The sequence below is a fragment of the Gymnoscopelus microlampas genome (assembly GCF_963454915.1).
Source record: "Gymnoscopelus microlampas genome assembly, chromosome: 4".
Classification (NCBI taxonomy): domain Eukaryota; kingdom Metazoa; phylum Chordata; class Actinopteri; order Myctophiformes; family Myctophidae; genus Gymnoscopelus; species Gymnoscopelus microlampas.
The window spans coordinates 32,108,462-32,180,550 of NC_139941.1; the positions used below are offsets into that span (position 1 = coordinate 32,108,462).

General features: G+C 40.4%; 3 protein-coding genes across 7 annotated transcripts; all 3 read left to right on the forward strand.

The window, feature by feature from the left end:
- Positions 1-1,670: 1,670 nt before the first annotated feature.
- Positions 1,671-25,860, forward strand: morc2 (MORC family CW-type zinc finger 2). 5 transcript variants are annotated; one of them, XM_084056210.1, is made up of 28 exons: positions 1,671-1,689; positions 7,346-7,489; positions 10,154-10,207; positions 10,331-10,365; positions 10,473-10,541; positions 10,717-10,807; positions 10,907-11,015; positions 11,892-12,051; positions 12,153-12,264; positions 12,410-12,535; positions 12,645-12,724; positions 12,841-12,923; positions 13,798-13,883; positions 14,018-14,158; positions 14,976-15,130; positions 15,479-15,607; positions 15,708-15,813; positions 19,404-19,536; positions 19,620-19,703; positions 21,050-21,289; positions 21,783-22,013; positions 22,551-22,655; positions 23,015-23,063; positions 23,194-23,332; positions 23,689-23,856; positions 24,010-24,103; positions 24,303-24,491; positions 24,799-25,860. In XM_084056210.1, the coding sequence occupies exons 2-28, from the start codon at positions 7,422-7,424 to the stop codon at positions 24,865-24,867; spliced, it is 3,105 nt and encodes a 1,034-aa protein (XP_083912336.1). In that variant the 5' UTR covers positions 1,671-1,689; positions 7,346-7,421; the 3' UTR covers positions 24,868-25,860. The 5 variants fall into 5 exon arrangements, with proteins under 5 accessions (XP_083912336.1, XP_083912334.1, XP_083912335.1 ...); XM_084056208.1 differs by lacking the exon at positions 1,671-1,689 and adding an exon at positions 6,676-6,749; XM_084056209.1 differs by lacking the exon at positions 1,671-1,689 and adding an exon at positions 6,687-6,859.
- A 1,910-nt stretch (positions 25,861-27,770) lies between these two features.
- LOC311044567 (acyl-CoA dehydrogenase family member 11) lies at positions 27,771-35,448 on the forward strand. The gene is made up of 14 exons (XM_084056250.1): positions 27,771-28,060; positions 28,201-28,424; positions 28,742-28,841; positions 28,977-29,094; positions 29,201-29,343; positions 30,182-30,334; positions 31,291-31,385; positions 31,509-31,608; positions 32,469-32,609; positions 32,964-33,056; positions 33,616-33,723; positions 33,825-33,996; positions 34,083-34,149; positions 34,274-35,448. The coding sequence occupies exons 1-14, from the start codon at positions 27,779-27,781 to the stop codon at positions 34,419-34,421; spliced, it is 1,944 nt and encodes a 647-aa protein (XP_083912376.1). The 5' UTR covers positions 27,771-27,778; the 3' UTR covers positions 34,422-35,448.
- A 359-nt stretch (positions 35,449-35,807) lies between these two features.
- On the forward strand, positions 35,808-46,672 carry slc8b1 (solute carrier family 8 member B1). Its single transcript, XM_084054598.1, has 15 exons — positions 35,808-36,171; positions 36,795-36,947; positions 37,690-37,742; positions 38,713-38,770; positions 39,018-39,123; positions 39,396-39,563; positions 39,860-39,982; positions 40,168-40,242; positions 41,869-41,999; positions 43,411-43,552; positions 44,584-44,705; positions 45,107-45,260; positions 45,361-45,441; positions 45,678-45,742; positions 45,925-46,672. The coding sequence occupies exons 1-15, from the start codon at positions 35,971-35,973 to the stop codon at positions 46,114-46,116; spliced, it is 1,824 nt and encodes a 607-aa protein (XP_083910724.1). The 5' UTR covers positions 35,808-35,970; the 3' UTR covers positions 46,117-46,672.
- Positions 46,673-72,089: the final 25,417 nt, after the last annotated feature.

The window sequence follows — 72,089 nt, forward strand, 5'->3', positions numbered from 1 at the left end:
ACTGTTGAACTTTTCCAAAGCACGACAATCGTTGCTGTGGAAAGTTGTGGTCGTTGTGACCAACCGTCTCGTAGTAAACGAAAGTAAACGATGCTTAAGTGATTTCTCTTTCTTTGCTGTACTATGCTGTGCTATTACAGGTCACGCACATCCCAATTGCATCTGGAGGTTGGTGATGGGGTCCTGGCAGCCAGTAACTACCCTGAAAGACTTTGTAACCCAGAACCCTCCAGTAGTTACCTTCTTTATTTGTCTGTTGAGTCTGGCTCTCGCTTTCATCGGCTTCAGTGTATATGGCCAAACACACACCCTGCCTAACCCAGACATTGCACAGGTTGGTACTGCAGAAACTTCTGCCCACATTTCCGGAGAAATGTTAGATGTATGAGACTGATAAATATTTGGAACACTGACAGTTATCTAGATCGAACCAGACCACTCTTTTCTTGGCATGATGTGAGCAAAGAAAAATGGAAGGGCAATATGACCATGCCACAGATGTGAGTCACATCTGTGGCATGGTCATATTTAAGTTTAAAGATGTTTATGCTTACAAAGGTGAACACTTGAATGCAAATGGTCTGTTATATTATTACTGTGTTGATATAGGAGTGTGTGTTAGTTTGTATGTGTCATGGTGAGATTATGTCTAATACATCATCTGTTGTCTCCTCTCCTGTTAGGACTGGAACCACATCTTGTCTTCCTTATCCCAGGTTCAGCTGTGTGTAACATCCAATCTCAGCTCAGCAGATGACCTGGTCTCTCCAAGCACCTCTCCTCTGACGGAGCACGGGACAGCTGGAATGTCATCACTTAGCACTGCAATGAAGCCTCTGCCTGTTACTCAACTGCATCTGAAGGTTCCAGTGGCTGTGACATTCAGTTCAACCGGACAGTCTCTGAAAGACCTGGGACTACACAGCACCCTTGTGGCCAGTCAGCTGGGGTTTAAAGGTTAGTATTGCTGTGGTATGTGGTGCTGTGATAGTTTTGTTGGTTAGGGAAATTAAATACAGGTTTATATAGTCCACAGTTAAAGTATGATTTGTTCCCCATGCAGGCAATGAAACTGTGAACGTGACTCTACATCTGTCCTCTACATCCCAGCCAGATGGAAATGATACTTATACCTGCCTTACCATAAGTGCTCCTACACACATTCTACCCTCAACCCCGTGAGTTTGCATATGCATTATGCAGACAAAGTTGAAAGCATGACTCTGTTGTAACCTCTGTGTATTCTGCATGTGTAAGCCTGATTGTTTCCGATTTTGTCTGTGTTTGTGCAAATTTGTACTTCTGTGAAGACTTCCTCCAGAATGTCCAGTCAATGAAAAAATGATTTCCACTGTCCAAGTGGAATCTTACAAGAAGTCACCTACGACTTCGCGCACCTGCTACAGTTTACAGTGGAAGCATGACCCCACACTTACAGTCATGTTAACAAAGGTAGATGTGGACATGGGTACAAAATGTATTATTATGCTGTGCTGCTGCCATCCTCTTAAAAAAAACACTCACACATTTCTTATTTTTCTGCTGTAGGATGAACAAAGTGTGGCAGGGCGACATCTGGTGGAAGTCAGTGTGTGCCTGCTAGGGATATGTCTAATGCTCTGTTTATCGGCTATCCTGACACACTCATCATCTCACCGCTACAATGGGAATGGACTGGATCTGCAAAGGGTAATAGTTAATTCTATTTCATATGGTTTATTGTATTTGTGCATTATGGTCAAATAATGCAGTCTAATCTTGAATGCCACCAAATCTGGTCAGTTCTGCAATGCAGAGCAAGTAGTCACTGGTGGACAGAGTGTATGTTGTTTCTAACTGGTATGGTAAAGAAATGGTACTGTACATGCCACAATGCATTGTTCAATGTCACTTATTACCCAGCCAACCAATAACAGTGGAGGAGGGGTGGGACAAACCCCACAAAAGCCTGAAGCAAGCAATTCTATTTATTCTGCTCAGATCCGGTCTACTACAGCCCACCTACTCTATATCCAGTTGCACACACACAACATGAACTCACCCATGCAGATCGTTTCTATATCCACTCTAGACCAGATCTGCAACTTGGAAGTGTTTGTCGTGTCCCTCGTCCACTTTGTTATTGGACAGCTGGCTAAAAACTGACATGATGTCGAGCAGTGAGCACTGCCATGTACCTAGCCCTGATACATGACTGTCATATATTATATGACAGTCAAGGATGATCTTCAAAATAGTGTTTGCACTTTCTCCCTGTTTGGTCCGTACATCTACATAAAAGATTACCCCGTGGCCACGGATGTTACAATTATGTACGGCCCCTCAGAAGTTCCCGTATATTACGGATGGTCCAATAAAACAGCATTTTAATCTGATCGGTGGCCATTTTCTCCGTATTTTCTCAATATGCTTTCAACTACATGACCCTATCGGTTGGGAGGTGTATTGCACTCTGATACATTATAACTATGAGAAAATATAGATCTATATGTTTTTTGGACCAAAAAGGGGAAAAAGTGCAAACACTATTTTGAAGATTACGGTCCATGACGGTCATGACAGATGACCATCTTTGTCTTGTGATCCATGGCTACCTTGTACCAAGTGGGTGGGGGGTAAGTAAGTACTTTTAACATTTTATTTATATAGCACTTCTCACAGAGAGATCTCACAAAGTGCTTTACATACAGTGAGATTAAAAACAAAATCAGGGATTAAAGCAGAAAAAGGCTGTACATTTCATCTCAAGCAGGACAACAACACAAGCATGGAAATAAAATCATGTAACATCAGCAAACGCTTGTTCAAAAAGTAGCGTTTTAAGGTTCTTAAAAATGTCCACAGATGCTGCAGCTCTCAAGACCTGTGGAAGAGCGTTCCAAAGTTTAGGAGCTACAGTCTGAAATGCTTTGTCACCTTTGTTTTTTGTTAAGTGTGGGGAATTTCTATGACCACAGACCCTGTTCAACAGACCTTAGGGCCCTGCTGGGTGTTATGGAAATTAAATATTTCCTCTGTGAAAGAATGAAGAATTGCAACTAAATGTCTTTAGTAGATTTATTTGATACAAAAGATGACAATAATGTAACGAAAAGATGATATGAAAGAGAATAATGGATTGAAATGAGAATAGACATTTCAATTGGACAGCGCCCAACGGGAGACTGACACCGAACTCAAGGTTGGTAAAACCTGCATCCAGGAACGGTTAACCCCAAGGATACAAATGTAATCAGATGACCCTGATGCAGTATTTTGGCTAAGCAGTTCTCCTTTCCCAGTAAACACTAATGCAGATTATCTTATCTTCCTTGTTTACGTTTCCTGCTAGGACACTCCATTCAGACAAAAGTAAGTATATAAGTAATACTCAAATAGGATGAATACTGAATGAATTATAAATCAATAATAGTAAATAAATAATTAAAGGTAGGGTAAGTGATATGTTTTGGCTAAAACAAAAAGTATTTTGTTAAAAGGTTAAAATACTATATTCTGACAGTAATCATTGCTATAGAGTGTTTTTTCAGTAACAGATGTCTCCCTGTCTCTCCAGCTCTTTAATAAACAGAAAATACATTTTTCGGTAGGTGTCAAAATCTCAGCCAATCAGGATATAGTACTCCTAGTTCTAGTAGTTTTAGCTTCATTTGTATAGTGTTCCAGTTCCAATTTTCTCTGCTCATTTCTTAGTGTCATCACTTCCAATTTCACTTGTCTAATCTGTATCCTGATTGAGTTCTCTGTCCTGGTTGGATAAAATTGGAAATGAAACTGAAACTGAAACGAAAATGCATTTTCTGTTTAATTAAGAGGTGGAGAGACAAGGAGACTCCTAATACTGAACAAACACTCTATAGCAATGTGTACTATCAGAATATAGAGCTATTTACCACTTATTTTAACCAAAGCAAATCACTTACCCTACCTTTAAGCAGGAATATAAATTGAATTTCCATTACACTGGGCTCATAACGTGGAAGAAGGTCAGTTCCGTTAAGTATTCCGGGACCTGACCATGCAGAGCTCTATAAGTGAGCACCAGGACCTTAAACTAGAGCCTGAAATTAACAGGAAGCCAGTGCAAAGAGGCCAGCACTGGGGTGATGTGTCACCTTCTACTGGACCTGGTTAACAATCTGGCAGCAGCATTTTTAATTAGTTGGAGGTGGTCCATGGTTGTTTTACTGAGGCAGGTGAAAAGTGAATTGCAAGTGTGAGGAGACAAAGGCATGGATGATCATCTACTCAGGGTATGAGACAATTGCACTAACCTTTGCAATTTTCTAAGGTGGAAGAAACTTGTACGGGTTACTGATTTGATGTGTGTGTCAAGGTGCATGGTAATACACAAACAATATATAATATAAAAATATAAAATACTTATTATTATTTGGAGAGTGTCTTCCTTGGTATACTGGCAGTGTGCATGAAAGGTTTGGCATCTACTGGTCCAGGCAGGAAAGAACAAACATAAGCGACACTTAACACAATAGCCATGAGTCATACCAGTTAGAAACGACATGCACTGTGTGCACCAGTAACTACTCTGTTATAACATTCTCACTCCTGAGCATAAATATGATGCTGTGTTTATTTCAATATTCTGTCGTGGGATTTAACGGTCGGTACAACAACCTAGTCGGACCCAGTCAAATCCAGGGACCTCAGAAAAGTCGGACCCACAAATCTTTACACTTGACATAATTTCCAACCATTGTGCCAATTCAACTAAATCAAGCATGTGTTCTTTAATTCTCCCCTAACCCTAAAATAATCCTCTGCCTCGCTAGTATGTATGAATTTAAGAGGTGCAGAGTGTTCCGCGATCAAAAACAAGGGTCCGACTAGGTTGTTCTGGTAACCATTCCGGTTACCGATTCATTGGGGTACCGCTGGCATGTAAATAGGGACACTAGAGGCCGTCGGTGGGCGCTGAAAGTGGGAAATCTGTGATTCAGCTTTCTTTTGTAATCACAATACATTTTCAGGTGGGTCACAAAATTCATCCAATCAGGAGGTAGTAAGCCCTACCCATTTATCAGCTTAAATCTTATAGTATTCCAATTTTGTCTGCTAATCACTTAATCACTTCCCTTTTGGTTGTTGATTCTGAAGAAGGGCCAAGGGCCGAAAAAACATCAATTAAAATGACTGCATATGGAGCTGGAGCGTGCAACTTTTCCCCCTCCTTTTTTATAGAAAAGCTATTCCACACATCATCCAGACATCTCAGCCAGGCATAGAAATAAGAATCATAATTCCTTTATTGTCATTGTAGACTAGAGGCTACAATGAAGTTGACTGGCAGTCCTGGTGGTGCCAGCATGCTATGTACCAAGTACAACCCCTAACCTGGTTGCCACTCTTGAATTGCAGGAACCTCTGATAGACTCATGAACATGATTAGCTCACTACATCTTGAAGAAATCAAGTTGCAGAAGGAGAGAAGAAGGATTCACACTTTGGGGAAGAAAAAAATAATAATCTAAAAAAGATTATGACAAGCTATGTATGAGGGGGTGAGTCAGGCAGGAAACATATTGTTTTCTGAAAAGACCATGGCAAAATTGTTCCAACTCCTCAACTGGCAAAGCATGCATTGGTGTTTTAAATCTAATATTTATATATTAGTGTGCAGTAATATAACTGTATAATATATTACATTTGATTATCACATCGCTTTAATTGCACTCATTAATCCAAGACTGTTGTGTTTCCTACTCTGGGAGTAGCATTATTATGTAGCCATCTTAACAGAAAGATTAAAGTTTAATTTTATTTTATGAATCAGTATTTTGCTTCCATGTGTGTTTTTATTTAATTCCATACCTGAGTATGTTCAATTAGTACACAAGAACAATTCACAAGTTTGAGTAACTGGTCCACTTACCCTGCCCCAGAACTAGTATAAGAGCTATCTTCACTCACTGACTGCAGAATCCAGTTTGCTGATGAAGGGGAACACTCCTGACCCCCAGACCACTGGGGCCTATTATTAGAAACAATAGATATTCTCCTTAAATGGTGCTTAGATTGATCCATAGGCCTACCTATGGTATTTCTAGAAGTCACCAGACTTTTGTTTAGACTGCGGCATGAAAAGACAACTTTCGAGGTACTAGACTCTAGACTGCTTAAAAGAAATCTGACCAACTTATGTAGACTTCTTTGGACGTAGACGAAGTTTCACCCATCTCCCCAATCAATGGCAAGAATTGAGGTGGGCTGGTTTCTAATTCCTATAGCCTGGGAGGATGGTGGGATTGTGGACGGTGGACCAGCCAGCGACAGCGTATGTTGGCTAACGACAACCTCTTAAAAGACCTAAGACCATATCATCTAGGCAAGTAATTTATGTAATTGTAGTTGCTTCAAAATTGGATAACATGCCTCAGCAGAGATCTAACCTCGCTCCACCAAGATTTCAGTCAGCAGCAGTACCGTAGTTAGTGTTTTCCATTCCATTCGACTACAGTGCTATCCGGTCTAGAGCCCGCCTACTCCTACACCCACATACAAAGACGATTTCCGCATCCTCTCTAGACCGGATGTGCAAACCAAAGACCTTTGCTAGCCGTTGCATGGCAACCAACCAGCCAATCAATGCACGAGGTTCCCACCGACCTATGGGATGTAGACTACCTTAGCAGCAAAGCCTGGCTCACAGCGGAGCGACTCTGGAACGAGGGGCGGACTGTCTTCTTCGCGGCCTGTGGCGGATTGCTGCTGTATGTATCCGGTATTAGGTAAAGGAAATATAAAGCGCCAATTACTTTATTCTTCATCGAAAGGACGTATGCGCCAACGTGTAACACTCGATGAAGTCGGTTTCCACTTCTACTGGATTGCAAAGTTGGTGAATGTTCATTTAGATAGCTACACGTTCTTATTCAGTCTTTAGCTAGCAAGCTAGCTAACATTACGTTGGCATACAGACGCTAACGTTAGCTAGCAAGCTCACTAAGTTGCATAGGAATATAGCAGTCCAGGCTGGCAGATGAACGTTTAGGCTGTTTATGCTAACAAGTTGAGACATTAGTTCCTCCCCGCCACGTTGCGTGGCAAGAACTTGTGTCTCGCTTGAAAGCGCGAACAATGGCAGTGTGTAATAAACTGGCAAAATGAGCCCTCAATCTGGTGCAAACATAAATAAATGTTGACCTTACGGCAGGCCTAACCACGTGAGTGAGTGGCAAGAATTTGGAGGGACGGTGGGTGGGAGTGGGGTGTTGTTTTGACTTCTCTGAAAATGATTCATGGTGGACTGTCTCAGAGTTAAAAGTGTTTCCCGGTTGTGCTGTTGCTTTGTCTCCCCACACCACCGACGGCTCTGATTCTCCAGGGGTTAAGAAATGGAAAAGGGCTTCATGATGGACTAAGAGAAGACACAAAACCAGGAAAGCAGGAAGTTACGAACAATGGCCTACTCAAACTACAGTACCCTTAACAGGGCTCAGCTGACTTTTGAATACCTGCACACCAACTCGTAAGTACAGTTTATGTCAGCCTTGGATCAAGACTATCATAGATGTATTCTATATCTATGATAGTCTTGATCCATTGCTAAGTTTATGTAGGAATACAATGTCTATGGACTTATGACCCAAAATATACTGACTATTATACCTGAATCGATTTGACATAAACACCCCATTATCCTGCTAAAACCAACTTCCAACTCAAATGTTCTTGTGTGGCTCCAAGGTTTAGAGTTTAGACGATATTGGTCTTGCCATTTAGTCTTTAAAAATCTATTTTATATACCATTATTCGAGGAATGTTTCCCCCCTGGGGTGGGGATAGTGCAGGACACAAAAGCTAATATTACATTTCCCATTATTGACAGTCAATGATGCACTGCATCAGTCTGCAACTTTGCACATGTACTGTACACACCCATTGTTCCTCAGTCTCTCATTCATTCTCTCTCTCTTTCTCTCTCACACATGCACACAACAAACCAACCCTTTTTTTATTACAACTACAACTCAAAATACAAGCTCCCTAAATCCTGAAACAGTTACAGACAGTAAAACACTGGCTCATCCACACAGACAACGTTATTTCCAGGGGTGCCATCAACGTTTAGTACATGAAACTGTTATTCATTGTTTACAAGAAATAACTTTTTTCGTTCTTCAATTGTACTATAACTTAACTGTATTGTATTCCTAATTATATCTATAGCTTTTATTTATCTTATTGAGTGAGGGGAGTGGACAGTGAGGGTGATAACTGACATCTGATAAGAGAGTAGCCACTAGCCAAGTTAACCAATCAGTGCATACGCTGAGCAGTCACTGAGCCGCCTTACAGTGGAAGGAACTCGGCATGTAATACATGGCTGCTTTGGTTGCACCATTGACCAAATGCTACTTTCTCATTGTGTTTGTGACTAAATAAGGCAAGGAATATGTGATAAGCAAATTATCATCCAGGACTTAATCGTTGTAGCACGCGATAACCAACATGACTGCATTGCTGGCCCTCGGTTGGATAGCCACGGCCCACGGGCAATGACGACTGGCACCTGATGATGATCTATATCTGTTAATACAGGGAACAGAACAAAAATACGTTTCACTCTTAGGTACCTGTACAAAGATGTAACAATATTGCACAACCGTGAACCTTGAGATTCTTAAATTATTTTCAGACGAGATGCATATACATGAGTCATGTAGCAAGTTTTGTATGATTGGGTTTAACCTTCCTGAATCTGAAATGTCTCCTTTTCAAGTCCGGCAGGAGTCTTGTGTTGCATGACCCACCCCCCGTCCTAAGTTTCCTGTCTCTACTCTAAAAAAAAAACTAAAAAAAACGCTACACACAAACAGGATATTAAAATCAAATAAAATGAATATACAAATTGCATACACTAATGCATTAGTAGGCAACAGGCGGCCATGGGCCAGAACTGTCCCGATATTTGGCCCGTCAAATTAATTTGTAAATAATATACAATATCTGACTGTCCCACATATAGGATAGAATATCCAAATAAAGAATCTACCCCCAGCTGAAGCTTGCCTTTATCCATGTTTTTAGAGTGAATGATACTAGCCTGGCAGGTGTTTCTTTTTACAATACACCGTTTCTCCCGGTATCAAAAAGACACAATAAGCTTCTGTTCTATGAAAAAGCTCCTGTTTATCTCTGTTTGAAAGAGAGTATGACGTTACTGCCCGTCTCCAGATAAAACTTTCTTTTTAAACTTTTTAAATAATGAACTAAATGTCTTCTATGTGCAAACGTCAAGGATGTAGCCTGCACAAAATTATTACACAATCATTTCTCTTTACACCTGTAACATTTGATTACACAGTTCTAGCAGTATATACCACATAAACCTTTATTTATTAACTTTTATTGCAACACAGATAAAAAAAATCTTTATTTAACTTTTATTGTAATATAGTTGTGTATATATAATATAGTTGTCTTTCGCAAGTTCCAGTTCTTAAATTACCCATTGATATGTATTCTGGCATCTTCAAACTTAAAACAGTCATTTCCTGACCTTGTAACAGCTATGGGGCAAGAGTAGACTTTCTTTTCTTAATTCATTTTTTTCTGACTACCTGTCAGGGTCCCTGACTGTTGAGAATATGTGAGATGTAGGAAGTGTATTTCTACTTGCACGTACAATGCTTAGCATTCAACTCTTTCAGAAGCACAGTAGATTTCAAGCTCTGGGTTCAATAATCTAACCCCATTAGACTAGTACGGGGCTACGAAAAAGTCTGTAAGAGAGCATCAAATTCATCCACTACAAATCTTTATACTCAGAAGTAACATCATCCATTCTCCATATGTTCTCATGTAGCCAAAAGGAAGGCAAGCATGTACAGAATAACCCCAAATCCATTAAGCCAATGGCAGTAGTTAATGACCCTCTAGTCTAGACACCATTATGTGTTGGCTGAACCAATTAGAAGCAAAACAAGTCATTTGGCTTTTTTTTTTTAAGTTTCTATTTGAAAATATTTTATGCCCTTTACATTGCCACGCATGATCTTCTACAACGAACATACACTCACAGAAACGCATCACAACACATCACTGACAATATTTTCTATTACAGTTTTTATCTGCACTGTGCGCTCAGACATTTACATTTTCAAGGAACTGATAAGCTCTCTGTTTTCAGGACAACACATGAGTTCCTGTTTGGAGCCTTGGCAGAACTTGTGGATAACTCCAGGTACCTGTAATGATTATAGATGGGGACAAAGATTGTTGACACAGTGTGCCTGGGAAAAGCCTTGATAATACCAGAGACCATTCTTATATCAGTCTGTTAATTAGTTGTTGTTTTTCCCCACAGAGATGCTAGTGCCACACGAATAGACCTCTACACAGGTACACATCAGTCACACGCGACATGCACAGTTACACACTGTAGTACTACATATTAGTGTCGTATCCTCCTAACCGCATTTCCCTGACTTTTCCTGTTTGGATGACAGAAAAGAGACCTGAACTGCGAGGCGGCTACATGTTATGTTTTCTTGATGATGGCATCGGAATGGATCCCAGTGAGTGCCGCACTTGACACCATGATACTATTATTACTATACTTCTATACAATTAAACAATCCAAGTTTATGATCAGTTAATAGATGTTTCATGATCATTTCTTTCCAACTTGCTTGAGTGACTTGGTGTTTTGGAAAGATACTGATACAGATTGTTTTTTGTTGCCTTAATTAGATGAGGCAACCCATGTGATTCAGTTTGGAAAGTCCAGTAAGCGGACCCCGGAATCCACTCACATTGGCCAATACGGAAATGGATTAAAATCGTAAGTACCATCTGATTCTGGCACTGATTGGATGTACTTACATTAGACAATTTTCAGAAATGACTGAAACGCGTATGTTATGTGTACGTGTATCCACAGGGGGTCCATGCGTATTGGGAAGGACTTTATCCTCTTCACTAAAAAGGACAACACCCTGACTTGCCTTTTTCTATCAAGGACGTTCCATGAAGAAGAGGGACTGGATGAGGTCAGAGTTGAATGTAGCGGCCTTGTTGTGATTTGAGTATGATATTGATGGGGCACAACAGACTTCCACATTAGTTCCCCAAGTTTGTTCAAATTCTCCAAGGGTAGTGATCATATGTTCAGAACGGGATTTCAGCTTGGTACAATTAATAATGTAATAACTTAGATTTGTCCCAGAACACAATGAAAATGTAATCCATACAGTCTTGTAGGTAGAGTGAGTGATATTATTTGGTTAAAACAAAACATTTTTTGTTAAAAAGTTAAAGCTCAATATTTTTGGGGCGCTGGTGGCCAAATGGCTACATACCATATATAGCCACCATGATGCAGCCTGACAGCGATTCCCGAATCCGGTGAACCTTTGCTGCTTGTCTCTATATTGCTCTATATTGTGATGGTAATCATTGAGTATTTATTCAATAACAGGGGTCTCCAGTCTCTCCAGCTCTTTAATAAATCGAAAATACAATTTCAAGACGGTGGGTTGCCAATTTCAGCCAATCAGGAGAGGGTACCCATTTATCAGCTTAAATCTTACAGCGTTCCAATTTTGTTTGCTCACTACTTTGCGTCATCACTTCCAATTTCACTAGTTTATCCTGCATGGGTTCTCTCCAGATTGGATAGAATTGTTATCCCAACCTGAAAATGCATTGTCTGTTTACTAAAGAGCTGGAGAGACACAGAGACCCCTGTTACTGAACAAACACTCTTTAGCAATAGAATAAAGACCTATTTAACACTTATTTGAACAAAACAAATCACCTAATGGATCTTTTACTCTGACATTATCTCTGAGGTCGAGGCAGGTGCTTTGTATTACAGGAATGATGGCATTGTGTTCTAATATTGTCTGGTTCTTCTCCATATTCAGGTGATTGTGCCCCTCCCCACCTGGGACCTGAAGACACAGGAGCCGCTTACCTCTGACCCTGAGAAGTATGCAATTGAGACGGAGCTCATTTTCAAATACTCTCCATTTAAATCTAAACAGCAACTGATGGACCAATTCAAAAAAATTGAAAGTAGCAGCGGTAAGTGTTTTTATGTGCATGTGTGTGTACTGTACTCATTCATCTGATGGTTGTGAATTGTCTTGATCTTTTTTTCTTAATTTTTTAAAATGTGTGTAAAGGTACTCTGGTTATCATCTTCAATCTGAAGCTGATGGACAATGGGGAGCCTGAGTTGGATGTAGAGACAGATCACCAGGATATTGTGATGGCAGGGACACCTGCAGAAGGCGTGTAAGTACTACTTTGTGAGCCTCAAATTACGTCTTAAACGTAATACTGTAGATCAAGAGACCATCACCAAAATGTATTTTTTTATTTGGTTAGCTTTACTGTTGAGCATCCAAAAATGTGCGATGATGATGTTTGTATCTCACAGGAAGCCAGAGAGGCGGTCGTTCCGAGCTTATGCAGCTGTGTTGTACATTGACCCACGCATGAGAATCTTCATCCAGAGCCACAAAGTCCGAACCAAGAGATTGTCCTGTTGTCTTTATAAACCTAGGTAAAGTGTGCAGAGAAAAATGCATATAATAATATACAGCATTCTGTCTAAAATGATTGTATCCCAAAATGCAGATGTTTCTTACACGCTCCATGATGTTTGTCATTAGGGTTTATAAGTACACCTCGACTCGTTTCAAAACTCGTGCCGAGCAAGAAGTGAAGAAGGCCGATCACCTTGCCAAGATCTGTGAGTCCATTTAACCTCATATTCATTGGCTGTTTGTATTCATTTAAGCGGTGTCATTCTGTCTTTGCGTTCATTTAAGTCACTGACTTTAATGATTTTATGTGTGTTTGTTTCAGCGGAGGAGAAGGCTCGTGAGGCAGAGAGTAAAAGAGTGGCTTTGGATGCTAAATTAGGGGATGATCTATCAAAAGAGTCACGGGTAAGCATCTAAAGAGAATTCCACTGCAATTATTTTTGCTTGCACCGCTGTCAATCATAAATGGGTCTACTGTTACAAAGTTTGCTTCAATGCCAAATGGTGAAGCAGCTTCTAATAATGGCTCATCAAAAAGAAAAAAACTAATACCAACATCAGTTTCACCAGATGCTTTAAGCCAATCTCTAACCTCAAAGACTTTGTAACTTGGACTTAAAATGAAAACATACCTCTGTAACCTGGGTCAATAATATACTTGACTATCATTGACCCATTGAATCTCTTTTATATCGCTGATAGTGATGTCAGCCTCTGCGTTGTTTTGATGATGGTGTTGGACCAACGGTGCACAGTAAGCTAGTTGTCTCCAATGAAGAGAGACAGACCGTTCTGTTGTCGATTCAGTGAGGATTTGTTTATTCCTTACAAGCACTTCTAGATCAAAGTAAACATAATACTAATGAATGATTTCTGTACAAATGTCAATAACCTTTAACTGTTATAGGGCCAACAGTCAGTAACCTTGACCAGAATTTAAGAAAGACACCACTGATACAGATGGATCAGTACACATAGATTATCACCCTGGATAGTTACTGTCTCTCTCAGAATGGATATTTACAGGTTTTCATTTAACAGTCTTTCACCTGGGATATACTTGCCCGTTTATAGCTGCACCGTTACCTTGGATACTGTGCTGCGGCAGCCTAGTTAATGATTAAATATAAGGTCAAATTAGATTCTATATGGAATTTACAATTAGAAATGGTAATACTCATTTAAATCTCAAATCATGTATTAATGTAACATGCAAGAGGCATTATGCTACATCTCCAATCACTGGTCTCTGTCTCTTCCTTTCCCTACCCATCTCTAGGCGCTCATGAGGAAGGCACAGGACGCTGCGATGATGCTTCGGCGAGATGCTGACATGAAGAAGAAGATCCATGAAACCAAACAGAAGTAAGACTCACAGTTGGCATATTGTTCCATTAAAACTCCGCTGCCAGGTGCTCGGAAAACTGAATAGTGGCTGGACAACCCAAATGTTTCTTTATTCCCTCGGTCTCATTCCTTCCTTTCTTCTTCCTCCTCAGAGCGTTAAAGGAGCCCAAAGAGCTGAGTTTCATATTCGGGGTGAACATTGACCAGAGGGAGCTTGATGGGATGTTTGTGTACAATTGCTCTCGCCTCATCAAGATGTACGAGAAAACAGGCCCCCAGCTGGAGGGAGGCATGTGAGTAAAACGCACACAATAGGGTTGTCACAAATTGTAATCTTTCAATTGGAATCAGAATATTTCACATGGTTTCAATACCAGGGTGTCCGTGGGACTATTACATTATTTAAAAGTTATTACAAAATAAAGTTTTAAATTGGTCTTAAAAAAGGAGACGCATGACTGTTGTCACAACGTTTTCAGAGGACATCAGTAAGCATTTAATAATACAGTAGAGTCTGCCTGACTCCAGATTGTTGGTACTCAAATAATGAATAACTTCAATGAGTCGATCTATTCAGGTGATTTAAATAGACTGGATGTGGTCTGTGCCTGGCATTCCTGGTACCTCATAAATAATAGATGTTTTGACCTTATGTAAAATTAAGGGTATCTGTATTCTGTGCTAATGAGCGTCGATTTACATACATACATGCTGGCAGACCAGCAAGGAGGGTGTTTCCGTAGACACACCTGGAGATGACTGAGGCTTAGATGTGGAGCTGGGCAGATTTTTTCATGAGGGATCCTCAAAGAAATTGCAAACCTACACTGGTAGCAATGTAAAGTTTTGCTTTGAAGACTAACAAGACAGCTAAAAATACTGTTTTCAGTCATGAAAAAGACAGAGACAACCTCTACATTATTATTGAATTTAATTTCTTATGCCCAAAATGTAAAGTGCTTTTCACCCATGGTATTACATTTCTCGACTTTTGATGCATCACATTTGTTTGCTTGGAAATTTTGTATTTTTGTTGAGTGATACACTCACAGGTAGTCAGCCTAGCTAGTTAGGTGAGTGTGAACTGATTTTGTCATTTGTGTTTTCCAGGGCCTGCGGAGGCGTAGTGGGAGTAGTAGATGTCCCATATCTAGTACTTGAACCGACTCACAACAAACAAGACTTTGCAGATGCCAAGGAGTATCGGCATCTTCTGAAATCCATGGGAGAGCATCTCGCTCAGTACTGGAAGGATAGTAACATTGGTGAGTTAATAACATGACATGGATATATAATGTTGCTTCTGCCTGTGCCTTTTCTGTAATAAATACATGGACTGTATACTTTGTTTATTCTGTTTATTATTGTTTATACTTATTGTATATTACATTTATTTATATTGTATACTGTTTATAATGTATTTTGTGATGACAAATACTACTACTACTTTTACTAGATCAGGGGTTGATACATTGATACATTGAGGAGATGACAAAGTCAGAGTTGTAGCTAGTTGGTTAGTTGTACTTAAATCAGCCTGCTCTGCTCATCGGGGTAAAATACCACAAGCACCCTGTATCCAGTATTGATTGACATTTTTGTTTATTATGCAGCTCAGAAGGGCATAGTGAAGTTCTGGGATGAGTTTGGCTACCTATCTGCCAGCTGGTCAGCACCTCCCTCGCCAGAACAGAGATACAAGAGACGTCGTGCCATGGAGATACCCATTACCATACAGTGTGGTGAGTTACACACAAAGCACGCAATACGTACTGTATAAGCACACAGCCGAGAGTGACACACTTGTAACACCGACACATTGCTTCCTCCTTCTCTCCATAGATAAGTGTTTAAAGTGGAGAACGTTACCGTTCCAGATGGATGCCGTGGACAAACGCTACCCTGACAGCTGGGTGTGTCTGATGAATCCTGACGGCACCCAGGACAGGTACGCAGCAGAGTCTTGGGTACCCGGTGGTATGGCTGGGTGCTCCAATGAACACAACTGGCAAGTGGGAGGCCGGCAAGAGATTGTGTCATTAAGGCCCTTTCAGATGGGGATCGATTTGATGCGCCTAGTAATTCAGAGGCCAGCGACAAGTTGGGAGGCGCGGATCTGAACGGCAGAGTGGCAAGCAGGCACGATCCAGTGAAATTGACGCGCGTTGCGCTCGTTTCATGCACACACCAGCCCAATATGGCAAAACAGCTGTACTTTTTGACTGTGTGCCAAGTCAAGTTTAATTCAATTCAATTCAATTTTATTAAAGTGTCAAATCACAACAAGTTGTCTCAAGACACTTTACATGTAGAGAAGAGACCCAACATCCCACCCTGAGCAAGCAATTTTGCGACAGTGGCAACGAAAAACTCCCTCTTAATTCAACAGGAAGAAACGTCAGGCAGACCCTAGGCTCTAGGGCGGGGGCCTTCTGCCTCGACCGTGTTGGGGGAAAGAAGAGAGAGAGAAAGGGAGAGACAGAGGAGAGACAGAAAGAGATACAGTGCAAGCAGTAACAATAACAATAATAGCAAATATAATAGTGTAAGATACTAGCATATGATAGTATAATATAGTACAGCAATAGTGTGTATGCAGTATATAATGGAATAATATAAAAATGTTTAAGATAATATAATATGCGGTATAGTGTAGTGTAGTAGAAGTCCACGGTCGTGTCCAGGTCGTGCTCCATGGAGAGAGGCCCGGTCCGGTCCGCAGTCACAGTCTTGAGCCGCAGCTGGGGGTCCGTAGTAACAGTCCATAGACTCCATGGAGAGGCCCAGGCCCGGTCCGCAGTCACAGTCTTGAGCCGCAGCTGGGGGTCCATAGTAATAGTCCATGGACCTGCGACGTGGGTGGTAGAAGAAACTCCGGGGAACGAGTCCCCGGTTGTAGAATTAGTGGCAGGCCTTACTAGAGCGTGAATCCGTACAGGGTTAATTACGATTGTACCAATGGGACACAAACCCACACAACCAAAAGGAGGACGGGAAGAGAGAGGACGAGGGGAGAGAGGAGAAAGGGGAAGGTGGGGGAGAGAGGATGACTATAGGGGGACTGAGTCTATACACTTCGGCTATAGGCTTTATCATAGAGAAAGGTTTTTAGTCTAGTTTTAAATATACAGAGTGTGTCTGCTTTACGGACTGAGACTGGGAGAAGGTTCCACAGCTGAGGTGCTTGAAACTTAAATGCTCTACCTCCTGTTCTAGTTTTTTGGGGGTTTACTGGAACCGTAAGCATTTTTTCATACTGTGGACGCAGTGGTGTTCTGGCTGGTTTACGGGGCTCGATGAGTTCTTTGAGATATACTGGTGCCTGTCCATTGAGAGCCTTGTATGTGAGGAGGAGAACTTTAAACTCTATTCTGTATTTAACCGGGAGCCAGTGCAAAGAGGCCAATGAAGGAGTGATATGATCTCTTCTTCTGGTTCCTGTCAGTATGCGCGCAGCGGCATTCTGGACAAGCTGCAGGCTATTTAGGGACTTACTTGGGCAGCCTGATAGTAAGGCGTTGCAATAGTCCAGCCTAGAAGTAACAAATGCGTGGACAAGTTTTTCTGCATCATTTTGGGACAGAATGTGCCTAACTTTTGCAATATTACGCAGGTGAAAAAAGGCATTTCTTGAAATTTGTTTTATGTGGGACTGAAAGGACATGTCTTGGTCAAACGTGACTCCCAGATTCTTTACAGTGGCCCTGGAGGTCAAGGTAATACCATCTAGGGTAAAATTCTCATCGATTAATTTATCTCTGAGGTGCTTAGGGCCGAGTACAATAACTTCAGTTTTGTCCGAGTTGAGGAGTAGGTAATTACGGGTCATCCAACTCTTGATGTCTATAAGACATGCTTGAAGTTTAGCCAGTTGATCTGTTTCATCTGGCTTCATTGATAGATATAATTGTGTATCATCTGCATAGCAATTGAAATTTATAGAGTGTTTCCTAATTATCTCACCTAAGGGGAGCATATATAGAGTGAATAGTATTGGTCCAAGTACAGAGCCTTGTGGGACTCCGTATTTAACCTTTTCGCGTAGTGAAGGTGTATCGTTAACGTTTACAAATTGAAATCTGTCAGACAGATAGGACTCAAACCAGTTCAATGCAGCACCCTTAATGCCAACCAGATGCTCAAGTCTCTGCAACAAAATATGGTGATCAATAGTATCAAATGCAGCACTGAGGTCCAACAGAACCAGTACAGAGAGAAGGTTATTATCGGATGCAATCAGGAGGTCATTTGTGACCTTCACCAATGCCGTCTCAGTGCTATGGTGTGCTCTGAATCCTGACTGAAAAGCTTCAAATAGCTTGTTGTTATGTAAAAAATCACATAACTGCTTGGCGACTGCTTTCTCAAGGATTTTAGAGAGAAATGGGAGGTTCGATATAGGTCTATAGTTAGCCAAAATGCCTGAGTCGAGAGTAGGCTTCTTGAGGAGGGGTTTGATGACAGCTACCTTAAAGGACTGTGGCACGTAGCCCGTCACCAGAGACATATTGATCATATCGAGTAGGGGTGCACCAACCGGGGTCAGGGCCTCTTTAAGCAATTTAGTTGGGACTGGATCCAAGAGACAGGTCGTTGGTTTGGAAGATGTGATCATTAAAGTGAATTCGGAGAGCTCGACCGGGGAGAAAATATACACTGTGTCGTACAGTCACTTCTGAGGATATTACGTCGGAGGGCGGTCCGGTAGGGGCTGAGAGTAGTAGGTTATCAATACTATCTCTGATAGTATTGATTTTACCATTGAAAAAATTCATGAAATCATTGCTGTTAAGGGATATAGGAATACGCGGATCAGTAGAGTCATGACTTTTTGTCAATTTGGCTAGAGTGTCAAAAAGGAACCTATGGTTGTTTTTGTTTTCCTCTATTAGAGAGGAATAATAGGTGGCTCTGGCATTGCAGAGAGCCTTCCTATATATTTTAAGGCTGTTCTGCCAGGCTATACAGGATTCTTTCTGTTTGGTTGAACGCCATATCCTTTCAAGCTTACGTGACGTTCGCTTGAGATTTTTAGTTCCAGAGTTATACCATGGGGCTAGCCTCTGTTGCTTTATTACCCTCTTTCTTAAAGGAGCAACAGAGTCAAGCGTTGTCTGAAGGGAGCGTGTGACATTATCAACAAAGTGGTCGACCTGAGAGGGGCTATAGGTATAAAGATCTTCAATTGTATTGGAATATACTGAGTTGATGGCTGATGGTATTGCTTCCTTAAATTTGCCCACAGCACTATCAGATATATTTCTACCAAATACATTTTTGTCCAATGGTGAGTAATCAATTAATGTAAAATCAAAAGTTATTAAATAGTGGTCGGAGAGGTTCTCATTATATGGGAAGACTATGAGATGTTTATGGACGTGGGAGTGGGACAGGTTATTCATTGCCTGTGCAAAATTTTGAAAGCATTTATTTCAGTTCACATTTTACTTTACAGTCCATGTACGAGTATGTTGGAAACCCTGTACTGTAGTGATATGTGTTCCCATGTGACTACATCAGGAGTATGTTGTGTTTCAGGTGTGATGCTTCAGAACAGAAACCGAACCTGCCATGTGGAGTTCTCAGGAAAGACAAGCCCTCAACTGAATCCAAACAAAAAGAACTGACAGACAAAATCAAACAGCAGCAAGAGAAACTCGAGGCCTTGCAGGTATCTCCATTTATAATCAAACAAACCTTCTCATTCTCCATTTGTGTACATGAAAATGTAAAGAAGATTTATCCTCCTCTTAGAAAACCAGCAGTATCAAATCTGCTGCAGATGTGAGGAAGCTACCACTGGAGGTCAGCATGAGGCCATCTGAGAGTTCTTCACAGGTACCAAGCACCCTTTACCAACTTCTCTCATTCACTTTTTACGGTTTACCGCTGAAGGGGCCAGCTGTGTAAAACAGCATTGGTATGAATGTCCCCTGTATGCATGCATGTATTCATGTGTATCTATGTATACCCCTAAAAAGTTGGCCAATCATGGCAAATTTGCTATCCGTAGCCACAGATTGCACGGGAACGCCACGCCAGAACATGTCTTATTTCCTCTGCTTTCAGTCAAGTCAGCTAATTTGCTAGGTGTATGTTTTGTAGTACTTTGCAAACCCTCTCCACCCACATCAAGTCGATGTCTACCAGAAAAACCTAGACAATCAAATATCACAGGATCAGTCGGCCACAAACTAAACCAAATGATCTTAAGTCTCCTTTGTTTCTCATGCTCTGCTCTGATCTGCTCAACTATATGTGACTCTATGCACTGTTCTCCTACCTCCATGATTTTGTTCTGCACTTAAAGGACAACTTAAGTGCATGAGCAATTTTGAGCATTAGTGAGGACCAATTATATGAAGACGGGTTGAAATTGGGTCCATAACATTGTCAAACGTTAAAGCTCTTTATTCTGATTGTAATCATTGTATAGAGTGTTTGACTGTCTGTTCAGTAACAGGGGTCTCCCCGGCTCTCCAGCTGTTAGATAAACAGAAAATACAGCAGTAATTGAATGCAGTGAATGAAACCGTCGTACCGTCTCATTACAGACATATGACAAGGATAACGGTGTCCAAATAAAGTGAAACAGTCATCTTTCTTTGCTAGATGTCACTTTATCAGCTATGGGTTTAGGGCAAAGCCTTTTGTTTATTTTGAAAGACAAGGCATTCAAACTTATCGGGTTATAGATGGAATACAAACTGGTTGTTTCCCCTTGTTTTGACATTAATATTATAGATTTTGTACCGGCCAGTAACATAGGATATTTGATACATACATCGGCCAAATCCAACAGGATAAAGTTAACAAGGTGTCACTTCCAGTGGAGCACCTCAAAGCAGTGCATGTCTAACATTAGAATGACAAGCTTGTAGAACTTAATTAATTGTTAAATCCAGTCTGAGAACTGACGATGGTCACTTTGAAAAACAGAATGAGCGTATAACACTTCTAGTCTTGTATGAGTTACAATATTTTAGTCATTTGTTTATAGGAGTTAATAAAAAATATTGGTTAATTAGCCCTATACGGATAGTGAATTCCATTTTGTTTTATCGTTTAAACCTCCTATCCCCAACATAAACATAGATGTTGGAAAAAACGGCGTAGAAGTCTTTTATGCAAACTCCAATTCTGTTATTTCATGCGTGTTTCTTTCCCTGGCTTTGTCCCCCAAGGCCACCAGGTCCTCAACACGTCCCCGCTCTCCGCCTCTCCCAGCTCACCTGAAAAATGCCCCCGTTGCCCCTCCGACGCGTGGCACTCCTCAGCGCTCCACACGGACACCCGCGGGGTCCTCTCCTGCTCCAAAAGTTGACCTGTCCAGACTCAGAGCAGCAGCAAAGGCTTCTCCTCCTCCAGTCAAGTCTGCCTCCAAAGCTCCTGCTAAAACACCCCTACCCGTACGCAGCTCACGGGTAAGTTGTAGTTTTGAGGGACGCATCCCACTGTGGTTCCTCAGTGTCTCACATTATGTTGGAGCTGAGAATAGTTATCGTGTCAAGAGGCTACCGTTGCTGGAAGAGATATGAACTTCCTGAACTGTCTATAACTAGATAACTAACAGCCGTTTCTCTGATAGTTGAAGTTTTGTTATTGTTTACAACCAGAAACCGTCTATGTAGGCTGCATTAGAAACAGATTTACAGATAATTTGAGTTATACATGTAGTACTTTTGGAGGTGTCCTTTATTTTACTTTACTTTATTATGGATCCCCTAGTCTGACACCACTGCCGCTAGAGGGCGCTATCCCCCCTAATTTTATTATTGTACATTATAATATAATAATGTACATTTCATTATAAAACAAGAAAAGGGTTACCCATGCCATCTTACAATTTTACAACAATGCTGTCCTGTGTCAGTGATGTATGGTTCTGTATTTGTGATGTCCACTGTCCTACGACAGACCCCACCCAAAGCTCCACCTGCCAACAAAACACCTGCAAGCCAACGCAAGAGAATAATAGAAGAGGAGGACAGTGAGGAGGAGGAAGAAGAAGAGGATGAAGAGGAGGAGGAGGACGAGAGTGAAGAAGAGAGTGAAGAGGAAGAACCGCAATCAAAGAAATCCAAGATGGCTGCAGCAGCTAGTACCCGGGGGAAAACACCACCTCTCAAACGTGGCAAGATTGCAGAGGTACACACAAACAAAAGTTCAAAATGGAGATTGTGTCGTCCATTTCATCACATGTCGGATAGGAACGCTGACAAGCTGTAATGAGTTGGGGATCCAGTCCTACTGTAGGTCAGCAAGGGGTTCAAGTTGTTACAGAGGCACAGATTTTAACCACTGCACCATCCATCACACTAGAAATGCATTCGATAGACATTGTCCTGTGAGAGTGATTGTTCTAATTTAGGTTCAGATTGACGGTTACTGGAATTTTCTGGGAAGTATCAATCAGAGCTGTAACAATTCTGTCTTCTGTCTTGCACATAGGCAGTCAATGGACAGAGTATACAAATTGCAGTTTGATATGATGAGTTAAGGCGAACTGGGTGTGTGCTGTGTAGTGGTGTGGGCTTTCAGAAATCTAGAAGGCCTCAATATAATTGATATCAATATAATTGCTTCCCTTGGATGACGAGATGAGTACACTTCAATTAAAAGGGGTTTCCTTAGAAAGGAAACGACAACTCCATTCAGAGCCCCTTTGTGATGTTGACATTGCAGGTGGCCACACCCCCTCAGCCAGAGAAGAAGGGTGTAGGCACTACAACAACACGGCAACCTCTCATACCGCCCTCCCCTGTGCCCAAAGCTGCCTCACTGGCCAAGGTAGAATATACCCCCACTCCCCACCCGGTCCGTCAACTAACCCACTCTCAAGTGGAGCCGTGTCGTTCTCAAGTTTTTAAGGGCTTTTCTCTGTCATCTGTTCTAGATGTGCTGCCAGTCTCTTCCAGCTATCCTCTCTTTGAGTAAAAGTATCTATTTTCTTCTCTAATAAGCTACTTTCTATGGAGCATGTCATTCACACCTTACTACTCCAGTCCAACTAGGCCTACCGCCTTTTTTTTTATTGCATTTTGACAGGAATCATTTCTATTTCTCGTTTTCACTTTCTCCTCCTCACCATGGAAATTGATATATTCTGTACTTGTAATGGCAGTGTTGATAATTGTTTTTGTCTGTAGGCATCTGAAAAGTCTCCAGCGGAGGATCCAGAAAAGGATGCTAAGAATGGTAAGGCAGAGAGACGAGGGTCTCCACTACTTTACTAGAAGAATCAAGGTTATACATAGCTGCAAACTTTGAAAACATTCAAAATGCTATGAGAAGGAACTATGTGGATTTTCCCCCCCTTCTACTCTAGATAAAGGTTTGCTGGTTGAGGTGCGTGTGACTAAGGAATGGTTCACGGGCAAAGTGATTGCTGTGGAGGCCAACAAGCACAATGTTCGTTGGAAAGTGAAATTTGACTATGTTCCCAGAAATACACCCAAAGACCGCTGGTAAGCTCCTTTTGAGAGTCCTGGTGTTTGTGCACAGTTGTTTGTATTGATTAGGCTGCTTTCGCATATACATTGAGGATGGACGAAAACCTTTTGTTTGGAATGCCATATTATGTGCTATTAAATGGACCTTTTCTGGCTGACCCCTTCCTTTTTTTTAAATGCAATTTTCTAATTACTCTGACTATTTGAATGTTTTATTTAGAAAATCCCTTCAATGTTGATGCCATCTTGGCCAGGTCTGGCTTGTAAAAAACAAATTGTTTCTTAAAAGAACCTACTGGGACATTAATACAGCTTCAGTTTATCGTGCTACATGTTTTTTATTGTCCATTTGAATTGTGTTATTTGTAAAGGGTGTTCAAGGGCAGTGATGACGTGCGGTTGATGCGACCTCCGTCTCCAAACTCTCAGACCCCGGACACACAGCAGGAGACAGAGAAGGGGCCAGCACCCATGGAGCCTGACACCACCCAACCAGGAACTAGTCGAGAGGTGACTGGCAGCCTGGTCACCATGATCAGGTAAGCTGACATCTGTCCCTGGCTACACTAAGCCCCTAAATTATTGTAACAAGATTCTAAATACAAGGCTTGTCATGTAGAAATGGTACATTGTTTTTAGAAAGTGGGTGATTTTTCATTTAGTAATCTGTGTGATTTGTGTGTGTTCACCAGAAACCTGCTGCGCTATTTTTTTCCTCCTGATTTTCGGATCCCAAAGGATGATGTCAACAGTATGACAGCAGAGGAGCTGGTGGCCTTTCCATTGGTGAGTCAGATCTCTGATTTTGGGGTTTGACCCTCAACTCAGAATTTGCTCTAACATGGTCGTCATTTCATTTCAGAGTTTTTAAAACCTGTATACCTCTACTATGTGTTAAATAGATCATGGCCAGCATGCTTCACAGTGCCATAATAGTTCTGATATTGTGTCTCATGGTGTATTTGTGTGACTTTTCCGTCTTTAGAAAGAGTATTTCAAGCAGTATGAGCTGGGTCTCCAGTCGTTGTGTAACTCCTACCAGGGCAGAGCTGACGCCAAGGCCAAAGCTGTGGAGGAGAAAAGCAGCAATGCTGAGATCAAACTGAAGGAGGCAGATGAAAAGCTACAGAAATTACGAACCAATATTGTAGCACTTCTGCAGAAAGTACAGGAGGTAAAAACAAATGCTTACTGGTTATTTTAATGAGACAAAGATGTGGCTCGCAACTCACTTTGATGCTCCAGGTTTTATTTCAAACAAACAGCTGATACGACGTTTCGACCCTTTCGGTCTTTTTCAAGTATGCAAAGTACTGGTTATTTTAAACCACACTTTTGTGATACTGTAGTTAAGTGTCTTTCCATCAGACATAATCTTGTGCTTCACTGCCATTATAACAACACTGAATACAGTTACTGTATATTTTTAAGTCTTCTCACTTAAACACACACAAACTAATATGCCAATCTGATACTTTTAGGACATTGACATAAACACGGATGATGAACTAGATGCCTACATAGAGGACCTTCTTACCAAAGGCGAGTAAAAAGGACGGAAGAGAACAGATTGAAAGGGAAGAAGAGGCCCACATATGCACATAAATGGACCAAGTCAACGGACTGGACTAACGGTTGCACCTGGGGCTTGATAATTCTCTAAAGACTGGATATTCTTTCATGCATCTGAGCTGGAGGGACATGAAAGGCCCCTAAGCACATCTGAGGATGTCTTCATTGTGTGACTGTCCCTCTAGTTTCATCAGAACCTTATCTTGAGCTTTTGGTTTCAGTGTTTTAGTTAGCACCAGCATGCTCTCTTGAGTTCGGGAAAGTCCTGCATTGGTCCGATTGAAACAAGCCTTTTGGTCAGAACCCTTTGTCTCCTTTTTAGTCTTTTTATATACTCACTTCTGTATGTTAATGTGTTAAACTCTACAATCCCAATCGATGGGTGACTTAAACTGTTCCTTATGTTAATACTGTTTCTGTTGATTTCAAATGTTGGGATGATTATTTTTATTCTTTGTTCTTATCTGTGATTTGGATTAAGAGAATTTACCAGGCACACAAATCAATAATTCCAGATGCATTCAACTTCACCGGTTGGGTTTCTCCAGTTTAGCCTGTATTCAACATACGTCTTTTCAGTTTGTGCTAAGGCAAAACGCCTATTAGTGTTGCTTCTTACCTTCCGTATCCTGGTTCTACAGAGTACACCCAAGTTGTGTGTGTGGGTGAGACACCCACAAGTCAAAACTCCTTACTGCGTTTTATCAGTATGGTTATTTCCCATAAATCCCTCCTTCCAGTTGTAATGTGATTTATGTTTATTTTGATCTGAAAGAAGAAAAAAACAAAAGTTTGTGGCAAAACTGTTTTCACTTATGTTCAATTATGTTTCATTTATGTTCAAGCTCTCTGTTCATAATTATACAGTACAATGATCGAGCAGATTTTTAAATAGTTACGGGATGTTCTACTGTATTTTTGACACGCTTTACATGGAACAATAAAACGAGTACAATAACCACTCTAAAGTATCCAGGCTAACATACTTTTTATTCATAGTTTTGGGGATTGTAATAATCCCCTACAAAGTTTACCAAAGTTGTAATTTTGTGTTGTATGTGTTGCAGTAATTCTAATCCTCTAATAAACAAACTCCAGTGGTGTTTCCAAAACCAACTACCTCGAAATGAATAAAAATCAACTACTCCCAGTTCCAAAAAGAGGTTCCAAAGAAATAAATTATAAAGCGCAATAATGGGTCTCTTATTTTGAAGGCCAGCTCTTAGCTGTCAGGAGAAGGGGAAACAGAGCCATCGATAAGAAAGGCAAGTTATTGCATTTGTCCCAACATTCTTTCGTGTTACTAACTACGTAACTAGCAACTTCACTTATCAATAACATTGATTTGTAGTTGATTAATGAACAGTTGTCTTAAAGCTGCCAATTACATATTAATTCCCAATTGTACAATGTGAAACGTTTCGTAATTGTGCAAAGAATAACCGTTCAAAAGTTATTGTCAGTATATGTGGCAGCAATAGCCCAAATAAATTAATTACCATGTCAAATGTTGCCATTGGTGTGCTTTTTTGGAAAGAACGCCATTGAACACCGCGATATGAACTTTGACACACATTTTGTGATCACAAGGCTGGATTTATTGTCCAGAGATCACATTACTACAAAACTTTGGCACAACTACAGCAATACTTTGTACCTCAAAAGAAAAGAGAAGGTGAAGTGGGTTTTGTTTAGCATGTTTTACGCCTCTAGTCTAGTGCTCCGAAGCATTAACACAAGTGTTGACTTGGTTTCTATCATGGTTTCTCTCGACCCTTTATAGCTCCGAGATGAGGTCCCACTGTAGCGGCTACCGGCAGCGGTAGAGTTCGTCCAAACGGTCTGCGCCTGCGGATCACCTTTTTCGCCACATCGTATCCAAAAAGTAAAGGTAGTCCCCGAAACCTACAGATGTTTGAGGATTTAGCGGAAAGTAAACTTTTTAGGACGAGGTTGAAAAAAAAACGTTTGAATGCTTATTTAGTCAGCCTGTGCCATGTTTTCCCATTGTAGCCGATCCTGGAGCAGTACTGGCACCTGCCGTAGGGGGTTCTTCTGGGTTGAATGGGAAAACATGGCACAGGCTGACTAAATAAGCGATTTAAAAGTTTTTTTCAACCCTGTCCTAAAAAGTTTACTTTCCGCTAAATCCTTAAACATCTGTAGGTTTCGGGGACTACATTTACTTTTTGGATACGATGTGGCAAAAAAGGTGATCTACAGACCGTTTGGACAGACTACCGCTGCCAGTAACCGCTATAGTGGGACCTCATGTTGGAGCTATTTAGCGGAGGGAGAGGTTGGTGCTAGGGTTCTCTCAGTTTTAGTGGTGTAAAGTAACTAAGTACATTTACTCAAGTACTGTACTTAAGTACAATTTATTAGTATTTTTTACTTTACTGGAGTATTAACAATTTCAGTACTTCTACTTCACTACATCTCAGACAAATATTAAACTTTTACTCCACTATTATTTAAAAACTTTAGTTACTAGTGTTACTTTGTAGATTTAGATTATTATTACAAAACATACATTACAGATTACAGCTATATACATTTTGGCCATTGGAAAATAGACTATCTATCTACAAGCTCACAATGCATGCATGATTTGCATCGCATTGTGAGCTTGTAGATCGCCTATTTCAAAAAAAAAATTGTATACATTTTAAAACTTGTGAAATGGGACGTTCTGCATAATGAGTACTTTATACTTTTGGTACTTTAAGTACATTTTGATACCAATACTCTTGTACTTTTACTCAAGTAAATGTTGAATTCCGGACTTTTACTTGTAACAGTATTTATACATTACAGTATTGTTGCTTTTACTTAAGTAAAACATTTGATTTGAGTACTTTTTCCACCACTGCTCAGTTTCCCTGAGAAATGTCAGCGTGTCCAGCAGCAGCACTCCTCAACCGCTACAGAGGTGCAGGCTGTCACCGGTCGGTTTGGGGGGTCCACAGACCACTCCAGCACAACAGATCAAGCAGTGCAGTTCAACATGGCACAAGGTCTCATGAAGACCAACTCTGGGAGGCAGAAGGCCACCCATTATTCGCCAAAGCCAGGATAGGCCCATTCTTCCAAGTCAAGCCAGTGCTGAAGAATCCTTTTCTAGAAGATGCCCTTCTGAGAGGATATCTGAGAAGAAACCTGCCCCAGGAGGTGAGGAACACAAGTTCAATTTTAGGCTACTATACCTACTACTGATGTCTGACTATTTCTGGTCAATGAAGACCCTTATTGCATTTCTACATGGGCTATATTCAGAATAACCTGTGTGTGTCTGTGCGTATCACACGCAGGCAGTGTTCTCAGACTTGCATGCCTTTGGAGAGAAGCTGGCAAGTGAGGTGGATGGGTGGGGTCGGGAATGTGAGGTCACTCCTCCACGGCTGGAACACTTTGACCCCTGGGGTGGCAGAGTTGATCACATCATCACTTCTCCTGCTTGGAAACGGATGAAAGACCTGTCTGCACAGGAGGGTCTGGTTGCCATTGGCTATGAGAAGGCCTTTGGTGAATGGAGGTGAGGGCACTCTTCCCATCATTTTTACTTGGGGAAGGCCCAACCAAACAAATAGTTATACATGTAGTTTAGGCATGGATTTGGTGTGGTTAAGGTTGGCTGGGGAGGGGTTTCTTCAATTCTGTCCCAATTGCTGAATATACAAACAATTCCATACATGATTCCAATAGCACTACTAGCCTATATGGTAAATCTCTCCTCTTCTAAATCTCCCATCACGCATTCTAATAGCGTACATTTAGTTGAGAAACAACAAATACATAACTAACATAGTCACACTAGTTGTGCATGTGTGTATGTTTGTTTCTATGTTTCAGCCGTGTATACCAAATGAGTAAGCTGTATTTGTACTCGCCTTCTTCTGGTCTCTACACTTGTCCTCTGGCCATGACCGATGGAGCTGCCAAAGTCATCCAGGTATGTCAGAAGAAAATCACAATATACTTCTTCTCACAACAATCCAATGATTACAGTATCTCTAGTTTCAATACTTTGCAATAATTGAGGGGTTCAGTGTGATTTAATAGTGATTTACTCACTGTGTGTTTGTAGACTCTAGGTGTGTCATGGCCAGTAGATGAAGCCTATAGTCGTTTGACATCGCGTGACCCTGAACGTTTCTGGACATCTGGACAGTGGATGACTGAACGAAAAGGAGGATCAGATGTTGGTCAGTGATAACACTGTTTATCCTACAATGTCTGTTGCCTAATAGGTCCAGAATCCAGTAATGTTGGCATCTTTCCTGCCTTCTCTCTCCCTGTCCGCATCTCTAGCCAGTGGTACGGAGACGGTGGCTGTGCCTCAAGGAGATGGTTCGTACAAACTACATGGCTTCAAATGGTTCACCTCTGCTACAGATGCAGACATGGCTCTCACACTGGCCAGAGTCCAAGATGGAGAGGGGGCAACTACACAGGTACCACTCACTGTTCAGCAGCACTACTCAAACCTCAGCCCCTCTCCTTGCCTCTCAAATGCTTACCACCATCACTTCTATTTCACAGTCTAAAGTTCTCTACTAATTATCTCCACCAGGAGATTATTCATTTTCCCACACACGCGCGTGCATGCGTGTGTGTGTGTGTGCCAATCAGCATCATATGTTTTGTGCTTGCTACCAGCAGGCCTTTGATCTCAGTTCTAAAGAAGAAAATTAGTCAACGACAAATATGTCACTGAAAATAACATGTTTTGATCAGGACATCTCTACTGAATGTAAGGTTAAATATGTTGTGTATGGTTTGAAAGAGCAATCCATCTATCTTCTATATCTCCGCTTCATGCGAATTCACAAGCACACACACAGGTCTGGGGTTTCTATCCTGAGACTATGCTGCCAAGTCATGCCACACCTTTCAGGTATAGCTGTGTACATCTCATCCTTCATGCCTTTACTTTTCCGTTTAATTTAAAAATGACTGTCAATTTTTGCACTTGTAATGTCAATGACATTACATGTGGGCGAAGGAATTGACAATCAGCCTTTGCGGATTACTGAGAAATATGAGAGATACAGTAGATGAGAGAGGGGTGGACAATGAATGTGTATGAGAAAGACAGGGTGGCAGACAATAGAGACAATGTAAAAGTTGTTATCGCATGCTACTTTAATGTCTATGTTGAAATGTCACTGCATACTGTACATGACTATTAGGGCATGCCTCCTGGTGGAGATTTGCACCATACTTGGTGCACCATTCTAATTACTGGTTGTTTCTCATCAAAGACTGAGTATTCATGTTTCCACCCTTCAGGGCAGCAGGGGGTTGTCTCTGTTCTATGCAGAGGTGAGCCGAGACGAGGAAGGGAAGTTAAAGGGTATAGAGGTCCAGAGGCTAAAGGACAAACTGGGCACCAGACAGATGCCCACTGCTGAGTTGCTACTTGATGGCCTGCCAGCACACAGGGTAAATTAAATGTCATCAATAATCTCTATGTCAGTGCAATTATTTCTGGCTTATGAAGTAAATACATAAATGCAAGGTTCAAGGGTTTTATTGTCATATGCTTACAAGACAGCAGTCACAACATTGCGTTGCAGTTCTTGTACTTAGAGCATCCTTAACATTGTGGATAAAATAATAATAATTATAAAAGTAATGATACAAAACCATAAATAGATTCAAAACTCAGAATATAGTAAATATATAAATAGCACATATTGACAATGGTATACAAATAGCATATGGCTATTTATAGCAAGAATAGAAATGCAATAAAATAATGTAGCATCTGTACAACATTATCACTGATAGCTCTACAAAATGATATCACACACAAAACAAAAATAATGATTGTTGGCTATGCCAGTGACAAGTTACGTACTGTATGGTGGGTTCAAGTGTGGCTTGTCACACTATGAAAGAAACACATGCTGATGATTTTTTCTGTAAACATTCTACGAATTGTAAACCAGTGGCTGGCTTAAAATTCGTAGAATGTCTACAGAAAAATTCAAACAACATAAACAAGCTAATTTCTATTGAAATTACTAGAACACTGTGTACTTTTAGTCTTTAGTTTGTTTTCCTTCGGATATTACCTACTCGACACCTATTACACGCCTGTCCGCCCTGGAAGGGTATCGCCTCTTTTGTGATCCTTCCTGAAGCTTTTCTTTTCTGGGGAACATTTCCTCACCAACTGAGGGTCTATGGACAGGGGGTGTCATTGTATTTCCTTTACAAAATGTGAGCCTGTCAAATCTTTTGAGACAGTTACTGACTAAGGCCTATAGAAATCAACTCGACTTAACTTGACTGTACTAGAAGATAGATATGTACCATGGAATTATATACTGTGTGTATACTAACGAAGAATGTCAGAAGACTTCTCATCTTCATTCCCTCTCCTTTATGTACAGTTGTCAGATGAAGGGAGAGGCGTGGCCTCCATAGCTAACATGTTGACTGTGACCAGAATCCATAATAGCATCTCTGCAGCAGCAGCCATGAGAAGGTATTATGTCCATCCTGGCTATACTACTGTGTGTGCACCCACTGTTCTGGAGTTGCAATGATTGTAGATCATATTACTGTGTCATCTGTTTAAGCTGATTAAACATGCAATCGTGTCTCTCAGGGTGGTCCATTTGGCTCGTGATTATGCCACTCGTCGCACTGCCTTTGGGAAGCTCCTTGCAGACCACACACTCCACATGCAGACACTTGCTAGAATGGAGGTAAGCTGGCATTAGTAGTAGATGTTGACCCATGCCTGATTTTTGGTCCGATGGACCACAGATATTTTGACCGATACTTTGTTAAAAATAAAAAGGTTTTCCAATCAATTTGAAAAACATAGATTTGTTTAAAGTTTCTATCCTATATTAAAATTGGGAGGCCCACATCGTCACGCTCATGTCACTATGACTCGGCCATAACCATATTATTCCCAATGCAGCTACGCCCAAAACCTCTAGTTTGAGAAAAATTGCCAATCTACTACTTGGTCGTCTGTTGGTTGAAGGACATGAAGTAATGTCTCACTGGCATGTCCCAGTTGAGAGATGTATTTTTGAAAACTTACACCTATAATGACATGCCCAAAATAGAGAAGCCAGGTTGAAAGTGGTGAAAAATCAGTACACATTGGCTGCACAACTGCCGATATTGATGTCGTCAAAAAAGTAAATGAATGGCCGATATGTCAGCCAGACCGATATATTGGTCAGGTTCTAATTAGTGGTCACCTGTCAACTGGCGGGTCATAGTTCCTCTGTCTATACGTTTACCAAGTAGAGACACAAAGAGTCTCCTTTGTGTCTCCTACCAGAACCGCTGCCTACCGGTCCGCTGGTCATCAAATTATTTGCTTAGGAATGCGACCAAAACAAAAAAAAAAGTTTTTGGGGTGAACTATCCCTTTAACTGCAGCAGATCTAAGAACAAAACACAGACGATGAGCCATGAAATCACAACAGACCAAAGAACTGAGGGATTTAAATATAGCATTTTACATGTAGTCCGAGTACAAACAAATTTTCAGATTATTCTGCACCGATGTCTCTTTCTGTCCTCGACTCGTCCCTCTCTCCTGTAGGTGGAGACCCGTGGGGCATTTCTGCTGGTGATGGACGTGTGTCGTCTGTTGGGCCGAGAAGAAGCTGGCCTGGCATCCCAGCTAGACACACACCTTCTACGCCTGCTCACACCAGTGGTCAAGCTCTACACTGGGAAACAGGTGCAAAGTGCAGTCATACAAACATGCCATAAAGTTTAACCACTTAAGCCCTATATACATCATCATACAGCGAATAGCGAAAGTAGACGGTCTACAAGCTCACAATGCGTCACAGCGTGTTGTGAGCTTGTAGATAAGCTACTTTCGCTATTTTTTAAGATTTCTTTTTAACATAAGGTTAATGGAGTTAAGTTATAGTTCATCCAAAAAATGTATCTACTCACCCTCGTGCCAGTTTCTTTGTCGACATAACACACTGGCAGGTTGAAGATAATAAAACATTTTGAGTGAACTGCTTTCAGTGACTGTAGTAATACTGATTTCTCCTTCTTTACCCTTTGTGTCCATTGTCAGGCAGTTGCTGTGGTTTCAGAGGGGTTGGAAAGCTTTGGTGGTCAGGGCTACATTGAGGACACAGGATTACCTGGAATTCTTAGGGATGCTCAGGTGAGGTGATACACTGTAGGTGAGAATGATGTTTATTTATGTATAAACAAGCCTCCTTTTTATATAGGGGGGTAATGCATTTTAGTTTTTACATAAATAGAACATAAATAGTGTTAGTTCTGGTAAGCGCTGATTCCTGCAAATCTGCTTCATCAGCTGACTCCTGTGAATTCTCCTCTGTCAGCTAACGCGTCATTGGCCTTTCACTCTATGGAGCGATCTTTAACTTATGTTTTGCTTCATCTTGCCCATTCACGCATACCCACCTGCAAGCTCTTGTTAAACTCACCTCCACCCCAGCTCCTCTTTTTAATGCTTTTCTGATGTCATTGTTGCGGCTGCCCCTGTACTGTAGTATGTCTACGGTCTTCACTGGCTGCTCTCCATGCCTGTGACTTTCCATGTATGTGCATGGAAGGGCATGAAAATTCCAGAACGTACCACCAAACATAGAATAATGCTTGAATATTGCAATGAATGCTTTAAGATGCATTAAAAAATACTTCTATTTTGATGAAAGTGTTCTTGTTTTCATGAAGTCTCTCCCTACCTCTGTCAGGTGTTGAGTATATGGGAAGGAACCACAAATGTTTTGTCTCTGGATGTGCTGCGCTGCGTGGCTCGTAGTTCAGGACTGGTTCTTCAGGCCTATTTCACCCACACCAAGGTCAGCGATAAAGAAAACAACCCCAACCTTGATTCAGCGATTATAATGACCTATAATATTCTTTGACTAGAACAGGAATTTAATATGCAGCTATTTTGTAGTCCCTACTAGCAGCAGCTTCTGGTGTACCATCCCTGGCCCCAGCCATTAAAGCAGTAGATGGCGCCCTTTCTGGACTGGGGGACTTTGTACAGGCTGCAGCTACCAGACCCCCCAGCTACCTAGAGCTGGCAGCTAGAGATCTGGCATACAGCCTGGCTCGCATATACATGGGTATTTAATACGTACCTACATTACACACAAACAAGCAGAAAATGTGTTATACATTCCTTTAAAAACTTGTTGTATGTTTATTTCAGGTGCTCTACTCATAGACCATGCCTCTTGGAAAGGAGCTTCCCCATCTGATACGTATGCTGCTCTCAGGTACAAATAAGTCATGCATTCATTGAATTTCCTATAATGAAACTTATTTCATTGTTGCCACAAAGAGCATGCACATAATTTTGTGGGTTTATAACTCAGCTAATGAAGTGAATTGATATTTCAGGTGGTGTGAGCAGGACTTATGTCCAGTGTTGACCAACGAGGCTAGAAACTGGTACAATGCCAAGACTCCTCCACAAGATGCTGCGTTGGTATATGAGCGACCAACTCTAGACTGGACGTCCATCCAAGAACCTTTCATAGCCGTGTAGAAAATACACTATATTTAGTTTGATCTTTTGCGGTAGGATCTTTAGTGTATACATTTTGTACAATGAGAGTGTTAGATTGAGGTTGTCCTTCTCTGAATAAGCTGTTAATGTTCAAATGACTGTATCTTTTCACCTCTTAAACTGTTGATTTATATGCCCTGTGATCTTTTCTATAGCACCAACATCAGGCCAAAAATGAGAAAACTGGGGAGGCTTTTAGGCCATGGGAGAGGTCTGCACTCTGCTGAGTGCATTGTTGTTAATGAAATATTTGTATTATAATACTGCCTAACTGCCCTTATTTCTGCAAGTAGCTTTGTATATAAATGGTTATTCTTTTATTTATTTATAGGATTTTCATTTTTCAAGACATACAACCCCACATATACCCCACCCTCCCCGGTTCCCTCACAGAAAATAAAATTACAACAATAAAACAACATTTATAAATGGGAGAAAATAAATAAAATACGGGAGCAGTACATCATTTGAACTAGGAATTGAACATAAAATAAACAAAAAATTAATGAAATTAAAATTTAAAAATGAAAAAGCCTTAATAAGCTTAAGGGGGTTTAGCGCATCCAGACCAGACAATTGTGCAATTGATTTGGCAAATATGGGCTACCACACAAACAAGTACAGTCAGAAAAAGAGTGACAAATATTTCTAGAAACCACAGTAAACAGGAACAAACAAAAGGTATACCTCATGATAGGAAAAACACGTATTCAGTCAAAATACAGTATCACTTCCAATAGTTGTAGGAAAAGATAGATAAAGGGTGAATTCAATAAAAGGGGACCAGGCCTTTATACATTTTTGGCGAGATTTGTATCTGTTGTACCTGAGCTTTTCTAATGGTATAAAGGACAGCACATCCTTGACCCAATAAATGGTTATTCTTGTGTGATTTTGATTTTCACATCCAAGAACACTGGTAAATAGCTACATATACATTATATATGCTACCCTGACCTTTTTGTTCACTCAATTAACAGCACAATAAACAGAATGTTGACTTTGATTGATTGATTGAATACTTTAACAGTTTGCAAATAGTACAGTGGTATGATTACACAATGGCGCTAAAAGGATAACACAAAAAGCCCTGAGGGCTTATTTCCATTGTGGTCCTGTGTATTCAATCAGAGACAAAATATTTAATTGCATCACGCATAATTATAGCTGAAGTTGCCATATGAACCAAGAAAAACAAACAAGAGCACGGCTGGCTGGCTCAGTATGTTCTATTAATATAAACTGCTCTAAGGTGCAAAGGAGACAGAGGGAGGGACTGAGCTCTGGAAGTGTTGCAACGTCAAGTCTAGGGGGGAAAAAAGCAGGCGGGGTTTCAATGAAGTGGGTTTGTGTACAGAATGTACACGGACGTTTGTTTATACAGAGTCTCAGAGAAGAAGCAAGGCTACAACACACCACTCTTATTTTAAATGGAGCACACGCAGATTGAACACAATACAATGACATATTTCGCCCGGGAGGAGTAGTGCAGCTGTTCTTTAAAGGGAATGGAAGAAGTGGCTCCCGGATGAAGCGAATTATGACTTCACGGAGTGTGTTACTCTCCGTTTCGCTGGTGTTTTTGTGTCATGAACATCATGTGTCGTCAGTCTCCACTGACAGTGACAGTGACATCCATGTTCTCACTAAGCGTTCTGGGATCGGAGGAGCAGTTTATTGGAGCTCTGCAGACAGACGCACAGCGATGTCTCAAGGAACGACGGATGAGGTTAGTGAGAGAAATTAAATTAGACTTGTTATGATTGCCCGTCCGAATTGAATTGACACGTTTACTCATGTAGCCTACGCTTAATTGCTTTAAGTGTTCATTGGTTTTGTTTATAATAACATTGTGCAAGCCCCTGGCAGGTTGTCACTGTCAGTGTTTTTTCACAGCTGTCACGTGGGGTGGTGGTAGGTGTCCCCAGACCAGAAGTTCAACTTGTGCCACTTGTGTTTATTATTATGAAATCGTAGCAATTTCATTTATTATTAATACATTATGTAATTGACTACATATATTGGATACAGCAGGCTACTAGGGACATCTGGGCACCTCGATGTAAAATTAGCTATTTTGTCCCAATTGTTTTTGTGATAAATGGTCTTAAGTAATATAAAGTATACATTTAACCTTCACCTTGTTTATGCCCCAAAATGACTGGATATACAGGTTTTGTAGCTATTGTATTTAGACCTTAATTGTCGAATGCATGTTCTAACTGCCAACTCTTCCTTGTTGCCCAGACTGCCAGTGCCCACCTATCCTGTTACCATCCTTATCAGGTCAAAGAACCTGAAAGTCAATTGTGTGTGTGTGACGTGTTTGTTTGTTTGTTTTATTTTTCTCAGTGTGACCTTGTAATGAACCTCAATGCTACAGAACGCTGTGCGTTTGTGAAAAACACACCAGACTGCATTATGGAAGATGGTTTCATCAACTACCTCGAACTGGCCTTTTGCCTGCTTCCCCCCAACCTCACACCTCTCACCATCACTCTCTGTGTAAGCCTTCCTGTGTGTCTCTCACCATCACTCTGTGTGTGTGTGTGTGTGTGTGTGTGTGTGTGTGTGTGTGTGTGTGTGTGTGTGTGTGTGTGTGTGTGTGTGTGTGTGTGTGTGTGTGTGTGTGTGTGTGAGAGAGTGTGAGAGAGAGAGAGAGCATGGTCTTGGGGTGGGTGTCATACACGTTCCTGTTATATAGCAGTTGATTATGCAGCAAACTACAGAATTCCATCCATGACAATGAATTACTCTTGAGTACACAGCAGAAAACGACTGCGGTCAGTCACATTTCTTTACTGGGCTCAGTCATGTGCTCACTTGGTGAGTAGTGAAGTTGTAAGTGAATGTATTAATGGAACTCACTTAATGTCAAAATAACTAGCTGAAATTCTTAGCTGAAATTTGAAAATATTGAATGCAGCAAACAGGCTGTGGAATTAAATCTTTGCTTGACATTCAAGTCTACACATAAACCATCACACTGTAGCTCCCAGGGAAAGAATGTCACTCCATGGGAGCTACAGTGCAGTGTGCAGACATCTCTTATTTTTCATTGTATGTATTTTTGTCCAGCACTGGTTAAATAGATTTTTTTTTAATGTGTATGCTTATCCTATTTCAGATACAACACCTGAGTGCTTATAAATCTCAGTTCTTGTTTTCTAGTAGTAGTACATAAATGAAACTTGCTGAAGAGAACAGAAGTGTCTGACATTCTTTATCTTCCACATCCTCCCTACAGATTATGTGGCTCCTCTTCCTGTTCATTATCCTGGGACTCACTGCGTCTAAGTTGTAAGCATCTCTCTTGTTGCTGTAATTGTTATCCACTATCCATAGATAAACTTTTTGTTACCACTGCGCTCTGTCTCCTCTGGTGTGATATCCTCTTGACTTAGACCAATAACATTTACAAAAGTAATGGGTCGCACTCAGAATGACAAGAGTGAGTTAACTTTTTTATTTCTTCTACATGTCTTTATAATGAAGGACAAACATTTTGGCTATCCAGCCTTCGTCAGTGTGACGAATAAGCCATTATTAGTTGTACTTGTAGTTAGGTTTCTGTGCCAGCGCATGCCCTACATTGCAGAGTATATACCCAAAGTCACAGCCTAATGCAATATTCCATTCCCATTGATTATATATTGTTTGTGGTCAAGTCTGTGGTCACAGGGACACTCTTTATCGCTCGTGCAAGCACACACACCAGCCAAAAGCTGAACGTAATCTTTAGGGCCGCTTTGTAATCACATGGAAACGGATCACATGACTGCAGTGAAAGTTTTTTGTTGTTGTCATCAAACTACCTGAGTTGTGAGAATGCAAATTATATTCCCACAAAGGGAGACACACAGACAAAATCATTATGACATCGGTAAGCTTAGTAGACCATGAACATACTCTGTACAGCAAACTCCTCAGTGTTGAGTTATTCATTTGTAACCCACAGAGTGTATACAAATAGAACCAAATTGATATTAACGGGTCCATTTGGTTACATTTTGTACACTCTTACAGTTAAATGAACACTGAGGTTTTTGCTGTATACTTCAGTGGACAGGCCGGTGGGTAATTGGATTTGGTTAATAAATACTTCAAATATGAGAGTGTTTTCCACTGCTGAATGCTGTTCATTTACTTGTTGTGTTGCTGCACAGTAGAATACACAGTGTTCATTTTTCAATTTTTTAACTCCAAGAGTGTACAAATGCATTTATACACTGTAGAGTATTTCAGTTACTCATTTGATGTTTCTCTACAGTTTCTGTCCCAATCTCTCGGCTATCTCCACTTCCCTGCGACTCACTCACAACGTGGCTGTATCCTTTGTGTGCTTGTGATAAAACAACCATTCCTTTATGATGAAGTTCCCACCTATTCTGGTATCAGTTCCTCATCAGTGAGTGTATTGCAGTTTAATTGTTGACTGACCGTCATACTTCCTCTGTCAGTGGGAACTTCTCAGATTACAGTCTTACCTCTCAATCGCAGTCCTGACTGGAAATTTTTGAATATTTTTCTTTTTTTTTAATTTGTGCATTTTGCTTGACTGATACGTCCGCTAAGGGGGTGACATTTCTGGCATTCGGAAATGGAGCTCCAGACATCTTCAGTGCCATGGCGGCTTTCTCCCGCCCACACACCGCTGGACTGGCTGTTGGGGCACTGTTTGGTACGCAAGGAGACACATACACACATACACAGTTACACACCGAGCGATTTAACCACGTACAACAAATAGCAAAAAATAGCTGATGTACAAGCTCACAACGCATCACATCGCAATGCGGAGTGAGCTTGCAGATCTGCAATTTTCGCTATTTCATTTTTTGCCTATAATGACATGCCCAAAATAGGGACGCCAGGTTCAAAGGGGTTAACATGCTGTATGTCCTTCCTTTGTGTCCCATTTGACTCTTATGTCTCGTCCCTGTCCGTGTGTAGGAGCTGGTATATTCGTTACCACTGTAGTCGCAGGGAGCGTGTCCTTGGTCAAGCCGTTCACTGTGGCATCACGGCCCTTCCTGCGTGACATCATCTTCTACATGGCAGCAGTGTTTTGGACATTTGTCATCCTCTATAGAGGAACCATATCAATGGGAGAGACACTGGGTATGTACATATAGACACACACACACACACACACACACACAAACACACACACACACACACACACACACAAACACACACACACACACACACACACACACACACACACACACACACACACACACACACACACACACACACACACACACACACACACACACACACACACACACACACACACACACACACACACACACACACACACACACACACACACACATAGCATGACCCATCATTGTTGACAATAGATTGTGTCGTCTTTGTTTGGAAGAAGGATATATTATACTTTCTTGCTGTAGGATACCTGGGCCTCTACGTGGTTTATGTATTCACTGTTATCATCAGTGCATACATCTACAACCGACAAAAACAATCTGTCAACGGAACTGTTCCCAGTGCAACTGTGGTGACACAGGCACCAGGTGAGAGGCACACACACACACACACACACACACACACACACACACACACACACACACACACACACACACACACACACACACACACACACACACACTGTGGCCAAGCCTGCCAGACAGTCCACACACACATACAAACACAGAGAGAAGAGGTGACTATTCATAACACCATTTATTTAATTTTTTAGAGTTCCAGTCATCAGACTCAGATGATGAGGTCCCCTATATGGGTATTGGTAATGGGAGCATCCAGCAGGAATATGGTAGGAACCATATATTTTATATATTTTATAAAAGTATTAAATCTACACTTTATCGGTCTGGTCAATACATTTGAAAACATCGGTATGACGGTATGAGCAGTTATGCAGCCGTTGTGTCCTGATTTCAATAACCAGGCTTCCCACGCGGTGGCGCAGTCGGTAGCGCTGTCGGTAGCGCTGTCGCCTCACAGCTAGAAGGTCCTGGATTCGATTCCCGCCGGGGATGCTGTGGGCGCTGGGGACGTGTCTTCTCCTCCGCGTCGTCTGCGCCCATACCCTAGGTTGGGCTGGGGAAAGGGCCTACTCTGTGTGGAGTTTGCATATGCTCCCCCTGTCTCCTAGGGTAGATAATACCCTCACAAAAACATGTAGTAATCCTGGTCACTACACCACCTCCCCCATGACAGCCGGGGCGCCTGATGGAGGGGAAGGGAACTGGTTGGAATAACATGTTCCCTCCACACGCTACGTCCTACCGGGGAAAATCCTTCAACATGCATTGAAGGATTGATTGATTGATTGATTGCGGTCTTGTTTCCATTGGGGTCCTTGGTATTCAATTCATAGACATATATAGTAGCAACCAAACAGTTCAAATATGAACACAAAAATACAGAATAAGTAACACTATATGTACAAACAAAACAAAAATGCAGGAAAAAAAAAAAAAACATGTACAAAACGGTACTACCTCCTCTTTTGGCCTCCAGAAAGGTGAGTTTTTAAGGCTGTTTTAAATTAGTCCAGCGAACTGCATTTTTTTTGAAGGAGGCATGAGCTCGGCCCTGGGCTCCCTAGGCTGGTGGGGGGAGTGTAGTGCCCAGGATCACTTAGAAAATTGGCACCGGCTGAAAAGGGTTACAAAAACGTGGGATAAAAAAAAAAGAAAAGAAAAAACAGGCTTCCCTATTTTGAACTTGTCATTATTGGCAAAGGTTTTCAATACGTTTAAAAAATAGCAGATCTACAAGCTCACAACGCATTGCAACACGATGCGTTGTGAGCTTGTAGATCGGCTATTTTTGAGCTCGTAGAAGCCGTCGTGAGCTTAGCTTGTTAGAAGCCTCATATGGATCAAAGCGTCACGGAGGCCCCTATGAATTGATTACTTCCTCTTCTGTATTTGACACAGAAGCACAGCATTGCTGTTGAATGGAAATCACTGTTCTACACATTTCAAGATGTTATATTTGTCACATGCTCATACAAGTATTTGCAGTTAACCATTTAAACCATACCCTACTACATACTTTGTTGACCACAGTTCCCCACGGTCTATACTTGGTCCCCTCCTTTTTCCCCCTCTACACCAAATCTCATCGCCAAAAACTGTAGATCTGTGAGCTCACAACATATCACGTTGATCTGCTATTTTTGCCAAAAGTTTACCTATTATGACATGCCTAGAATTGGGACGCTAGGGTTCATGTGGTTAAATGTTGGCGTGGCAGGTGCCGCCACACTGTGCTAACAATGATCAACATTATGTAATGAAAACAAGTTTTGAATACAAGTAAGGTTTATTTCTATGGGGGTAATGCAGCACTGCTGTGACACCACAATATAAGTTAATATACACCGGACTGTAGTTACTCAGTGCTATTACCTTGCACGTGTGCATTTCAGATGCAGAATATAGGCCTCTCCTCCCGTACTCTGAGTCGACCAGTCAGATTCTGCTGAGCTCCCTCAACCCGGTGGACAACAGGAAGTGGAGGAGGAAGCCCTGGTCCTGGAAAGTCCTTAAAGTCATGAAGGTGTGTGAGTGTTTGTGTGTGTGTGTGTGTGTGTGTACTACATGCGGTGCACAATTATGTTTCTGCAACAAACGGGGACATTTGTAAACAGGGACATTTGTAGCATTTGTAGCGGCCCTATGGGTTGAAGTAAAATTGCTTTGGGCTCTGTGTTTAGAGGCCCCTCGTGTAATTCAAATTTGGGGTAGATCATTCGTTCATGATTCTTGGCTTATTTGTTTATGGGCTCCTCACGCAAACTTTGGAAAATCATAGCCAATCAGAAAGTTTATCACATGACTCCAGAGAATGTGCACCGATTTGTGAGAGTTTTGGACAAAGTCTGTAAGGGTAGTAGCAAAAAGTGTGGAAAGGAAATTAAAAATGACAGAAAATGTAGTAATCTACTAATCTGAAATGGGCCTATGGAGAGTTGTGTCTTGAAAAATATTTGATTGTGTGACCTACGGTTCAAGTGTTCTAGGTCAAAATGTAAAGCAACTAGTTATTGCACCACCATGAGGCCTATTTAAACAAGAACAAATTACATGTCATGTGTGTGACTGGGATACCAGGTTGTAATTTAATGCATGAACCCTTTCCGACGCTCTTTTACAAATCTGTGTATATAAAACATATATCAGCTGACAGCTGTTATAGTCGTGGGAATCCAGTGACGTCAATCTCAGGATGTCTGAATGTCGGATTGGTATACCAGTAAAACAACTGGAGTGAGTCAGTGGAGATTCTCCCATGGCCTACTGGGAGTGTCCGAAATTAGCTGTATACACACACACACACACACACACACACACACACACACACACACACACACACACACACACACACACACACACACACACACACACACACACACACACACACACACACACACACACACACACACACACACACACACACACACACACACACATATACACACACACACACACACACACACACACACAGACTAGGGCAAAAACATAATCATAAACGTAGTCTTGGCCACACCTTCGGCCTGGTGGAGACACTCAGTCTGGCAGGTGTGGTGGGTATATTCAGTATGTCCCCATGAAATATAGAGCCAATGTCATGTCCAGAGATGCAAGCAAGGTGATTAATAGGGCCTGCTGAGTTTGGTAGGGTCACTACTGATGCACTGGAGACATACAGTACTGATAAGCCTGAATACTGCAGAAAGCCTGGTGATGCAAGGTTACAGTTATCACAGCCAGACCAGGCTGCGGAAATCCATTCATATCATTGCATCTGTGTTCCAAAAAGAAAAAGAAGGGAAAGGCCCTAATTCTTTCACACAGCAAAATGCAGAGAGTTAATTTAACTCTTGAGTGTGAAAATGAAAAATGAAAATTTACTTCTGCCATTGTGTTATGTGGGCGGTTAAGCTGTAACCATGCCCTCTATCCACCAGATGCCACTGGAGGTTCTGCTTCTGTTGTGTGTCCCTGTCGTTGATCCTGATAAAGAAGACAGGAACTGGAGGCGGCCGTTAAACTGCCTCCATCTGATCACCACTCCAATGGTGTGTGTGCTCACTTTCCAGTCTGGATTATGTAAGTTCACTGTTGCGTGTTATCACCTCCCTACGCAAAGAGAAAGGGAAAGACCTACTACCATAGTCCCTTAACTTTCATATTCTCTAGTGTGAGCCAGTATGTCGGGCGGCCATAGCTGAGTGGTTAGTGAGCCCGCCTAGGGAGCCAGAGGCCCTGGTTGCCCCGGGAGGCATGCGTTAATCCGACAGACCTTTTCTCCGACTATGTGGCATCCGCGTGCGGTTAGGGTTAGGGTGCGGGTTTGGTTCGGGTTTACTGTTTAATGTCGGAGCACTGCGCTGTCGGAGGAATGCGCTGTCGGACTAACGTATTGCACCCGGTTGCCCCAGGTTCGATTCCAGGCCAGGCCAGCGTATGTGTCGATGAAATGAACTTTGTCCCTGAGCAAGACTCTTAACCCCTAATTGCTCACAGGTTCTCATTGGAAACAAGACCGCAAGGACTTTCATGAACAACCCGTTAAAAGGAATTATCCTTATCCTTATGTCACTAATGGACCCTTTTCACAGTGACCTTTTGACATGTCATAGATGAGTAAACAAAGCTGAAGGTATGATGACACGAATTGTAGATATGTTTCATTGAGGTGTTACTGGGTACCAGCATACACTCCTATACACTTCATACTGGCACACAGAAACACCTAAATGAAACAGACGTCAAATTAATTAATTCATGTGTAGCACACATACTCATACTGTTATTGGTGTGCATCCTGCTCATAATATGTGTAACATGTCATCTTTCTCCGCTGTACTGATAAAGCTGAATTTCCTTAAAATTGGCTTGTAATATTTACGACAACAAAATGGAATCGTGTGGGTCTCAGGATCCACATGGAAACGGTGTGGCTCCAGTGTTGACTTCAAGTAAATTATTTCAAAAGCTTAAAATGTGAGGCAGATGGCTCACCTCTGAAGGAGCCACGCCCTAAAAACTAAGAAAGTCATAGAGGTGCTGCAAATATCACACCTATCCTCTTCATCCTTAATATGTTGCTCTCCCTCATCCTCTTGCTTTGTGTCTAGATGCTGAATATATGATCCAGGGGGAGTTTCCCCTCTGGCTCCTGATTCTTCTCCTGGGCATGTTCTTCTCTGCCATCATTTTCTGTACCACCACCAACGACTGTCCTCCCACCTATCACCCAGTAAGTAACGTGGATGCGGATAAAGGTCTCATAAAGCCTGTAGTATCTGGTTAAGCATAATTGTCTTTTGATGATAGATGCTTGACAGAAACAATCAAAAATAGAATTTGATTCATTTTCGTCAAGCGACAACGACAAGATCATTTTACCCCTCAGCCTTATGGCTAAGCCTTTGGGGTGCCTTGTGGCCCAGCCAGTTAGTGCTCTAGCCACATGCTCCTTGTGAGTTGCGAGGACCAGTGTTCGAGTCCGAGGTCCATTATATCTAACATGTCTCCGCTTGGTTTCCTGTAGAAAGTAGAAACTTCTCTATTAGTAAATTCTTATATAAGCTATGCTTTTACGGATTGTGTTAAGTACTCAGTCTGACATGACATGCTTGTCCTGTGCTGTTTTTCTAGCTGTTTGCTCTTTTGGGTTTTGTGGTGAGTGCCATATTGATCAGCACAGCAGCATCAGAGGTGGTCAGCCTTCTCCACATGTTGGGCGTGGTGCTGAGACTCAGTAACACTGTGCTGGGACTCACCCTGCTGGCCTGGGGCAACAGTATAGGAGGTAAGATTAACCAAGGCATACACACCTTTACCAGATATTTGGGATTATAATGAACTCAACTAATGACCTACTGTTTGGTATTAATTAAATGTCTTTTCAGATTGTTTTTCTGATATCACCATTGCGCGTCAGGGTTACCCAAGAATGGCAATATCTGCCTGCTTCGGAGGCATCATCTTCAGTATCCTTTAGTATGAAATATATATTTGTTATGAAATATATATTGTGGACATGCATTACACAAGCTTGTGGTATTATGACTGTCAACCAAGAATGGCAATATCTGCCTGCTTCGGAGGCATCATCCTCAGTATCCTTTAGTATGAAATATATATTTGTTATGATTTTTTTATTGTGGACATGCATTACACAAGCTTGTGGTATTGTCTGTCTGTCAACCTTAACTGCTTCCATCAGATATGCTGTTTGGTGTGGGTCTTGGCTGTCTAAGGCAGATGTTTAATAGCCATGCTGAAGTACAGGTAATGTCCATATCCGACCCCAAATCTGTATTCTTTTAAGACTCACATTGCAGGCCTTGAACAAATATACAGAAAAACACGTTTTGGCTACTTGACATGCATTGAGGTTAAACTGTGTTGTGTTGCTGTGTTGAATGAGCAGACATCACATCGTGCTCCTTATGTTGTTTTCTCCTCTGCAGTTGGAACCAGAGGGTTTGTTGACTTGGATTCTTGCAGGTTCTCTGGGTTTGTCTTTAGTCCTTTCCTTCGTTATTGTTCCACTGTGCCGGTTCCATTTGGGTCGGACCTACGGGATCTTCCTGATCGTCTTCTATGCTGTTTTTCTTGTCGTTGCACTGCTTACAGAGTTTGGAAAGATCCAGCTTGTCTAGTCCAAGACAAGATGGAGACTCTGTCTTGTACATTTACTGGTGGACACACTGGAGCAGAGGACACCTTATTCGCTCAGAAGTACTCTTTATTCTGGAATAATAAGTACATGTAGATATCATGCATACTATCTCCATTTAACTAGGTTTGTCCCCCTGAGATCAAATATCTATTTTTGCAAGGGAGACCTGCATCAATGTGAATGACCAAACAGATATTTAAGGGCACAGCTTGGTTCCGTTGTGAACAATGTGAGCTGATGTTAAGGGCACTGATCATTTTTACATACAGGACAAATGGGAATGGCGTGAATGGCCCTGGGAACACAGCCAAAAAGATGTTCTCCTCAGGGAGCATTGAACCAGATCACATTGTGCCTTTACTTTACCGTTACTTTGTATTGACCAGAGGTGCTGTAGCAGCTGAACAAGAGAGTGCACACATCAACTGTAATGTTAAATATCCTGGCACAAAGCTGCTTTTGACAAAAAAATGTTTTACTTGTGTAAATATAAGTCTTTGGTACCTACATGTTGATTAAATCACTTTGGTTCAGTATTTGCCTTTGTGTTTTTTATGGTGGCACAAAGCTGATTTTAGTGGGGCGGCATAGCATATCCATAACATATCAGACCAATCGTTCATTTTTTGATACGCTTGCGTGAGAGGCTGACACATTATGATGCATCATGACAGTAATCAGTATCAACGTCAATTCAAAGTATTCAGAGTCATTAATTAGACTGTTAATTCAGTTTGTTTGACTGTTGTTTGTTTCATTTGTTAGCTATGCCACCCACTATTTTGAGAAAAGGAAACTATGCCTTTGGTAATAAATTACTGTGTGTGCATGTGTGCTTGTGTGTGTATAATGTGTTGAAATATTGTGCCTGGTTGTAAATTACCACATCACCCTGTCAACATACAGGGGCCTATTACACGAAAGGAGAATTAAATAAGCCTGGATTTAAGTCAAATCCAGGTTTGACAAGTCTGGTCCGTACAGCCTGGTTTATTCCATTCCATGAACGCCAAGCCAGGCTGAAAAGGAGCGACTTTGTCGAGCTAGACCTTGTCAAGCCAGGATGGTAAAGCCAGGCTTCATAGCAGAATCCTTGAACTTGACCAATCATGGAGCCCAAAACCCAGAGCGGCGTTCTTCTCTGTGGCTGAACAGCAGCACTGCAGCAGCTCATGGAACAGTGGCGTTCCCAGGAATTACATTTAGGGCAGGCGATGTAATCCTCGGGGAAAAGTCTCGGGGGGAAACAAGACCCCAGGGAGACAGACACATGCTGATTTGCCATTTCCAGGATTTGAGTCTTGAGTCCCAAGACTCAAGATCCAAAAGAGTCTCGAGTCAAACCAATTACTCCCGCCACCCAAAAGAGAAATTTGATGTCTCCCCGGAATCATACGAGGAAGTAAAATATATAATAAGCAAGAAAGGAAACATGGCCGCAATAAATGGACCCAGGGAGAAAGCGTGGCAAGTATTGCCGCCAAATTAAATGCACAAGTCGTCGAAAAATATATACAATTTATATGCAAGTTCATAAATATATAATTCAGTTAGGCTTAAACATGAGGAATGTATAGTGAATATTGGAATTATCGCCTACTAATCTACAATGTGATAGCCTATTATATGTGCCATGCATCCAACCAATATGTCTGAGTACTCTGTGCTCAGGAATGTGTCAAACACAAAAAATCTCCATGAATTCAAGGCTTCATGGAGTGTGTAATTGATAGAAAATAAGTATTTATTTGGTGAACTATTCTTTTCGATGTCTTGTTCAGTGACACTTTGACACATTGCTGAGGCCTGGGATCAAACCTGGAATTTATGGTTTGCCAGGCAGGCTTTCTAACCATTTAGCTATGGCCACATCATCAGCAGAGACTCTATGGCAGTTCTACTCTGTAACAGTAAACGGGTTTCAGGGGAAACCAGCAAAATTAGGAATAATATAATAAAAGACTGTCTTGCTAATAAAGTGTCATGTCTCTCATTTTTTACAATGTATTTGATATTACCTTTATATTATTTAATACATTATGTATTTCATCCTTTATATGTTGTCCAGCAACCTTTTATGATAAAGGCGAAAAAAGATAGTAGACCCGTGGACACACGCAACCTTGTTGCGATCAGCTGCCTGTGATCAGTGTTGATGATGATTGAAAACTGATTGTGATCAATTGTCTGCCGGATGAAGATCCGGTCAGAAAACGGAAACGGAAACGATGCGTTCATGTATGTACATTGGTTTCAACACATACCGGATCCAGTAGGCGGGGCTCCAGACCGGACGTGAATACGGCTTTAAATAGGACGCAAGCGCACAACGGCTGGTTGGTTCAGTTTGTAACGCACGCTGCATCAGGTATTTTACTAATGTTTGATCATTAACAACACACGTTTTTATCCGCCGATAATTAGCACTATTATTAGTTAAGCATTTGGGGTTTTAAGGCTGTTTGTGAATTATGACACCAAATGGACCAAACATTTGGAATATTCTTGTTTTACAACCGAGGATGAAACGCACCAAACAAACATTGTTCCAAATGGTCACTGACTAAACCTAACCACACTCACTGATATGTGAGGGGTTTGTAGATCTAACCCTGCCATAGACGCTGTGCATTTATAATCTACAGTGGTGTAAAGTAACTAATTACATTTACTTAAGTACTGTACTTAAGTACAATTTTGAGGTATTTGTACTTTACTTGAGTATTTCCCAATCTCCAATACTTTAACTTCTACTCCACTACATCTCAGAGGCAAATATTGTACTTTTACTCCACTACAATTATTTGAAAACGTCTAGTTACTTTTCAGATATAAATTATGATATTATAAGACATACATTAACCACTTTAGCCCTATTTTATACCTAGGCAGGCTATTTGAAAATAGCCGATCTACAAGCTCACAACATCGTGACGCGTTGTGAGCTTGTAGATCGGCTATTTTCAAATATTTAGTACTTTTACTTTTGGTACTTTAAGTACATTTTGATGCCAATACTTTTGTACTTTCACTCGAGTACATTTTTAATTCTGGACGTTTACTTGTAACAGAGTATTTTTATATTGCAGTATTGGTACTTTTACTTAAGTAAAGAATTTAATTACTTTTTCCACCACTGAATCTATAAGAACTTTAGTCTGGGACCAAGACGGTCAGAGACTTGTTTGATTGATGCTGAGTTCATTGTAGTTGTTCTTAACGGCCTCTCTGCTCCATAAATGTACACACTAACAACACATTAAGTATTTAAGCCCGAAGCCACGGTTGTTACGCGACCATACGGGTCGTTTGTGATCCGTTATATTACGTAAAAGTTTAATAAATAAGCGTTTTAATTCCGTCTGTGGCTGAACGCCGTTCTACTACTTCGTTTACATGTTGCAATACCTGCGCTCGCCTGCTGCTGTAACAGCAGATTCATTCAACCTTTATTTAATATTCTCGGAGAGATCAATTGAGGGAGACCCTCATTTACAATGATGCCGAGATTACAATACATATAATTAACATAAAAAACAATAAAGTTGACACAAACAGTTAAAACAATTGCATGTTAACATCAATCAGTTAAAACAGTTGCATACTGATATTGAGTTGTTTTACATTTATGTTCGTGCGTCTCCATTAATGTATACATTCTTACTATGAAGTGATTATCTTAAAACCCACTGATTTTATCCGTCCATACGGGTTGTTGGTGTTTAGTTAATAATGCGTGTTATTTAATAAATACATGTTTTAATTCCGTCCATTAATGAACATCATTGTATTTCCTGGTTGACAATGGGGTGTAATACCAGCGTTCACCTGCTGCAGGCGAGCGCAGGTATTGCACTCCATGTAAAGGAAGAAGTAGAACGGCGTTCGGACACAGACGGAATTAAAACACTTATTTATTAAACTTTTACGTAATATTACGGAACACAAACGACCCGTATGGTCGGGTAACAACCGTGGTTTTGGCCTTAAATACTTAATGTGTTGCTAGTGTGTATATTTATGGAGCAGTAAGGGCGTTAAGAAAAACTACAAAGAACTCGGCACCCTTTATATTTAGAATTCATACATTTATGTTTGAGATTAACATGGAGCTAATATGCCAAACACTATTTTTGTGGAGTGTTCAAGAATGTCAAGATGGGGGATAATAATAATGAAACTTTATTAATGAAACTTTATTTGTATAGCACTTTTCACATTTCATACTTTTCATAAAATATATAAAATAAATGTTTTCGTTTTTTTTTGTTATTTTAAGATCAAAGTGTTCGAAGTGATCAACCTTGCAATAGAATGTATATTTAGAAGCATCTTCCATAAACATGAATGTAAAAAAGCAAAGGTTAAAGGGATAGTTCACCCCCAAAATGACTTTTTTTCTATGGACTAGTCACCCCATGGAGACTTGAATTCATGGATATATTTTTGTTTTTGTCTCATTCCTAAGACAATAATTTGATGACCAGCGGACCGGTAGGCAGCGGTTCCGGTAGGAGACACAAAGGAGACTATTTGTGTCTCCTACCGGAACCGCTGCCGGTCATCACATTATTGGCTTAGAGAATGAGACAAAAACTAAAAAAATATCCATGAATGAAAGTCTCTATGGGGTGAACTGATCGATAGAAATCCCTGGGGGTGAACTATCCCTTTAAAGCCTCAATCTGTGATTTCTTCAACCGGTCGGCTGTAGAACAGCAGCAACGCGATCATGATAATTCATTACAGTTTCAGTCATGAGATTTTATTTATCTTTATTCCATGTTTGCGCTGCCTTTTGAGCTTGTAGATCTGCTACTTTTGATGCTTTTATGCAGTGGTGTGCACAGACATTTTGAGGGGCAGGTGCTCAAGTAAATTATACTTTTTTTTTGTTGACTTGGTCTGCTCTTTTTCCCCTCTACACCTATACCTCTTTGCCAAAAATAGCCGATCTACAAGCTCACAACGCCTCGCGCTGCGAGGCGTTGTGGGCTTGTAGATCGGCTATTTTTGGCTAAAGTTCTCCTCAGAAAAGGGATGCTAGGTTTCGAGTGGTTATGGTAAAAAGAAAAATCATATCACATAAAGAATTGGCGGACCCCCTGTAGTAACTCTGAGGACCCCCTAGGGGCCCCGGACCCCTTGTTGAAGACCCCTGCTGTAAACTGGGAAAAAAAATATTTTTTTTTCTTCAAAAGGGCACTTCTGGTCAAGAGGGCAAAGGGCAGGTGCTCTAGCACCACCTAGAGTCTATCTGTGCACGTCCCTGCTTTTATGTGACGCTGTAGTATGATCAAGTAGGGAGTTAATTTATGAAGAAAACACAAGGTTAGAATATGGCGATTACCCTGACGGCAGCGAACGTAACATGTTTGTTGCTATTGTGTGTATCATACTTACATATACAATGTAGATTATTTTATTATTATTGTCAGTTGTGTTGCAGTATTAAAGGAGTAGTTCACCCAAAAATGACTTGGTTTCTATCAATTGCACACCCCATGAAGCCTTGAATTCATGGATTTTTTTATTTTTTTTTCGTATTTCTAAGCCAATAATTTGATTACCGGTGGAAAGATGCTAAAGTATCCGGTAGGAGACACAAAGTAGACTCTTTGTGTCTCCTACCGGAAATACACCCGGTCATCAAATTATTGGCCTAGGAATGCGACAAAAAACAAAACAAATCCATGAATTCAAGGCTTCATGGGGTGTGTAATTGATGGAAAATAAGATTTTTTTTCGGGGTGAACTACTCCTTAAGTCTCTATCATCACATACATGAAAAATAGTGAGTTTAAAAACAAATTAATAGCAACACAAACTAACATATAACCCCAACAAAACTGGAAAAAAAAGAAATGTCGTTTTTGTAGATTTCTTTTTTTAAACAATCTTATTGATATTATGAATTCTACAATATATAAAATGTGGGGGAAAAGAGTGTAATGTTGGTATATATATGTGTGTCTTACAGGTTAATCATGTGACCTCCTGCAGAGTGGACTAAATCTACTTCATACAGCGAGTTTAAAACCCTGAGTCATGACTCCTAGCTATGACTCAGGGTTTGACTCGGTGTATGAGTTCTTCAATGAAGGTCCTGGACGGATGGAGTCATCAGGAGATAGCTGGTAATAGAGTGTCTGTAACTCGGACAAAGGGTTCAGGAAGATGGAACCTCGACGGAGTCTATGCAGCAACGAGCCCTGAGAGCTGAAACGTATAACGGTGCCAACGAACGCTCTCCATTGAGATACAAGGCGTACGGTGCTCGGGACGTGGTGCCATACAACCTACGCGGCTCTATTAATACCAGCTATCTTCAACCGAGCGGTGGAAGGCCCCACACGGTACGTACCTGGATCACACCAGTATAAACTAGGGCTGTGTCACCATTAGAAAAGTTGATGATTAATTGTCACACAAATGATTGCGATTTAATTGTTTGACGTTGAACATTGGTACATTATAAATACAAATTTGATCTATTTTTGGCTTCTAGGGATTCGTAAACAACATTTGCACCAGACAGATATGACAAATAATATACATAATTTAATTACTTTTTTTTACTTTTTGAGCTCGTAGATCCACTATTTTTGGAAAATGTTTGAAAATATATGAACATTTTTAACATGGTAATGATCATGACGATTATGCAAAATACATTTTTAATTCTGATATCGAAAAATAATTGCAATTAGGCATTTACGTAATAATTGTGACGGGTCTAGTATAAACCCTAGGGTTTATACTCATGGTAACTGATGACTGATAAGCTGTGGGGGTTATCAGACCACACTTTGAGAATCACTGGTCAAACGGCTGAGAGGTGAACCAAGACTGTCTGTGGTTGTTTTCAAGCCAAATTCCAAACCTCGAAATTCTGCCTCCAGTGTTATGGAGAAATTGGTGACCTGACAAAAGATGTGTCCATCTTGTGGACTTCACATAATGTCAAACACACACAGTAAATCACTGCTGTTTATGAACAGTTGCTCGGTTAATAAACAAAACAGTGGTTATTTAGATTTGGACATTGATCTTTTGTGAAGTCCAACGAGATGGTCGCATGTTTTCTGAAGGTCACCAATTTCACTAAACACCACCATTGTAGGAGGGGGGCACAAACTGGGAGTTTGCCATATTGGAAATAAATTGGGCTCGCTTCCCTTCACAGGTGTTACCAATGATGCTAATGAAGGCTCTGTTCCAAACGGCCCAAGGGTGTTTAAAGGGATATTTCACTTTCAAAAAAACTTTTGGTCATTTTATTGTCTACTCAGGCTTTTGTGAGCCCCCCAGACCGTTTTTAAGTTGCTTGATTCAGTATTTAGACATTTGATATTCATTTTATCAGACACGCCCCCTTCCTATCTAACATGCTAAAAATGGAGTTTGAAGTTAATATGGGTTTGTATAGGAAGGGGGCGTGTCTGATAAAATGAATATCAAATGTCTAAATACTGAATCAAGCAACTTAAAAACGGTCTGGGGGCTCACACAAGCCTGATAGTTAGGGAATTTTAGCAATATGTGTGGACCATCTGTGAAAAAATTTACTACCAATAGCTTTCTTCACCAATGTGTTCTTATAGGTGTCTAGAATCACCTCTCAATTAATGCAAACCCAAATCCTCGTGGAAAATCCTGGAGAGCCAATCAAAGTTAAGGAGCCCAGAGGGCTTTGGTGAAAAATATTTAAAAAAAAATAAAAGTCTAAAATGAACTTGTGAGGTGTTTAACTAGGGGTTTTCAGGGGTGCTAAATCCATTCCAACCATTATTTTTGAGTAAAAATGTCTCCCTGGCCATCTAATATTGGTATATTGGTTATTGTTAGTGTATAATCAGTGTATAATCAATGGTAAGGGATTGGGGTGTTGTTGAATTGATTCTATTCTGAAAAATAAAATAAGAAAATATTGCTAAACACTGTGCACATGCTCAGTGGGATACACTGTCTGAATGTGGGGAAGGAGCGGGAGTGTTGCATCCTGGCAAATATGTCTGGACGATTTTAAGGTACGGTAGTTTATCTACTTTTTGGCATTTATTTTCCTCTGCTGGCAAAACTTTTGATTACTGTGAATTTAGATGTCAATTTTCTCTAGCCTATTGCTTACATTGAACAACCATTAGTTAAACAATCATGACACTTGTCTTTTAGTAGACAACATGGAAGAGGATTCTGTAGCTTGTGGCTTAAGGTGCTTCATCTGTGGTGGTCCTGAGACTGAGATTCAAAAGTCACCCAAAAAGGCTATGCACATTTTTTGTCTTATTCTGAGAGTGTGGATGATGCAGCATTAATCAGAAGACTTCATGAGGACTGGAAAAACTGAGATGACCCCAAACTAAGATACCATTTGGAATGCAAAACCGAGCTATACAGTCATGCAAGAAGTACAGTATATCCACTGGATACCGTAAGTTTTTTTTTCATTGTGATGAAAGTTGCCACTTGCAGATTTCAATCCTGTTCTATGTTGTGAGTGACATCATAATTTAATAAAAACTTTAAACATAATCTATTCTTTAGAGCAAGATGAGCAAGTCCAACGGCCAGACAGGAAAAGGAAAAGACATAGGGCATTGTCTGGGTCAAGTAGTTCAAGTGCTAGCTGGCACACTTGATCTACCATAATACTTGCATCCTTTGCAATGAAGGTATCAATGTTGGCACATTGAAAAGAAACCCTGGTAAGTCTTTTGTATGTAAGATTCAAATACATTTTGATAATTGTTTTTCTTGCTCCTCATTGTAGGCTTCCACTCAAAGTCAAATAATTTAATCATGCACATACTGTATGTGGCTACCTTTTATCCAGACAAGAGCTTGGCAGTTGTATCGTGCACCTGATAATGTCTACCAGGACCGACTGAAAAGGAGTTTGATGCAGAGAGCAAAGCGATGAGGTGATGACTGGGGACTTGAAGTCGCTGGTCGCCTGGTGGCAGAAGAGGCAGTATATCATATTCGATGCAGAAGAGACTTTGAGAACCCTGTTACAAAGTCTGAGGTAACATTATATGGATACACAATACAGCTGTACAATACAACTCACATTTCTTATCCTTTATTAGTCCCCCTCATTCCTGGACCCAAATCAATCTTGCAGAATACATTATTTTGAAGTCAAAAGTTTCACTATTAAAAATTGTATTTCTTCCCTCAGGATAAGAAATGTGAGTTGTATTGTACAGCTGTATTGTGTATCCATATAATGTTACCTCAGACTTTGTAACATACAGTATGTGCATGATTAAAATATTTGACTTTGAGTGGAAGCCTACAATGAGGAGCAAGAAAAACAATTATCAAAATGTATTTGAATCTTACATACAAAAGACTTACCAGGGTTTCTTTTCAATGTGCCAACATTGATACCTTCATTGCAAAGGATGCAAGTATTATGGTAGATCAAGTGTGCCAGCTAGCACTTGAACTACTTGACCCAGACAATGCCCTATGTCTTTTCCTTTTCCTGTCTGGCCGTTGGACTTGCTCATCTTGCTCTAAAGAATAGATTATGTTTAAAGTTTTTATTAAATTATGATGTCACTCACAACATAGAACAGGATTGAAATCTGCAAGTGGCAACTTTCATCACAATGAAAAAAAAACTTACGGTATCCAGTGGATATACTGTACTTCTTGCATGACTGTATAGCTCGGTTTTGCATTCCAAATGGTATCTTAGTTTGGGGTCATCTCAGTTTTTCCAGTCCTCATGAAGTCTTCTGATTAATGCTGCATCATCCACACTCTCAGAATAAGACAAAAAATGTGCATAGCCTTTTTGGGTGACTTTTGAATCTCAGTCTCAGGACCACCACAGATGAAGCACCTTAAGCCACAAGCTACAGAATCCTCTTCCATGTTGTCTACTAAAAGACAAGTGTCATGATTGTTTAACTAATGGTTGTTCAATGTAAGCAATAGGCTAGAGAAAATTGACATCTAAATTCACAGTAATCAAAAGTTTTGCCAGCAGAGGAAAATAAATGCCAAAAAGTAGATAAACTACCGTACCTTAAAATCGTCCAGACATATTTGCCAGGATGCAACACTCCCGCTCCTTCCCCACATTCAGACAGTGTATCCCACTGAGCATGTGCACAGTGTTTAGCAATATTTTCTTATTTTATTTTTCAGAATAGAATCAATTCAACAACACCCCAATCCCTTACCATTGATTATACACTGATTATACACTAACAATAACCAATATACCAATATTAGATGGCCAGGGAGACATTTTTACTCAAAAATAATGGTTGGAATGGATTTAGCACCCCTGAAAACCCCTAGTTAGACACCTCACAAGTTCATTTTAGACTTTTTTTTTTTAAATATATTTTTCACCAAAGCCCTCTGGGCTCCTTAACTTTGATTGGCTCTCCAGGATTTTCCACGAGGATTTGGGTTTGCATTAATTGAGAGGTGATTCTAGACACCTATAAGAACACATTGGTGAAGAAAGCTATTGGTAGTAATTTTTTTCACAGATGGTCCACACATATTGCTAAAATTCCCTAACTATGAGTAGACAATAAAATGACCCAAAGTTTTTTTGAAAATGAAATATCCCTTTAACTCAGAGTGTACAAATGGAAACAAATTACGGGTCCATTTGGTTCCATCTGTACACTCTTAATTAGTATCATTTGTAACACCTGTGAAGGAAAGTACGGAAGAGGCCCAATCCTTGGTCAAATGCCTTTTCATTTGGGGTCCTTGATATGAAAACATTTGAGAGCCACTGTTTAGTTGATTCTAAAACTGGATTAAATGCTAAGCATTGTGTATTTACTTGAAATGGTGTTTGATACAGGAATAGTGGGCACGTCTTTGTTAAGTTGGCTATTTTTGTTTCTCAAATGTTAAACAAATTAAGAATTTGCTAAATGGTCTTAAGTGATGTAAAGTATACATGATGTGAACATGTGTACTGTACATCATTATCAGACCTAAACGTACCCTGCAACGTATTGTTTTATGCCCACAGTGGCTGTAGGCGACAGGTTTTGTGGCAATTGTAGATATATTATGTCTCTATAAGCCTAACCCACATCGGGTCACGTGACGTCTATTTACGTCCTGGTTTCCATTAGGAGGGGATCAGTCTTTTTCCTCCATTGACTTACAGTACATGCATTCTGCTCATCAGACACAAGCCAACTAATGTCTTATTTCGAAAGGTAAAGTTATTCTAATACTGTGTGCTGTATTATTATCTTGTTTTCTTGATGATGTTGTTGTTCTTTTACATCTTACCATTTGGAAATTGACTTTAATAGATAGATTGAGAATGCTAGCAATGTTACCTGCCTGTGTAGAACACATAGGCTTATTTTAGCATTTCCTTTTTATACCAATATATATACTCACCATACAGTGGTGTAAAGTAACCAAGTACATTTACTCAAGTACTGTACTTATGTACGATTTCTTAGGTATTTTTACTTTACTGGAGTATTTACAATTTCCAGTACTTTTACTTCTACTCCACTGCATCTCAGAGGCAAATATTGTACTTTTCACTCAACTATTGCATTGTGAGCGTGTAGATCTGCTATTTTCTTAAGATTTTTTTATACATTTGAAAACTGGGACATTCTACATATGTACATAATGCGTACTTTCTACTTTGGTACCTTAAGCTTAAGTAGCCTACTGTACATTAACATTTTGATACAAATACCTTATACTCAAGTCATTTCTGACTTCCACTTGTAGCATATGTGTGTATGAATGTATGTGTGGTCAGAAATTCAGACTGTACTTGAGTAAAAGGTATTGGTATAAAATGTTAATGTAGGCTACTTAAGGTACCAAAGTAGAATGTAATTATTATGTAGAATGTCCCAGTTTTCAAATGTATAAAAAATCTTATGAAAATAGCAGATCTACAGCTCACAATGCAATAGTGGAGTGAAAAGTACAATATTTGCCTCTGAGATGCAGTGGAGTAGAAGTAAAAGTACTGGAAATTGTAAATACTCCAGTAAAGTAAAACTTGAGTAAATGTACTTGGTTACTTTACACCACTGTATGGTGATGTGTTCTACACAGGCAGGTAACATTGCTAGCATTCGCAATCTATCTATTAAAGTCAATTTCCAAATGGTAAGATGTAAAAGAACAATAACATCATCAAGAAAACAAGATAATAATACAGCACACAGTATTAGAATAACTTTACCTTTCGAAATAAGACGTTAGCTGGCTTGTGTCTGATGAGCAGAATGCATGTAAGTCAATGGAGAAAATAGACTGATCCCCTCCTAATGGAAACCAGGACATAAACAGACGTCACGTGACCCGAATGCGAGTAAAATAAATGGCCAATTACACATTGAAGTGCCCACTTTTCCCAGGTGCCCACTCTTCCGGTTACATAATCGCAAATTATTTGAGGTAATTGCAATTATTTTGCATAAAATCGTCATAGTTTCCAGTTCATAAAATGGAGGAAATGGCCGATCTACAAGCTCACACCGTGCCGTGATCGCGACACGTTGTGAGCTTGTAGATCGCTTTTTTTATGGCATTCATTTAAGTTATTTGTCATATCTGCCCTGTTTACGAAGTTTAAAAGCCAGCTAAAAATATATTTTTTATGTTCAATGCCAAACAAACACAATTAAATCATTAATTGCAATTATTTGTGACAATTAATGAAGTAAAATGTCATAATGGTGACACAGCCTGTCAGTGACTAGGTTATGTGACATGTCACTATGGCTTCCAAAATGTCACCCTGTAGGGCCGGCACAACTCAACCTTTTGTTTTCTTTTTCTTGTGTCTTTACAGAACATGAAGTTGACAAGAAGAAGACGTCTGTAGATGGCAGGAAGGTAGGAACCTTTTGATTTCTGCTGCTTGTTAAGGGGGCTACATGCTACATGCTACCATACCATGTATGTCGTCATTCGCGTCTATCTTCTATCGTATAGTTTCACGCGTCATTTGCGTTGCCACAAATGACAAATGTCTGTCCACATCACATTTATGTGATTTATTTATCGTTTCACGGAATTGTTCGGCTAAAGCTTTGGTCACGTCGGTCCACATCACATACGACCATATGTGGTCGTAACTTCTCCTCTTTTCCTCTATTCTTTGCTTTAATAAAGCAATAACAAAATGATTTGTTTTTATTCACTTTTGTGTCTGAGTTATTTGATCGATTTTTTATTTTTATTAGAAAAGCACTTTCTTATTTCTTCTTGCCTGTCTATTGCGCTAGTTCTTCACTAGTGGTTTGTGTGTACAAATGTATGTGATGTGGAGGTATGTGATTTATGTCTGGTATCATTATGGTAGCATGTAGCCCCATTAACACTGTGTTTACATCCATCTGTGTAGTAGGTCGGTGCAAACTAATAGAGAAAGCAAATGATGTCCGACGTGTCATTTGCTTCCTTTCTTAGTGTTTTTTTTTCATTTGCTGTTTGAGTCGTGGCTGCTGTTGAAGGTAAGTGCTAGTAGTGACACGGTCTATCATTGGTTGTCGGGCAGAAACCTTGTATCTCCATATTTAAACATTATTTTTTGTAAATACATTTCTTTACTTGGTCATACTACAGTGTCACACACTAAAGCAGTACAAACAGCCGATCTACAAGCTCACAAAGCAAAGATCATGATAATTACATTGGATCCATTGGAACACAGTTTATTTTTTGTGTCCATTTTAACCCATTAAGACCTGGAACTGTGTCATTTTTAGATTTGAGCTAAAAAGCATTATTTTACACTTTGGGCTATTCAAAAATCGTTAAAATGTGTGCAAATCTTTGAATATATATATATATATATATATATATATATATATATATATATATATATATATATATATATATATATATATATATATATATATATATATATATATATATATATATATATATATATAATTTTTTTTTTTTTTTTTTTAAAGCTAACATTTTTAACTCAAATCTTTGCTTCTGGGTGGTTCCTGGAACAAAATGTTTTGATGGGGGTCCGCGGCCAAATACATATAATTTTGGGGGTCCTTGACATGAAAAAGATTGAGCACCACTGATATAGAAACATACGTTTTTCAGAAAACTGTTGAGATTTAGGAGACATGTAGAATCGGCTTCAGGTCTCAATGGGTTAAAAAGTAACAGTTTTGGACATGAAAGGTTTCTACCTGACCTCCATACTTTAACTTTCCCTCTTTTCTCTTCTCTATTATTTGCTTTAATAAAGTTATTACTTTTTTCCCCCCTAGTGTGTCTTTGTGTGGTTTTTGTGTGTACAAATGGACCTGTCACTGGTCCATTTGGTTCCATTTGCAGTACTGACAGTATACGTATACTAGGCTGGTTATGTAATGACAGGGTACAGCATATGTAGGCTCACGCTAAGCTGTATAATATAGTGACAGGGTACAGTATATGTATACTAGGTTGTATAATATAGTGACAGGGTATAGTATATGTGGCTCTTGGTCACATAGCAAACTCACATAGTTAAACCTATTTGCGCTTTATCTATTTTTGATAAAGTAAAAAATATAGCTTTTTTTGCCCTGTCATAGTATCAAGTAAACCTTTTTTAGTTTTAACCGTAAAATGTGCACTATCAGCGTCGTTTGCGTAGCGCCGCTTGTGTTGCGTCATTTAACGGGTGGCGGGCCAGTGGTTTGCATCGTTTGCGTTCAATGCCCGTCATTCGTGAAGAATAAGTAAGAAGGGACTGGACCAGTGTCTTTTTATTATTGGGTCACGGCCAGCGTTTTGATTTGATTTGCGTCGCGTCTCAGGATTTCACGTAACATCCGTGCAGGTAAGTCATCACGTCAGCCCACATCACATAAGTCCGTAGTGTAGTGTAGTATGTGATGTGGATTGATATGATGTATGTGTTGTCATTTCACAACACATGCGGGTAAAAATTACATTTGATTTCACGTCGCTTCCGTCATATGCAGGTAAGTCTTCATCACGTCAGCCCACATCACATATGACCGTACAGGGGGGCCGTATGTGATGTGCATTGATGTGATGTATGTGTTGTGTTGTGTCATTTCACAACATGTGCGGGTAAAACATCATCACGTTAGTCCACGTCACATATGAACATATGTGGAGGTATGTGATGCATGTCGTCCTTTACGTCGTGTGTCGTTTCACGTAATATGATTGCCGTTGTACCGTTTAAGGTTATTTGCGAGTAAATCACGTCAGGCCACATCACATTACTGGTCAGTTAATGTGATGTGGATTTATGTGATTTTGTGATTATTTCACGACATTTGCGGATAGCTCGTCATTCACATCGGTCGGCAATTTTTTCTTTTAGGCGAGGTACACGCCGTTGTTTACAGTAGGTCAGAACAGGAAGAGATGTAGGGCCATCATTCATATCATATGCATTTAATGACTTTGGTTATTCCTGTTGCTTGTGTTTTATGTTGTGTATTAATGTTATTCATAGTGTTGTATGTTGTTTACTAATGTCATTCATAGTGTTGTATGTTGTGTACTAATGTCATTCATGCTGTTGCTGTATTGCTGACAAATATTGGCACAATTGATTTTAGGTTGCGTCATTTGCGCTAAAGCTTAATCACGCCAAATCACATCACATATGACCAGTATGTGATGTGAAGGTGTGTGACGGATGTCGGCATGTGCATCACGTGTAGTTACTCGTTATTTGTGCCGTCATTTGCGAGTAAAGCTTCATCACGTCAATCCACATCACATAATAATAATAATAATATAATATAAACGATACATACAACCATATGACCAGTATGTGATGTGGACTTCGTTTCACGTCGTTTGCCTACAATGCTCGTCATTTGGCAGGAGAATAATTAAGAAAATGGCCTGATGCTGGACTGAGACTGATGCAGAGAACATGAAGCAAAGAATGCTGCTGCCATTGCGTCATATGCGCCTCGTATAATTTATGTCAATCGTACACAAATGATGTAAATTATACGAGTCTCTCTATCTCTCTCTCTGTCTCTATCCCTCATCTCTCTATCTCTCCCCCTGGTAAGTATGTTGGTGAATGTAATGCACATTACAAAGTGCTTTGGTTAAAGGTACTATAGTTAAATGCACCATTTAAATTGTAAACTTTGAATTGAACTCATAGGCATCAGCTAGCAGCCACTGTGACACTGTAAGAGGCAGTTCAGTCACTGTAGACTGTATTACTCCTGGAAAATAAACATTAGTCATAACTGTGTGATTGCATTCTAAACATTACAGTAATAACTGATGTCATTCAAAATGTGTAAGCTCTATATTTAACAGCTACCAGGCATTGTGCCACTGCAGAGGTTCCCAAACATTTTAGCTCAGGACCCAAACTAGTGAAGATAATAGATTTGCAAGCTCACAACGAGCATGTAAATCTATTTTCACAACCTCTATTTTTTTGTTTCTAATTTATTGCTTAGATTTGTTGTTTTCACGAAATAGCACATGTTCTATTTTGCTTGCTTCTTATATGTGCTTTTAATTCATTTTAATTTTACTATTTGACCCCAGAAAAAAAGTCACTGTTTGGATCTGAAATTATCAATAAAAAAGCAATAGCAAAAACACACTGGAATGTAAACATTTCAGTGTAAAGATTTTCATAACGTTTTAGCTCGAGACCCAAAAGAGAAATGTGATGTCTCCCTGGGACCTAGTGAGAATTGCAGATCTACAAGCTCTGCTTGTAGATCTGCTATTTTCATTACTCTTATTTTAATATTTTAAATGGAATTTCTTTGATTTTTGTTTTTAAATGTATCGGGTTCTTTTGAAACATAAGGACGTTTTACTACTCTAAATATTTTATTTTATTCATGTAAAACAAATGTAGGATACTAAAAGGAAAGAGGAATATTTACTGACTGATCTCAAAAACAAATGAAAACTGGCAGAAATAAAGACTCACTCCATAAAAACCTTAAGGAAAACTCCTCAGACAGAGACTAAGAACATATATATATTTTTTAATTTTTTTATGTTCATCAAGTGCTCCAAGTGCTCAAAGGGAAAAGTGCAGCAACACACATTTAGGTCGTAGGACCATCGTCAGTGCTATATCATCAGATGTAATCATTTGCTGTTAAAGCTTCATCACGTCAGTCCACATCACATAATGACCGTAATGTAGTGTAGTGTAGTATGTGATGTGGATTTCTGTGTTGTCATTTGTGGGTAAAGCTTCATTATTCATGCCGGTCAATAGGCGAGGCACTGACGATGGTCCTTTGACCCAAACGTTTGCTGCTGCACTTTTCACTTTTAGCACTTGGAGCTCTTTATGAGCATGAACAAATGAAACACTAATATATTTTTTTAGTCTCTGTCTAAGGTGTTTTTCTTAAGGTTTTTGTGGAGTGAGTCTTTTCTTCAACCGGTTTTCCTTTTGTATAAAGATGTTAACATGGCTTCACATTTATGGTCTGTGTTTGCGCTTGTGAGCTTGTAGATCTTCACTCTTGGAGATTTTCACTCTATTTTCTTTTCTTTATGGAATTTCTTATTTGGCATTTTCTTAAAATACATTCTTTTGAATGTTTTTGATTATTTTCGTGACATTGATCTTGTAGATCGGCTATTTTCACTTTTCATGTTTTTGGGACAGCAACAATATTCCAATATGTCGCATCGGCTCCGTGCAGAACCAACGGATATCACCTTATGGAAGCTTTGATTGATTGAATACTTTATTAACAGGTCCATGGGGGGGGGGGGGGGTTATTTACTCATGACCCAAGAAAATGTGTCCACAATTGAGTCCCGACCCATAACTTGGGAAACAGCGGACCAGGGTCCATTTGTTGCCTTAAATCTATGAGGTTCCTTTGAAATATGAGAACTTTTTATTTCTGTAAACGTTTTATTTTAAAAATTGTAGGAAACTAAAAGGAAAAAGAGGAAGATTTTCTAGACAGAGATTAAGAAAATCTATTTTTGTTTTATTTGTTTAATGATCATAAAGTGATCCAAGTGCTCAAAGTGAAAAGTGCAGCAACACACATTTAGGTCATAGGACCATCGTCAGTGCTATATCAGATCTAATCATTTGCGGTTAAAGCCTCATTACGTCAGTCCACATCACATATGACCATAGTGTATGTCTGGTGTAGTGTAGTGTAGTATGTGATGTGGATTTATGTCTTGTATCATTTTGCGTAATTTGATTTGCGTCTCATCTTATCATTTCACGTCACTTATAATTCATTTGCAGGTAAGTCTTCATCACGTCAGTCCACATCACATATGACCATAGGCGCTGTATGTGATGTGGATTTATGTGTTGTCATTTGCGGGTAAAGCTTGATTATTCACGGCGGTCAGTAGGCGATGCACTGACGATGGTCCTTTGACCCAAACGTTTTCTGCTGCACTTTTCACTTTTAGCACTTGGAGCTCTTTATGAGCATGAAAAATTAAAACACTAATATATTTACTTAGTCTTTGTCTAAGGAGTTTTCCATAAGGTTTTTGTGGAGTGAGTCTTTTCTTCAACCGGTTTTTATTTTTTTATAAAGATGTTAACATGGCTACCTATTTATGGTCTGTAAATGATTACATTATTACAATTTTCAAAAATATAAAATTGGTTGGAGGAGTCAAGATTTTATTTCACACTTGTAAGTTTTGTGGACATTTTTGTTTTTTGATAACAAATATGATCTAAAAAGCATGATCAGGTTTTTATTAAAACAATGTCCACAGAGCTTTAAAAAAGTGTTAAATAAAATAAAGTTCCTCTAAAAATGTCAATCTTAATTGTGAAACTTAATTACATGTTGCTCATGTACTTAATCTCCAAATATCATCCTCCACCCCCCTGTCTTCCGGAGTCCCTCAGGGCTCGATCCTTGGGCCAATACTTTTCTCCCTATACCTCCTTCCCCTGGGACAAATTTTTAACAAACATGGTATCTCCTATCATCTTTATGCAGATGATTCTCAAATATACATGCCCCTAAAAAAGGATAGCAATGGCTCCCTGACACCTCTCCTTGACTGTCTAAATGATGTCAAGGCATGGATGGCTGCTAACTTTTTAAGTGTTAATGAAAGTAAAACTGAGGTCATAGTGTTCGGGCCGAGAGGCCCTGGTGTTGTACCCACCGACCTGGGCTCCCTGCAGCCCTATGCAAAAAACGTTGTCTCCAACCTGGGCGTCAAAATGGACGATGCTCTCAAACTGGACAAACAGATTAGTGCGGTGGTCAGCTCCAGCTTCTACCATCTGAGGCTGCTGGCTAAAATCAAGTCGGTCCTGTCTTTTGAAGATTTTGAGCGTGTCATTCATGCATTTATCTACACACGTTTAGATTACTGTAATGCACTTTATGTTGGCTTAAATCAGGCCTCCATTGCACGACTACAGTTAGTTCAAAATGCCGCAGCTCGCCTCCTAACAGGGACCCGCAAGCGAGACCACATCACACCGGTCTTGGCCTCACTCCATTGGCTCCCCGTTCGCATAAGAATTGATTTTAAGATTTTATTATTTGTTTTTAAATCACTGAATAATTTGGCACCTCAGTACCTTTCTGAGCTTATAGAAGTGCACATTCCCCCAAGGCCACTGCGGTCTGCGGCACAGTTGACACTCAAGGTCACACGGAGGACAAACCTGAGGTCCAGAGGAGACCGAGCCTTTTCTGCCGTAGCACCCACATTGTGGAATGCGCTCCCCTCCCATGTCCAACTGGCCCCCACTATCGAGACTTTTAAATCTCGCCTTAAGACCCACCTTTATGCCCTGGCTTTTAATTCCGTTTGAGTTTCTGTGTTTTCTCTGTTTTTTGCATTGCATTGTTTTCTATGTCTGCTGACGCTGCTGCGTCATGTATTTTCTTTGTTTTGTTTTTATCTCTGTACAGCACTTTGTAGGCCTTGAGTTTTAAAATGTGCTATATAAATAAAGTGGATTGGATTGGATTGGATTAATCCATAGGGTTAGGTTTTGATCTGTCGTAGTGGTAGATCTTTAATTAAATGTTCATTTTTGCTGCAGTTGTAGATCTTTGAAATGTGTAAATCAGTGGTTCTCAACCTTGTTCTGGATCTGACCACTTAACATGGCAGCCGTGTTAAGTGGACAGATGGGTGGGCCTTTTCAGAGCATGCTTTAAAGACCAATCAATCCATTGGTACTAACTTAGTATAAATTATTTATTTAGTATAACTTTTTTATATTAAATCTTAATGTTTTTGCCAAATATTTAGGAGGAGAACCACTGGTTTAAATTTCAACTAAATGTAAGTTGTATGTTAAACAAATGATTCCCCTACTTTATGGAATTGCTTTTCTTTTTTTAATTTACTTTATGAAATTAGTTTGAGCTTGTAGATCTTCACTCTTGTAGATTTTCATTATTTTCTTTTCTTTATGGAATTTCTTATTTAGCATTTTCTTAAATTACATTATTTTGAATGTTTTTCTTTATTTTGTGACATTGATCTTGTAGATCGGCTATTTTCACTTTTTATAATGTTTTTTGGACATCAACAATATTCCAATATGTCATATCTGCTCCATTCAGAACAAACCAATGTCATTTTCAAATGTATTTAATACATTACAATGTTCAATGAACCGTAATCCACAGGCCAATCACCTGCTGGAAGCTTTGATTGAATACTTAATTAACAGGTTGGGGGGGGGGGGTTATTTACTCATGACCCAAGAAAATGTGTCCACGACCCATTATTGAGTCCCGACCCATAATTTGGGAAACAGTGGACAAGGGTCCATTTGGTTCCATGTGTTTCCTTAAATATATAAGGTTCCTTTGAAAAATAACGTTTTATTTCTGTACATTTCTTTCTTTTTTTTTATTGTAGGAAACTAAAAAGAAAAAGAGGAATATTTACTGACTGTAGCTGGTCTCAAAAACAAAGCAAAACTGGCAGAAAAAAAGACTCCCTCCACAAACTCCTTAGACGGAGACAAAGAAAAGCTATTTTTATTTTATTCGTTTCATGATCATAAAGTGCTCCAAGGGATCAAAGTGAGAAGTGCAGCAGCAATCATTTAGGTCATAGGACCATCGTCAGTGCTATATCATCAGATCTAATCATTTGCGGTTAAAGCTTTGTTACGTCAGTCCACATCACATATTACCATAGTGTATGTCTGGTGTAGTGTAGTGTAGTATGTGATGTGGATTTATGTCTCGTTTCATTTTGCGTAATTTGATTTGCGTCTCGTCTTATCATTTCACGTCACTTCAGTCATGTGCAGGTAAGTCTTCATCACGTCAGTCCACATCACATATGACCATAGGCGCTGTATGTGATGTGGATTTATGTGTTGTCATTTGCGGGTAAAGCTTCATTATTCACGGCGGTCAGTAGGCGAGGCACTGACAATGGTCCTTTGACCCAAAAGTTTGCTGCTGCACTTTTCACTTGGCTCTTGGAGCACTTTATGAGCATGAACAAATAAAATGCAAATATATTTTATTAATCTCTGTCTAAGGAGTTTTCCTTAAAGTTTGTGTGGAGTGAAAACATGGCTACCTATTTATGGCCTGTTAATGAATTTTCCATGGCCAGTCATTTGGGATCAATAAAAGTAGGAAAAAAGGCTGTTATTCTAGTCCGGACTTGTCCTTTAACATGGCAGCCTTGTTAAGTGGATAAACTAAATTGGTAAATGGATGAACTGTGACGGGATAGATGAGGGAGGTCAGCAAGAGTTTTTTTTTTGTGCAAATATTAATTTGAATATCTGTTAGTTTATTGTATCTTATCTGTATTTTGTTTTAGTTTTTCTCCTTTTTTATTGTTGTAATGTTAATTATTGACATGTATTTTGGGTTATTGTTTTCCTGTTTTCTTCTTGGTCGTCATGACTTCATAGGCTTGTCAAAATTACATAATAGCATTAGTCTTTGATGGATAATATCATTGGAAATTATGCAATATTTGCACAAAAAATATTTCAGTTGAAATGTATGTTTTGTTTTAACTTCCATTTACTGTATTTGAATGTGATGTTTTTTTTAATTGTATTTATTTGTTTATTTATTGCCTTTTTTTTTTATAAAGGCGCTATATCGCTAAACATTACCGTATCTGATCTCAATAGGCTCATTATCTGTAACTGTACAGCTGTGCTGCTTCAGGAATTCTATGACCAACAGCATAGCTCATCATTGTTGTAATGTGAAGAGACTCATCTTCAGACTCCACCTCATCCTGTAGCACTTAGATGCATTTTGAGCTTGTAGATCTGCTATTTTCAAATGGCCAAAGTTTAAATAGGGTTAATGTTTGTATGTTTTGTAGTAATAATCAAAATCTACAAAGTAACTAAAGGTTTCAAATAATTGTAGTGGAGTAAAAGTACAATCTTTGCCTCTGAGGTGTGGTGGAGTATAAGTAAAAGTACTGAAAATTGGAAATACTCCAGTAAAGTAAAAAATACCTCAGATGCTGGGTTCATTTGTTGACCTGGCATCCTATAGTTTCTATGTACAGATTATTAATTTATTATACCTTTTAGACTGATGCTAGGTTCTTGGTTTACCTGTGATCCTAGTTTACTGAGACACTACAATGTCTCTGCATTCTATGTATGCGTTTACCTTGTTTATTGTGAGTCACTCTGGACAAAGAGTATAGATGAATATCTACATTGAAAATTGTGAAGTGACTTACTGTTGAAATGTAAATGAGTGAATGTTACCATGTGATTTGTAAATAACAACATAAAAACAAAGGCTCTGGTGTGGTTCTCCTGGTTTACCGGGATGGGGTTCAAATCCCTGCAGTGCCCTACTCATAGTGTTGTATTTACCATTTTATATGGTCTGTTTTATTTATGTTCATAGTGTTGTATTACCCTTTATGGTTTTATGTTTTATGTTCATTGTGTTGTATTTACCCTTACATGGTTCGTTTAATTCTTTTTTCATAGTGTTGTATTTCCCCTTATGTGGTTTATTTTATCGTTATGTTCATAATGTTGTATTTACCCTTACATGGTTTGTTTTATTCTTTACTAGAGTTGTGAATATTGGCTCATTGCAGACTCACCTTATTGCCACCTGATCGTGTGAGTGAGTGTTGTGTGTACGTAGGGCGGAATAGCTTGCAGGGTTGTGTGCTTTTTTGTTTGCTACTGGGCCTTGCATAGGAATGGATATTTTGAAAAGATGTGTTGTGATGACATGTGAAAAGGAAGTGCAATAATGTGAGATAAATGACATAGACGGAAGTTTATTTGCATGAAAGGGAATGAAGATTTTGTATTTGTAGAAAATGATGTAGGAGTGAGCAGGTGTTGCAGACAGTGGCAACGTGCTGAGGACGACAGCTTGTCATGGCTGGGCCTGCGGAATGGGAGAGAAGGAGATGGCAGGAGTCAAGCACGCAGTCTGGCATGTCCATCAGGGAACAGGTGAAACATAAGCTAGTGGTGTAGTAGTGAAGTGGTGAGAAGCATTGTCTGCATCGGTGATGTAGGTGAATGAGATATGGCACAGGTGACAATGCAACAGATGTACCTAATTTGTGAAGGAGTACTTCCCCATGAAGGAATGTTGTGAGGGATGCAGTTTCCATCGATGGCATTCATGGCAGAGCCTGCAGAATGGGAGAAAGACATAATGTGGATGGCCAGCATAGAGTATGTAACAGTAAAGGCAGCATCTTTTGTGTGAAGTGGTAGGCCTTGACAATTATGTAGTGCAAGCATAAATGACACATGGAAGAATGCAACAGATGTACCTCAATGGGGAAGAAGCAGATGTCCATGATGTAAGGAAGTTGGCACGTCATCAGGTTCCAGAGATTGGCAACGCAGGGCCTGCAGAATGGGAGTGAAAGAGCAGCCAGGAATCAACCACACAATGTGACATGTTGAAGAGGGATTATGTGAAAGGAAAGGCAGTGATATGTGTGTGAAGTGTTAAGCAGCAGCACTGTTAGTTATGTGGATTTATGAGAAAGGAATGTAACAATGCATGAACCTTGCCTCAAGGGGCACGAAGCAGTAGTCCAGGAAAGAAGCTGCAAGGCCGGCAGGTTGCGCAGGTTGTCATGAGAGGCTCTGCAGAATGGCTGAATGGCAGCGGTGACTTTGATGACAGCGGTTGTGGTGCTGTGTGATGAGCAGAAGGGGGTTGTGACCTATGTGGTGCCAGAAGTTGTTGGAACAGTGCGGGATAAAAGTGTATCCCTGTATCACAACGACTTTGGCAACCACCAATTGGTCAGCTCATCGTCACGTTGATTAGGGGGAAAAACTGTAGTAATAGTAGTGTTTTCAAGTGGATTGTTTGTTTGACGGGGGGCCACTGCAGGTGGTGGAGGACTGCTGTGAGATGGTCTCTGGAACGGGCGCTGGTGTGCGGGCAAGGCAGTGAAATGTCTGTGAAGTGGTAATTTGCGTCATTGTCAGTTGGGATTCAGTACTCCACAGGGGCCGTGGATCATATTGGAGAGGACAATATTCCACAGTGGCTGGCGACGTGCTGTTTCTTGGGCTGAGATTCCCACTTCGGTTGGATCAGGGGGGAGTTCTGCAGAGAGAATGTTGTCCACTTGGTCGGCTGTGTTGGGGCTGTCCTTAGCTGCCAGGATGATAAGTAAATGGCAGTGTGGCAAACCCTTTTTTTGGAACTCAGTGACCCAGAGGTAGGCAATGGTTCTCCCAAAGATGCAGCCCTTGGTGATGTCATGCATGAGCTGATCTTTTTTTAGTTTGAATACCCGCGCCACCAGGTCAGGTCGGTCTTGGGTTGTCTGGCCTGGGGTGAGGGCGTCAGCATTGCAGGTCATGGTGATGAAGAGGTCGGGCTTTCGCATTTGTCGGACTATGGCCATTGCGTCCTGGTACTTGGTGTGGTACCAGCGTGGACTGCCCGGGAAAGAGCTTGCAAGGACAATTCTACCCACAGCATTTTCCTGTTCATTGTGGTACAGAGATTCCATTGGCGCACGCTCTCTTTTTCTTCGCGCTGCCACAGCCTGTTTGACGTTCGTGTAGGTGTCAGCACGTAAGGTATGCTGGTTGAGGCGCTGGTAAGTCAGCCGCTGGTTCTCGCATGTTATCCAGGCATTGAGGATCCATTCTTGGAACCGCCTTCCAGCCTGGAAAAGGTAGTCGCTCCCAGTATGGCGGATGTTCATGTGGTAGGCGAAGAACTCACGGGTTGTGAGCCTTTTGCTACTTTGGTAATGCTTGAGATGTTGGTCCCAGCCAGATGTGCCTTGAATGAAGAGGAGTGTGAAGTGGAGGGGCATGGCTTTCGGATTGAGGTCAGATATGGTTGTGAGGCCTCCGCCACGCAAGTTGAGTACCAGATCATGTGGCGCTTCATTGGTGACAATGCTAAGTTCTTGGAGATTGGCCTGCAGATTGTAAAGTCGGGGATGGCCTCCCTGTGGCCTTACTTTAGAACTGATGACAACTTTGCCTTGGTGTAGTTATTGTTCTGGGATTTCAATAATCTGCTTGAAGTCTTGAATGAAGGTATTGTGCTGGTGAATGGCTTTCTGGGCAGTCTCAAGCAAATCCTTCATTGTCTCCTTCAAAGGATCGGATAAGTTGGTAGGAAGGGTCATGTTGGCAAATCTTGTGGTTGTCTCCAGACTGGGGTCAAGGACATAAAGTTGTGCAAAGACAGGCTGGGCACCTGCCTGTGCCTGGAGTGGGCCCATGCGCTGGACGACCCTGCCCTGGAAGATGACAGTGGGGGAGTAGTGAGTGAATCTGCGCTCATGTACTGCTAGGCTGGCGAGGCAGACAGCGTTATTGAAGACACGACTGTGTGTGCGAAAGAGCTTGGCCTCAGGGGTGTCGACAAACCACAGATCATTGATGGGCTGTGGGGGCGTTGGGAAGGCTGGAAGGCGTACCTTGCCCTGTAAGCAGCGGAGACTGCTCGTCTCCTTCTTGAATTTATATGCGCCACATTT

Excerpts from the sequence above, each read along its gene's own strand:
- morc2 (XM_084056210.1), top strand. The coding sequence starts at position 7,422 with ATGGCCTACTCAAACTACAGTACCCTTAACAGGGCTCAGCTGACTTTT. Across the intron at positions 10,366-10,472 it reads ACGAATAGACCTCTACACAG|AAAAGAGACCTGAACTGCGA; the intron begins GTACACATCAGT and ends TTTGGATGACAG. Across the intron at positions 15,814-19,403 it reads CCTGACGGCACCCAGGACAG|GTGTGATGCTTCAGAACAGA; the intron begins GTACGCAGCAGA and ends GTTGTGTTTCAG.
- slc8b1 (XM_084054598.1), top strand. The coding sequence starts at position 35,971 with ATGAAGCGAATTATGACTTCACGGAGTGTGTTACTCTCCGTTTCGCTG. Across the intron at positions 36,172-36,794 it reads CTCAAGGAACGACGGATGAG|TGTGACCTTGTAATGAACCT; the intron begins GTTAGTGAGAGA and ends TATTTTTCTCAG. Across the intron at positions 45,743-45,924 it reads ATAGCCATGCTGAAGTACAG|TTGGAACCAGAGGGTTTGTT; the intron begins GTAATGTCCATA and ends TCTCCTCTGCAG.
- LOC311044567 (XM_084056250.1), top strand. The coding sequence starts at position 27,779 with ATGTCAGCGTGTCCAGCAGCAGCACTCCTCAACCGCTACAGAGGTGCA. Across the intron at positions 28,842-28,976 it reads GAGCTGCCAAAGTCATCCAG|ACTCTAGGTGTGTCATGGCC; the intron begins GTATGTCAGAAG and ends GTGTGTTTGTAG. Across the intron at positions 29,344-30,181 it reads GAGAGGGGGCAACTACACAG|GGCAGCAGGGGGTTGTCTCT; the intron begins GTACCACTCACT and ends TCCACCCTTCAG.